Below are 72089 nucleotides of genomic sequence, written 5' to 3'. Positions count from 1 at the left end.
TTTTCTAATTAACCGACTCTTAACCGACTCCCTACAAAAGCCATTGGCAATATTTGTCCATATAAAAATTATTTTGGCAACCACCTGATTATAGTATATTGCGTTCATTTGGTTGTAGTTGTTTTCCTTATACTCGACCATATAACACATACAAGTTGGCCTTTAGGTCGAGTCCATGTGTTTTTGTTGGGTATAGCTTAAAATATCACGGTTATCTTTGTCTTGAGCCAACCACTAGTCACAATTTTCTCTCTCAGCATGTAGTATTTGATGAGTCATTGTTCCTTTTTGCAACAAGTGTACCTCCACTAGTCCTCACACACAAACTAGTCACACCTCATTAGTGGTGATTGGCCCACTTCACATGCTGCATGAATCTTCCCCATCACCTGTCCATGCTTCCTCGCCTGTCCCTACATCCCCTCAATCTATACCTAGTCCCCTTAATACCTCACATTCTCCCCCCATTAACTCTATTCTTAACAACCTTCCTATGACGCTTCATGCCTCCTCGTTACAACTCATTGCTTACACCCCACATGACCCCTCTGACACCACTACCTCTAACATAACCCTTATTTTATCCTCCCAACCACTTGTCCCTCCAAACTCTGCTAATGCATCATCAACCCAACCATCTACTCACTCAATGATAACTTGAAGTAAAGATGGGATACACGCAATAGTGTGCTCCTACCCACACTGTACCCTATGACTGCAGCCCATGCTGCATCTATTACTCCTAGTGAGCCCACATGCTACACTCAAGCATCAAGGTTACCAGAATGGAGGGTGACTGTGGCTAGTGAATTGATGCACTCATTAAAAATAGAACGTGGGTACTGGTGTTGCGTCACCTTAATTCGAGGTCGATGGATATACAAAATCAAACACAAAGCAGATGAGACTATTAAAAGGTATAAGGCCCATCTAGCAGCCAAGGGTTTTCATCAACAGTCTGTCAAATATTGCTCAGACATTCAACCTAGTTATCAAACCTATCCGGGCTTTGTATCTGGAGGCATTCAAAGCCTCGATCTTCTCAATGCTCATCTTTCAAAACGGCCTAAGGTGATTCTTGAATCCCCAACGAGGAATAACTCTTATTCCACATCTCTGTACACACAAGAACTGGGAATTGAAGACCTTTTTGCTGACTTGGATTTGAACATATGCACAATCGGCTCTAACACAGTCAAGCGTGCTCATCCACCGATTCAAACCCAGGAATGGAATTGGTCGATCACTCTCCTATCTTGAGAATCGCGGGAAGCTTAGCAGCGGCACCTTGAAGTCCTGGTGCCAAAAAACGGATAGGCGCATGGTGGCCATCTAACCACCCTGCAACATGTCTCTTGGGAGTCCCATAAGGTTTACCTCTTGTGTTATTTCTAAAGCGGTTGAAAAATCAAAACATGATAAAACAGATAATAATAAAAAAGAATTTTCAAAAATGGTGAACACTAAAGATAGCCTGATAACAGTGCACAATACCTAAGATGATAAATTGGATGACCAAAACGAAGATCAAGAGAGCCAAGAGTCTGAAGAAATCTCTCAACCTGAGGAACTCACTTTCCATGTTGAGCAATTCAAGAAGAGATTTGATGGTAACCCAACGGCTATCATTGAAGAGATGATCGACATAAACCTAGAAACTGAGAAGGAACCAAGGTTAACTAAGATTAGAACCTCCCTATCTCTTGAGGAGCGAGAAAATATGATTTCCTTTCTCAAGGAATATCACGATGTCTTCCCCTAGTTATACGATGATATGCCAGGGCTAGATCCCACATTGGTGCAATATCACCTCATATTCAACGAAGGGACAAAGCCTGTAAGGCAGAAACTCCGATATTAGAAGTCCACCTTGAGCTCAAAATTAAGGAAGAAATCGATAAACTGCTCAATGCGAAATTCATTAACCCCGTCGATTACTCAGAATGGTTGGCCAACATAGTGGTGGTACCCAAGAAAGACGGGAGGATCCGAGTGTGTGTTGACTACAGAGACCTCAACAAGGCATGCCTAAAGGACAATTTTCTATTACCAAACATAAATGCCTTGGTTGACAACACTGCGGGGTACGAGATGTGGTCATTCATAGACGGCTTCTCAGGTTACAATCAGATCTTCATGGCAGAAGAAGACCAGACCAAGATTTCGTTCATAACGCAATGGGGAACTTACTTCTACAAAGTCATGCCCTTCAGCCTAAAAAATGCAGAGGCAACTTATCAGTGGGCAATGACTAATATCTTCCATGACTTAATGCACACCATCATGGAAGACTAGGTTGACGACATTCTGGTCAAGTCGAAGACAAGGCCTAATCATCTCACCAACCTGAGAACCATTTTCGAAAGATTCCGAAAACATCAACTCAAACTCAATCCCCAAAAATGTGCCTTTGTAGTTGAGTCCGACAAATTACTAGGCTTTATAGCAAGCCGAAGAGTCATTGTGGTGGTCTCGTCTAAAATACGTGCCATCACTGAAATGCCGTCTCCCCAGAACATCAGGGAAACTCGTGGGCTGCAAGGTCACATACAAGCTGTAAGGCGTTTCATCTTACAACTAGCAGACAAGTGCACGCTGTTTAATAGACTGCTCAAATTGAAACCCCATTCATATGGGATAATGAGTACCAAGAAGTGTTTGATTAAATTAAGGAGTACCTCACCAAACCTTTTATCCTTAATCCTCCTAGTCCAGACAAACCCCTGTTCCTATACATGTCAGTGAGAGACAAGACCATGGGGGCAATGTTAGGACAATACGATGACCATGGACAAGAACAAGTGATATACTACATTAGATAACACACATTGTCAAATAATATTCTCGTCAACCCGGATCTCCCTTATGAGAATCTCTTTACAATTGAGGAATCAATTTGGGAGCTATACTTCGATGGTGCAAGGAATGAATAAAGGTCAGGTATAGAAGTCATACTATGCTCAGCCCAAGAAGATTTTAATACCAATAGCCATCATATTGAATTTCCCATGTACCAACAACGTTGCCGAATATGAAGCCTTGATAACCGGGCTCAAGAACACCATGTGAATGAAATTCCAACAAATACGAGTGATTGGTAACTCCTTGCTCATCATAAACCAAGTTCAATGGATTTGGAAGGTGAAATAAGAAAAGCTCAAGCCCTATCAAGACAAGGTGGAAAAGATGATCCCATATTTCAAGAAAATCACATTTGAGCATGTAACTAGGGAAAATAATCGGTTTGCCGATGCCCTTGCGACCCTTGCTTCAATGGTTGATATTCTTACCGAAATCACCACACTGTCATTCCATATCAAGAACAAACATGATCCTTCCCCACCAAGGACCGAAGAAGAAATAGAGCAAGAAAATGAGAACGATGGGGAAGTGTCTCTCGTGGCTTCAGATGCGCTAGTTAAGGCAAAACCATGGTTCCATGATGTTCTGTCCTTGCTGAAAGATGGGTTATACCCTGAAGGAGCCACCAAAAAGGATAAAGAAACTCTTTGAATGTTTTCTATGGGATTCTTAGTAAGAGGAGATCTCATGTTCAAAAAGTCCTTCAATGGTATCATTCTACGATGTCTTGATCAGTCAGAAATCGACCAAGTACTGATAGAGTTACATAATGAAAGAGGTCATTCTGACGCAGCCACCTTAGCTCAAAAAATCAGGCGCCAAGGCTATGACTAGACCACCATGGCTGAAGATTGTTGGAAGTTCGTAAAGAGATGTCCCAAATATCAGCTTTATGGAGACCTCATCCATGCACCGTCCGTACCACTCAACTCAACATCGCTTGTATCGCCTTTTACCATGTGGGGTCTTGATATCATCGAAATGATCTCACCGAAAGCCTCAAATAGCCACCGTTTTATATTAACAGCTACGTAGTACTTCACCAAATGGGTTGAGGCCGTATCATTTGCCAAAATTGAGGGACAACATGTTGCCCGTTTCATAAAGAACAATATTTTATTCAGGTTCGGTGTTTCTGAGTCAATCACTACTGACACTGGATCCAATCTAAAAAATGAAAAGGTCTCTAAGGTATGCAAAAAGTTTGGGATAATGCATAATTTCTCCACACTTTACTACCCTCATGGAAATGGACAAGCAGAGGCTACAAACAAGGACTTCTCAAAATTATAGATAGAATAATAGAAGGTGGCAAAGATTGGCACGAAAAGCTAAATGACACGTTATGGGCCTACTGGATAATTGAGAAGATGTCTACTGGCGTGACCCTATACTCATTGGTGTATGGTATGGAAGCAGTGTTACCCATTGAAGTTGAGATAGAATCTCTTTGAGTGTTTATTCATAAAGATTCAGATGAGGAACAAAAGATCGAAGCACGAATCGCTGCCCTCGTTAATTTGGATGAAAGAGGACTACGACCAACACAAAATATTGTCGCTTACCAGTGTAGAAACGAGAGGGCATATCATAGTAAACTTGTTCCTCGACAGTTCAGGGAAGGGGACATGATACTCAAGAAAATCTTCCACACTCCTGCAAACCCGTAACCTTTAGGTAAGTTCAAACCTAATTGGGAGGGGCCATTCGTGATTACCCGAGCGCACATAGGCAATTCTTACAAGATCAAGAATCAGGAGGGGTGTGAGCTCAACGAATTCATCAATGCGATGTATCTCAGAAAATACTACTCGTAACGGGCGCAAAAGAGTGGTGAAAACCTAAAAAGGCATCAAAAAAAAAAAGAAGGAGAAAAAAATGGACATGGTGAAAACCTGAAAGGGCATTATAGGTAAAATAAAAAAAAAAAAAAAAAAAATAAAATAAAAAAAATAGCTTATGATTAAAAAACATCCAAGTACAAACAAGTACTTGCAAGTTCCAACAATATGGCACAAGCAGCCTTGAAGACGAAGACTCCTAAACCCTGCAGGTTCCCAACAGAACCGACTCAGAAAGATGCGAGAGCATGATATGAATGGAAAATCGAAGTGACTTCGACGAATCCTGAAAGAACATCGGGACCTCTCCAAGATGAAAGCTCAGGAAGAATCTAGAGAACTCTTCATGGACCCACGAAGCATAGGATGAAAGCTCCAAAGGTAAAAAGACAGCCTCGAGACTTTTGAGTTCTCACGACCCCATAAGGTAATCCTTTCATCATCTTTGTGTAAAATATAATAAAGAAAATGACCATTAAAGGGGCTACAGGTGGCAAAACTGTAGGCCCGTCCCTTTTAAAAGCGTTTTTTCAATCTGATTATTAAAACTCTCCATTTCCAAAACCCTTTAAGAAAAGACTTCCTCCTTCACTACAATAGGTTAAACTGTTAGTCGATTTGGCCTCGTTCTCAAAGCCAACTTCCTACGCCTGTTATGAAGGTTTGAAACTAGCTAGGCACTTCATAGTTGTATGAGTATAACTACCAACTACTACATATCGGAGATGGGTGAACCTCACCAATGACGATATTGGCTAGTCTGGGAGTGTTTTTCTCTCAACTGGATCCCCTGAGGCGAAATAAGGCAAGCTCATCCCCGTGTGTGTGTATGATGTCCTAAAGTCCAATTCAAAAAAATGTCAAACTCGTGTGACGTAAAAAAGCCAAGACAGGATAAACATCAAACTTGTGCAACGTAAAAGAGCCGAGACAGGATAAGCATCAAACTTGTGTGACGTTAAAGAGCCGAGGCAGGAAAAAAATGTCAAACTCGTGCGACATTAAAAGTGCCGAGACAGGAACAAAATGTCAAACTCGTGCGACATTAAAGAGCCGAGACATGAAAATGTCAAACTCGTGAGACGTTAAAGAGTCGAGACAGGAAAAACGTCAAACTCATGCGACGTTAAAGAGCCGAGACAGGAAAGACATCAAACTCGTGCAATGTAAAAGAGCGAGGCATATATTGTCTACCCCGTATGACGTGAAAGGTCGGGTGTATTCAGGGCACAACCGCCCTGTTTCAATGAAAAGATGGCAAACTCGTGTGACGTAAAAGAGCCGAGGCAGGTACCGTCTATCCTCGTATGATGTGAAAGGTTGTGTATTCAAGGCACAACCACCTTGTTTAATGGAAAGACTTCAAACTCGTGTGACGTAAAAGTTCTGAGTCAGGTACTGTCTATTCCCATATGACGTGAAAAGTCGGGTGTATCCAGGGCACAACCACCATTTTCAATGAAAAAGCATCAAACTCGTGCGACGGTAAAGAGCCGAGGTAGGTATCGTCTATCCCCGTATGACGTGAAAGGTCGGGTATATCCAGGGCACAGCCACCCTGTTTGATGGAATAACGTCAAACTCGTGCTACGTAAAAGAGTCGAGGCAGGTACCATTTATCCCCATATGACCTGAAAGATCGGGTGTGTCTAAGGCATAACCACTCTTTTCGAAGGAAAAACATCAAACTTGTGCGATGTAAAAGAGCCAAGGCATGTAATGTCTAGCCCTGTATGATGTAAAAAGGTCGGGTGTATCTAGGGCACAACCACCCTATTCGATGGATTCTGTCTATCCTCGTATTGACATAAAATAGTTGGGTGTATGGTCTATCGCTGCATGATGCTAAACTGCTTAGAGGGCTCTATGCTTGCAAGAGTTAAAACTGCTAACCAACCTTGTTTTTCGAAATATCTTTCTCTTTTCAAAATTTTCACTATATGTCTTGTGTTTTCCAAAAACTTTAATTTCTTTGTTAAAATCTTAACCTGTCATTGCTCCGGGTTCTATTTCAAATCTCCCCCTACTTTAAAAAAAAAAAAATTCTAAAAGAGTCCTAAAAAAAAAGAAAGAGCTTGAACACTCGTATATGTTGATTATCGTATTGCCGTGATTGCCGCGTTGCTGCCTCGTTTGTCACTTTGAATTATGCCAGACAAGTCTCTTCCTATAGAAAGCCTTTTCCTATAGACAACCTTATGAAACCCTAAGGAGATCTAAGAAAATACTAGGGTTAAAATTTCAAACTACAAAAACCCTTGAAGTTAAGTGGTATGATAAGAAAATCCAACTCGAGTTTCAAGCTTATGTAACTCACTGACATCTCACGCCGAAAACCCTAGGAGGAAAAATACCCTAGGTGGGTGAGCTCGGTGAGCACAATGACTTGGAGGGATAGTTGGTGTGCCTCCTGATCACGTGACATCAGGAAGAAATTTAAAATGTCTGCTTTATCTTTGACGTTCACCTGCCCCTCAAAGGATAGGGAACGCTAAAGTGTCTACTTTTTTGCCACTCACCTGTCCCTCGAAGGACAGGGAGTGCCAAAGAGGGACAACTATATATACCACATTTTAAATCTTACAAATTCTATGGTTTTTTGAACCCTTAGGACCACATTATCCTAGTAGACCTAATTTAATTACCCCAAAACTACCCAAATCCTATCTCAATTTCAAGTACAGCCTAATAGGTTTCCAACGGTCTAAGAATCGCTTGGATCGACCTACGGATAAAAAGATATAACAAATAACAATTTAATCTCTGTGAAACCCAACTGTCGAGCCACGGGCAGGGCTGTAACGGGCGATAGGCTCAGACGCGGGCTAATGACGTAGTCAATGCATCTGATGATATAGTAAACGTGTTTTCTTTAGATAAGGCTAAACTTCAAGATAAATCCAAAAAAATCCAAAAAAACTCCAAAAGATTTAGGAAAAATTACCAATTAAATCATATAAATACCCCATCTCTCTAACCCCAAAGGAGAGAGAAAAAAAGACAAAAAAAACCTTAGAAATTCTCGAAATTAGGAAAATTACCCAAAAATAGGAAAAACCCTTCGAAAATTTCTAAAAGTTTACAAAAAATCCCCAAAAATCCCAACAAAATAGAGAAAATATGAGACTTTATATTCACCCTCTGGATATCACAAAACCCTTAGAAAACCAAGTAAATTCTCCTCTAGATCCTAAAAAAGACCAACAGCTTTAGAATGATCTCTACATTGAAAACTCTAGAGAAGATAGAAACCCTAGCCTCCTGAAGTTCTAACCTCCAAGACTGAGAAAACTTAGACCTAGGGCACAAAAACCTTATATCAAAACTAGAATTAGGGTGCAACAACCCTAGATCTAATCATTTACACCCGAGATCTGCTGGTCAACATCCGAATCAGAGAGGCAAAGATGACTAGTTCTGATATGGGTGAGCCCTCGAAAGCTCGGGAATCCCGGCCCATCTAGTCAGGTTTGGTATTATTTTTTCCTCTCTCTTTCTTCCTCTTTTTACTTTTTGCTTCTTTTATTTATTTTTGATCAGTTAGCTTGTCTTAAAAATCACATTTTTATGTTGTGGATCATGCTGGCTCTGCCACAGATCTGAGAGTAAATCTGCTCGTTTTCAGGCAAATATGGCCTCAGATCTGAATTCGATCTGTCCCACTTTCTCTACCACTTTATTTACATCTTTTTAATTAGTTTAAGATGTTGAAATTCGAGAGATCGTCGGAAGATCTGTCAGATTTTCATCGTAAACAATTTGGAGGGTTTCGGAGCACCGAAACCCTAGATTCTGGTTACGACCTACTTTTGGGAGATTTTGTGACTGAAAATAGTGAATAAAAGTGAATAAAAATCATTTTGAAGCTAGGATCAAGCTCAAAATAGCCCCACAATGGGCACCAAACTGTTTACGATGAAAATCTAACAGATCTTCCGATGAAGATCTCTTGAATTTTAGCGCCTTAAACTAATTAAAAATATGTAAATAAAGTGGTAGAGAAAGTGTGACAGATCAAATTCAAATATGAGGCTAGATTTGCTCGAAAACGAGCAGATCCACTCTCAGATCTGTGGTAGAGCCAACATGATCTAGAGCATTAAAATACAATTTTTAAGATGCCTGGGATTCCTGAGTCTTCGAGGGCTCGCCTGTATCAGAATCGATCCTCTTTGCCTCTTTGATTCGGATGTTGACCAGCAGATCTCTGTGCAAAGGGTTAGATCTAGAGTTTTTACGCCCTAATTCTATTTTTGATCTAGGTCTTTTGTGCCCCAAGTTTAGGTTTTCTCAGTCTTGGGGGTTAGGACTTCAGGAGGCTAAGGTTTCTATCTTCTCTAGGGTTTTCAATCTATAGATTTTTCTAAAGCTGTCGATCTTTGTTTGGGCTCTGGAGGATAATTTCCTTGGTTTTCTAAGGGTTTTGTGATCTCCAAAGGTTGAATATGAATTATGAGATTTTCTCTTATTTTTTTGGGATTTTTGAGGATTTTTCCTAAATTCTTAGGAATTTCTTAAGGGTTTTTCCTATTTTTGGTATTTTTGGGTAATTTTTCTAATTCCGATAATTTATAAGATTTTTTTGGACTCTTTTTCTCTCTCCTTTTCGGTTAGGGAGATGGGGTATTTATAATATTCAATTGGTGACTTTTCCTAAATCTTTAGAAGTTTTTTTGGAATGTTTTGGATTTATCTTGAAGTTTTAGCCTTATCTAATTAAAGAAAACATATTTATTACATCATCAAATGTGTTGACAGCATCATCAACCCGCGTCTGGGCCTGTCGGGTTACAACCGACAGTTGGGTCTCACAAGGGCTAAATTGTTATTTGTTATATATTTTTATTTGTAGCTCCGATTCAAGCGATACTTGGACTGTTGGAAAGCTCTCGAGCTCTAATTCAAATTGGGATAGGATTTGGGTAGTTTTGGGGTAATTAAATTAGGTCTACTAGGATAATGTGGTCTTAAGGGTTAAAAAAACCATAGAATTTGTCAGATTTAAAATGGGGTGTCTACAGTTGCCCCTCTTTGGCACTCCCTGTCATTCGAGGAACATGTGAGTGGCAAAGAAGTAGACACTTTGGCGCTACCTATCCTTCGAGGGGCAGGTGAACGTCAAAGATAGAGCATACATTTTAAATTTATTCTTGAGGTCACGTGGTCAGGGGGCACACCAACTATCCCTCCAAGTCATTGCACTCACCAAGCTCACCCACCTAGGGCATTTTTCCTCCTAGGGTTTTCGGCGTGAGATGTGGGTGAGTTACACAAGCTTGAAACTCGAGTTGGATTTTCTAGCCATGCCACTTAACTTTAGGGGTTTTTGTAGTTTGAATTTTTAACCTGACCTTTTCTTTGATCTTTTTAGGGTTTCCTAAGGCTGTCTAAAGGAAAAAGGCTTTCTATAGGGAGAGACTTGTCTGGTCGAATCCGAAGGGAGAGACAAGGCAGCAACACGGCAACGCGGTAATTATCATATACGGGTATCCAAGCTCCTTCGTTTTTTTAAAACTCTTTTAGATTTTTTTTTTTTTTGAAAGTAGGGGGATACCTGGAGCAGGATATGTTACGATTTTAACAAAGAAATTAGAGTTTTTGAAAAACACATGACATATAGTGAAAATTTTGAAAGGAGAGATATTTCAAAAAACAAGGTTGGTTAACAGTTTTAACTCCTGCAACTATAGAGCCCTCTAAGCAATTTAGCGTCTTGCAGCGATGGACCATACACCCGAACCTTTTATGTCAATACGGGGATAGACGGAATCCATCGAACACGGTGGTTGTGCCCTGGATACACCCGACCTTTTTACATCATACGGGGTTAGACGGTACCTGCCTCGACACTTTTATGTCATACGAGTTTAATATTTTTCCATCGAACAGGGTGGTTGTGCCTTGGATACACGCGACCATTCACGTCTTACAGGGATAGACGGTACCTACGTTGACTCTTTTACGTCGCACGATTTTGACTTTTTTCCTTCGAATAGGGTGGTTGTGCCTTGGATACACCCGACCTTTCACGTCATACGAGGATAGACAGTACCTACCTTGGCTCTTTTACGTAGCACGAGTTTGACGTTTTTCTATTGAAACAGGTTGAGCCCTGGATACACCCGACCTTTCACGTTATACTGGAATAGACGGTACCTGTCTCAACTCTTTTACGTTGCACGATTTTGATGTCTTTCCATTAAGTAGGGTGGTTGTGCCTTGAATACACCTGACCTTCACGTCATACGGGGATAGGCGGTACCTACATAGGCTCTTTTATGTTGCATAAGTTTGACATCTTTCCATTAAAACAAGGTGGTTGTGCCCTGAATACACCTGACCTTTCACATCATCCAGGGGTAGATGATATCTGCCTCAACTCTTTTACGTCATATGAGTTTGACTTCTTTCCTGTATCAGCTCTTTAATGTCGCACGAGTTTGACGTTTTTCCTGTCTCGGCTCTTTTAATGTCGCACGAGTTTGACGTTTTTCCTATCTCGGCTCTTTAACGTCGCACAAGTTTGACCTTTTTTTTTGTTTCGGCTTTTTTAACGTCGCACGAGTTTTGCTTTTTTTCCTGTGTCGGCTCTTTAATATCGTACCTCTCTTGGCTCTTTTACGTTGTACGAGTTTGACGTTTATCCTGTCTAAGCTCTTTTACGTCGCATGAGTTTGACGTTTTTCTGAATTGGACTTCGGGACATTATATGCACACACGGGGATGAGCTTGCCTCATTTAACCTTAGGGGATCTAGTCAAGAGAAAAATGCTCCCAGTCTAGCCAATATTCGATATATGGTAGTTGGTAGTTATACTCATACTACTATGGAGTACCTGGGTAGTTTCAAACCTTCATAATAGGCATAGGAAGTTGGCTTCGAGAACGAGGCCAAATCGATTAACAGTTTAACCTCTTGTAGTGATGGAAGAAGTCATTTCTAAAAGGGTTTTGAAAATAGAGGGTTTTAACAATCAGATTGAAAAAACGATTTTAAAAGGGATGGGCGTTATAGTTTTGCTACCTGTGCCCCTTTGGTGGTCATTTTCTTTATTATATTTTACCCAAATATGATGAAAGGATTACCTTGTGGGATCGTGAGAACTCAAAAGTTTTAAAGTTGTCTTTTTACCTTTGAAGCTTTCATCTTATGCTTCGCGGGTCCATGAAGAGTTCTCTGGCTTCTTGCTGAGCTTCCATCTTGGAAAGGTCCCAATGTTCTTTTAGGATTCATCGAAGCCACTTTGGTTTTCCATTCATATCACGCTCCCGCATCTTCCTGAGTTGGTTCTATTGGAACCTGCAAGGTTTAAGAGGAGTCTTCGTCTTCAGGGTCTGCTGGTGTCGTATTGTTGGAACTTGCAAGTACTTGTTTGTACTTGAGTGTTTTTGAATCAGAAGCTCCTTCTTAGAGATTTTTTTTTTTTTTCGTCTTGTTTTTTTTTTTTTAATGCATTTTTAGGTTTTCACCACTCTTTTGAGCCCATTACGGGTAGTATTTTTTGAAATACATCACATTTATGGTCGTTGAGCTCGCAGCCCTTCTGATTCTTGATCTTATAAGAATTGCTTGCGTGCACTTGGGTGACCATGAATAACCCCACTCAATTAGGTTTGAACTTTCCTAAAGGTTGTGGGTTTGCAGGAGTGTGCAAGATTTTCTTGAGTACTATGTCCCCTTCCCTGAACTGTCGAGGAACAACTTTACTTTGGTATGCCCTCTCGATTTTACGCTAGTAAGCAACAATATTTTTTATTGCTTATAGTTATCTTTCATCCAAATTAACGAGGGCGACAATTCGTGCTTCGATCTTTTGTTTTTCATCTGAATCTTTATGAATAAGCCCTCGGAGAGACGGTGTCTCAACTTCAATGGGTAACACTGCTTCCATACCATACACCAATGAGTACGGGGTCATGCCAGTAGGAGTCTTCTCAGTTGTCCGGTAGGCCCATAGCACGTCAATTAGCTTTTTGTGTCAATCTTTGCCACCTTCTATTATTCTGTCTATAATTATGAGAAGTCCTTTGTTTGTAGCCTCTGCTTGTCCATTTCCTTGAGGGTAGTAAGTTATGGAGAATTTATGCGTTATCCCAAACTTTTTGTACACCTTAGAGACCTTTCCATTTTTTAGATTAGATCCATTGTCAGTAATGATTGACTCAAGAGCACCGAACCTAAATACAATATTGTTCTTTATGAAACGAGTAACATGGTGTCCCTCAATTTTGACAAATGTTGCAACCTCTACCCATTTGGTGAAGTAGTCTATAGCCGTTAATATAAAACGGTGGATGTTTGAGGCTTTCGGTGATATCATTCCGATGATATCAAGACCCCACATGGCAAAGGGCCATACAGGAGGTGTTGAGTTGAGTAGTATGGACGGTGCATGGATGAGGTCTCCATAAAGCTGACATTTGAGGTACCTCTTTACGAACTTCCAACAATCTTCAGCCATGGTGGTCTAGTGGCGCCTAATTTACTGAGCTAAGGCGGCTGTGCCAGAATGATCTCCTTCATTGTGTAACTCTGTTAGTACCTTTTCGATTTTTGGTTGATCAAGACACCATAGAATGATGTCATCGAAGGAATTTTTGAACAAGAGATCTCCTCTTATTAAGAATCCCATAGGAAACCTTCGAAGGGCTTCTTTTTCCTTTTGGTGGCTCCTTCAGGGTATAACCCATCTTTCAGCAAGCACATAATATCGTGGAACTATGGTTTTTCCTTAACTAGCGCATCTGAAGCCACGAGAGACACTTTCCCATCGTTCTCATTTTTTTGCTATATTTCTTCTTCGATCCTTGGTGAGGAAGGATCATGTTTGTTCCTGATATAGAATAGCAGCGCAGTGATTTTTGGAAGAATATCAACCATTGATGCAAGGGTCGCAAGGGCGTTAGCGAATCGATTATTTTCCTTAGTTACATGCTGAAAGGTGATTTTCTTAAAATATGGGATCATCTTTTCCACCTTTTCTTGATAGAGCTTGAGCTTTTCTTATGTCACCTTCCAAATCCCTTGAACTTGGTTTATGGCGAGTAAGGAGTCACCAATCACTTGTATTTATTGAATTTTCATTCCTATGGCTTTCTCTAGCCTGGTTATCATGGCTTCATATTCAGCAACATTATTGGTTATGAGAAATTCAATTTGATGGTTGTTGGCATTAAAATCTTCTCGGGTGAGCATAATATGACTCCTATACCTGTCCAGTATTCATTCCTTGCACCATCGAAGTATAGCTCTCAAATTGATTCCTCAATTGTGAAGAGGTTCTCATCAAGGTGATCCATGTTGACGGGAGTGTTATTTGGCAGTGCGTGTTCAGTTAAATTGTTAGCAATGGCTTGTCATCTGATGGATTTTTGAGTAACATATTCGATCTCGAACTCACTCAATAGCATTCTCTATTTTGCCACATGTTCACGTTCGTTCAGGACTAGTCTCTCCATTAGGTACTTGAGTGGGTCTATTTTTGAAATGAGCTTGACTGAATGAAATAAGACATAGTGTCTTAACTTCTGCATGGCCCACACAAGTGTCAAGCAATGCTTCTTCACATCCGTGTATCTTGTCTCATAGTCCACCATATTCTTGCTGTTGTAGTATATCGTTTATTCTTTTTCATGGTCATCGTATTGTCCTAACATTGCCCCCATTGTCTTGTCTCTCATTGACGTGTATAGGAACAGACTAGGAATACTAAAGATGAGAGTTTTCGTGAGGTACTCCTTAATTTGATCAAACGCGTCTTGCCACTCATTATCCCATATGAATGGGGTATCTTTCTTGAGTAGTCCATTAAACGGCATGCACTTGTTTGCTAGTTGTGAGATGAAACGCCTTATGACTTGTATGCGACCTTGCAGCCCACAAATTCCTCTGATGTTCTGAGGAGAGGGCATTTCTATGATGGCTAGTATTTTAGATGGGTCCACCTCAATGCCTCTTTAGCTTATTATAAAGCTTAGTAATTTGCCGGATTCAACCCCAAAGGCACATTTTTGCAGATTGAGTTTGAGTTGATGTTTTCGGAGTCTTTTGAAAATGGTTCTCAGGTTGGTGAGATGATTAAGTCTTGTCTTCGACTTGACCAGAATGTCGTCAACCTAGTCTTCCATGATGGTGTGCATTAAGTCGTGGACGATGCTAGTCATTGCCCGCTGATAAGTTGCCTCTGCATTTTTTAGGCCGAAGGGCATGACTTTGTAGAAGTAAGTTCCCCATTGTGTTATGAACGAAATCTTGGTTTGGTCTTCTTCTGCCATGAAGATCTGTTTGTAACCTGAGAAGCCGTCTATGAATGACCACATCTCGTACCCCGCAGTGTTGTCAACCAAGGCATCTATGTTTGGTAATAGAAAATTGTCCTTTGGGCATGCCTTGTTGAGGTCTCTGTAGTCAACACACACTCGGATCCTCCTGTCTTTCTTGGGTATGCCCACTATGTTGGCCAACTATTTTGAGTAATCGACGAGCATAATGAACTTCATTTTGAGCAATTTATCGATTTCTTCGTTAATTTTGAGCTCAAGGTGGATCTTTTAACGTCGGAGTTTCTGTCTTATAGGCTTTGCCCCTTTGTTGAATATCCAATGTGGGATCTAGCCCTGGCATATTATCGTATAACCAGGCGAAGACATCATGATATTCCTTGAGAAAGGAAATCATATTTTCCCGCTCCTCAAGAGATAGGGAGGTTCCACTCTTGGTTAACCTTGGGTCCTTCTTAGTTCCTAGGTTTATGTCGATCGTCTTTTCAATGATCATCGTTGGGTTACCATCGAACCTCTTCTTGAATTGCTCAACATGGGAAGTGAGTTCCTCAGGTTGAGAGATTTCTTCAGACTCTTGGATCTCTTATTCTTCCTCTTGGTCATCCAATTCGTCAGCTTAGATATTGTGCACCGTTATCGGGCTATCTTGAGTGTTCACCGTTTTTTAAAATTCTTTTTCATTATTATCTGTTTTATCATGTTTTGATTTTTCAACGGGTTTTGAAATGACACAAGAGGTGTCCCTTATGGGAGTCGCAAGAGAAATGTTGGGGACTGGACGCGCAGGGTGGTTAGATAGCCACCTTACGCGTATCCATTTTTTGGTACTGGGACTTGAAGGTGCCGCTGGTATGCTTTCAGCGATTCTTAAGATAGGGGAGTGATCGACCAATTCCATTCCTAGGTTTGAATCGGTGGATGAGCACGCTTGGTTGTGTTAGAGTCGATTGTGCATATCTTCAAATCCAGATCAACAAGAAAGTCTTCAATTCCCATTTCTTGTATGTGCTGAGATGTGAAAGAAAAGTTATTTCTCGTTCGGGATTCGAGGATCACCTTAGGCCGTTTTGAAGGACAGGTATCGAGAGGATCGAGGCTTTGAATGCCTCCAGATACAAAGCCCGAATAGCTTGAAGGCTTCATCCGGCTTTATAATAAGGTGAGAGAACACCCGAGACCTCTTCGATATCTGTTTTCTGTTTTGGCTTCGAATGATTCAAAAATTGCATCCGTTATGCCTTGGGATTCAAGGATCACCTTGGCCTGGTTGGAAGCCCTGGGAGAAGAGATGAGCCAAGCTTCGAGGGACCCAAAACCGTATCAATGTTGACATCGGATAATGTCATCCATTGATGCAGAAGTGTGCAAAATTTGAGGAACATGATCGCTGGCCTCTAGGCATAAGATGACAAATTCGGCTTGCTCGAAGGAAGGGAGCGGGATTTTTCCGAGCTCGACTCCTACATCTAGCTTCTCGTTATGTATAATAGGATTGAGAAAAGCAGGGGGTTCCACACATACATTTGTGACACCATTTTTAGTTGGAAATTTGAGGTATTGATGGAGTGTAGAGGCGACCACTAGGTTTTCATGCAGCCACGGTCTTCCCAAACAGTATGTTGAAAGAAGGTTTTAAAACTTTATCACTTGGGCTGTAGGGCTCATCTTGAGTGTGAGAGTCAGTATGCCTTCAGCTCGTATTTTGGTTCCGTCGTATGCAGCGATAGCTAGTTGACACCGCTCGAAGTCATCTGAGCTTTTGCCTATTTGCCTCACTGTTTTCATATGCCATATGTTTGAGGATGCCCCATTATCAACAAGCACTCTTCGTATCTCATATCCTTGTATGAAAACGGTGATATGCGGAGGTTGGACGTGATATCGGTTGAAGCTGGCTGGGATGTCATCGTCTGTGAATACGATTGACATTAGTGTTATCAACTGGTTGATCATTCTGCACAACTCATCCGACTGTGTGTTGCTCGGGATTTGTGTCTAGGCAAAGACCTTCTCGATCTGGGCTCTATGTGCTGGTCAATTGACGAGTAGCTCCAAGATGGAGATTTGAGCCTGGGTCTTCTCGAGATGAGATGGTAGATCGTAGGTGGTTGTAGATCCTAGAATTTTTTTGTTCAGCTCGTGATCTACGACCCCCGTTGGTTGTTTGGTTTTTGAGGTATTTCCCATTCTTTCATCGAGAGTATCGGCCATCAATTGAATGAGTTTGAACACTCGGTCTCTTCGGGTTAAGGAGTTGACCTCGCCAACCTGAAGCTTGATAGGGTCAACCCTAACAAGAGTAATGTGAGACTTTAGGGTGTTGGCCCCTTGTTTGGAAGATGATACATTTTCATTGGTCCTGACCATATCAATCTCTAGTGTATCATCTTCTTCATATCGGTCCCATTTGGGAAGGTTATCGAGGTTTGGAGATGAAGGGTTTCCTCTTAGGAGGCTCAAAAGATCTTCTTCGGGTTCTTGAAAATGATGATTAGAAGCCAATATAAATTGACTGGGATCCTCTTCTTCGTCTCCACACTCAATCATGTGAATGTCAATGTTCTCTTTCAAGTTGTCTTGAGCGCTTGGCTTTTCGGTTGTTGTGACCATATTTTTAGGGAGAGGATTGTGAAGATACCCATCTTTTGATTAGGCCCTTTGACAGGTTGATTTCTAGGTACGACGGTGATGTACCCCCTATTGATTAACCCTTGAATCACTCATTTCAAATATATGCAGTTTTGAGTATCATGAGCATAGTTTTGATGCCATTTGCACCAACTACTCTTATCCGTGACTGAAGTTGTGGTTCAGATGGTAGCGGGAGATAAACCATATTCTTTGCCAAGAGTAATTCCAACACTTTTTCTAATGGATCTTTGAGAGGGGTGAAATTATCCTCTTATATTTGGTTATTATTTTGAGCGTTGGCTCTAGGCTGACCCCTTTGGTTTTGATTCTGATTATTGTGTTGAGTAGCTGAACCTTGGGCCGATCCGTTAACGATGATCTCATTAACCTAACCAGAAGCATTCCCCTTGTTTTTGTTCTTATTTTGAGGAGCAGTTATCGGCTTGTTGTCAAGCTTGGTGCTGAGGGGTGTCCCTTTGGCTCTTTCATGTCGTACCACCTGTTCGATTATGGAGTCGAAAGAGTGGAGGATAAGACCTTGGCTGAGAAGGTGATATATTCGAGAGCAGCATAAGACTATGGAGATCTTGTCTGGGTCTGTAAGTGAACATTCTATGACCCGCATTGCCACCTCATGGAATCGACAATTGAAATCCTTGAAGGATTCTCTTGGGTTTTGTTTTGTTGCATTGAGTTCGCCTAGAGAGAGAGGTCTTGGTGTGGAACCGCGGTAGTGAGAGACGAATATCTTGAACATTTCGTCTAGAGTGATGTGTGGTCGAGCGAACATTGTTCTCTGATGCCAGTTCAAGGCCTCATCGGTCAATGTTTGTGAAAAGATGGCCTTCAGTTGGTTAGGCATGTCTCGCAAAGCTCGAACGGAGAGGAGGTACGCGTTGACGTAAGTATCTGGATCGCTCTTCCTATTGAACTTGTTTCTAAATTCTGGGGCGACAATCCTAAGGGAAGGTCTTCCATGCCTCCAAAGGTCTCATGAACATAGGCCTTTGGGGGTAGAATTTCATGCATGCCCATTCTTACAAGCATATCCTGCATTGCTTTTAAGGTGCCTTCTTGTTGAGCATTTGCCATGGCAGTAGGCCCACTGGTTGGTGGGTTCCCTAGCATAGACTGATAACTTGAATCTTGGAATATATGTTGGCCTGCATAGGCTTGAGATTGATGAGCCGCAGTCACCGGGATGGTTTGCTACATTGGTGCCTGAGGGGTGTACTGACCCATATGTGTCGCCACCGATTGCGAAAATTACATGATTTGTTGGATCGGATGAACCAGAGGGACCGATTGAAGAATCAGCTGACTCGACTATGCTAAGGGTTGACCTTTCCCACTAACTTAGTTTGGGATCGACCCGTAAGCTGAGGCATGAACAGTATAACCTTGGTCAACTAGACTTTTGAGGGCAACTTGGATGCCTAACTCGCTTAAGGGGTTTAAGTCGACACCTCTGCTTCGTACAATGTTCAGGACAACATAAGCTGTACTATGGTAGCTCGAGGTTGGGTTAGATCCCTAGACCCAGGTGGGTCTTGGTTGAGATCACTGCACCTCAGAGTTATCTTAGTTCGAGTTACGGGAATGGGCTTTAGATGTTGCATGAATTTATTCCCTCACTCTACTTCTACTTTGGTTGCCTAAAATCCCCTATAGGACGACGCCTGGTCGGACTTCTTGACTATTCAAGGTTTTTTGAGCGGAGTCGGCTTTTCGGGCCACATAGATCTCAGGATTAGGAGTGGATGCTTGGGACTCTACCTTTAATTGAAGACTTGGGCGTTGGATAATGGACTGTCCTGAGGTCTGTCGATAACTCCAAGGGATTGCAGCATACTGGTCCCTAGGTTTGGGTAGGTTAGGCTAAAAGTCGGCCGTGGAGCAGTCATCATGGTCACCTTGAGTGACTGACATGGTGATTGCTTTTGGCTGAGTTCTAAAATCTAGACTTAGGTAAGATCTAAACTCGACGACTTAGAGCAAACCTAGCCTGACACTAAGGGCAAAAACCTTAGCTAAGACCTAGGCTAAGACTAGACTGGAACCTAGACTTACTAGATTCAATGGATTTTGGTCAAGACCCTGAACCAGGGTAAGCCTAGTCTAGCTCTAGAGGCAACTCTTAAGCTTAGACCTATGCTAGAACCTAGACTAAGATCTAGACTAGATGGTGCATGAGTCTCGGCTCGGACCAAGAGTGGGTCTAGGTTTGAAGGAGTAAACAAACCTAATGTATTTTTTAAAATTTTTTTTTTTATTTTTTTAATTTTGATAAAACACAGTTAAACTAAGCATGGTGAAAGTAGAGCAAATATGACTTCAGTCAAAATTAACAAACTGAAATAAAATCAAAAGGGTAGAAAGATAACAGGTCTATTTGAAGTAAAATATATTTTTTATATTTTTAAAAATTTTATTTTAGGTAAAATATTGGTCAACAGGGAGCCAAAAGTCCCTGGAATGGTCCTTTGGGGTCCCATAATGTTTTTGGGACACTTGTAGTTAGGCGACACGGATGGTGTCGCCCAGGCGGCACTATTGGTGTTGCCCTTGCAGGGTGGGCGACATGGCTGGTGTCGCCTAAAAAATTTATTATTATGTTTATATTTTTATCTTGTTAATCTTGATGAAATAAGACTACTTTAAACATAGAAGAAGTAGGAAATAAAAATATTTATGATGAAATAAATTAAAATAAAGTAAAATAGAAAATTCTAGATTGAATTGAAAAATATTTTTTTTGTATATTTAAAAATTTTATTTTAATCTGAATTTTTTTGTATGGTTACAAAAGAGTTCCTAGAACATATCCACAAAGTTCTAGAGGTTTCTGAGACCTTTTGAATTTGGGCGACACTGGGAGTGTCGTGCAGAAAAAGCAGGGTTTTGGTGCTCCGAAACCCTGGATTCTAGTCACAGCCGACTTTTGGGACCTTTTACGACTGAAAAACAATGAAAAATAGTGAATAAAATTCATATTTTGAAGCTTGGATCAAGCTCGAAATAACCCCACGGTGGGTACCAAACTATTTACGATGAAAATTTGACAGATCTTCTGATAAAGATCTCTCAAATTTTAACACCTTAAACTAATTAAAAAGATGTAAATATAGTGATAGAGAAAGTGGGACAGATCAAATTCAGATTCGAGGCCAGATTTGTCCGGAAACGAGTAGATCTACTCTCAGATATGTGGCAGAGCTAGCATGATCTAGAGCATTAAGACAAGTTAACAGGTCAAAAATAAATAAAAGAAGCAAAACTGTAAAAAAAACGAAGAAAGAGAGAGGAAGAAATAATACCAAACTAGGCCGGATGGCTCGGGATTCTTGAGCATTCGAGAGCTCGTTCGTATCAGAACTGGTCCTCTTTGCCTCTCTGATTTGGATGTTGACTAGCAGATCTCTGGTGTAAAGGGTTAGATCTAGGGTTGTTGTACCCTAATTCTATTTTTGATTTGGGGTTTTTGTGCCCTAGGTGTAGGTTTTCTCAGTCTTGGGAGTTAGGATTTAGGAGGCTAGGGTTTCTATCTTTTTTAGGGTTTTCAATTTAAAGATTTTTCTAAAGCTGTCTGTATTTCTGGGGTCTTGTGGAGAATTTCCTTGGTTTTCTAAGGGTTTTGTCATCTCCAGATATTGAATATGAATTTTGAGATTTTCTCTAATTTTTTGGGATTTTTTCTAAATTTTAAGGAGTTTTTTGAGGTTCGGAGGCAAATTTCCTTGGTTTTCTAAGGGTTTTTATGATATCTAGAGGTTGAATATGAATTATAAGATTTTCTCTAATTTTTTAGGATTTTTTGGGGATTTTTTCTAATTTTAAGGAATTTTCTAAGGGTTTTTCCTATTTTTGATATTTTTGGGTAATTTTTCTAATTTCAAAAATTTCTAAGGTTTTTTTTGTCTCTTTTCTCTCTCTTTTTGGGTTAGGAAGAGGGGGTATTTATAATATTATTTTTCCTAAATTTTTTGGATTTATTTCAGAATTTTTTAGATTTATCTTGAAGTTTTAACCTTATATAATTAAAGAAAATATGTTTACTACATCGTCAAATGTGTTGACTGCCTCATCAACCGACATCTATGCCTGTTGGGCCCATACAGCCCGGCTTGCTGCCTAACAGTTGGGTTTTACAGGGACTAAATTATCATTTGTTTTATCTTTTTATTCGTAGGTCCGATTCAGGTGATTCTTAGACCGTTGGAAAGCTCTTCGGCTTCACTTCAAATTGGGATAGGATTTAGGTTGTTTTGGAGTAATTAAATTGGGTCTACCAATATAATATCGTTCTAAGGGTTTAAAAAACCATAGAATGTGCCATATTTAAAATAGAGTGTCTACAGGTTGTCCAACTTGTGCAGGAAAATACTATCTTATGAATGGGGGCTATCCGACCATGTAGGGTTTATTTGGTCCCTACAGATTTGTTCGTTACCATATAAGTAATTTCACACAAGTATATCATGATGACGAGAGGAGTGGATGGTGTGCATGAGCTGCAATTTCGAGAAAGAATTTATGAGATTATAACCAATGAAGTAGATGACATTGATCCAATAGCAACTCAAAGTAATTAGGACCATGTCGAAAGGAGTGCAACTGCGAGATGAAATTGCATCCCAATTGTGGCACGACCATGTGAATCATTAAAAAAAAAGAAAAAGAAATTCATTACAAATAAAAGTCTCTCATTGTCTTTGTACACTTGAGAACCATATATATGGTGATATGGGACCTTCATAGCACATTTGATTAATGGGTGGTGACAAAGTATTTTGTAGAATGGTTTACTATAGAATTTGGGATATTAAATCTACGTGTTCCTCTTAATTTGGAATATATGAAGCAAGAAATTAATATTGATATTAACAAATGAAGTAAATCTTTCCTCATACTGTAACCCAAGCTCTCATGAATGGACTCTAGTTCCTCCTCTCTAAAGCCTAAACAAATAGAATTTCATGTGTATAACATTAACTTACAAATCCAATTGACACTAAGAATTGTATATCGTATATAAGGAGCTTGGATAGAAGAGATTTTTTTGGATAGAAGTAATTAGGAAATACAAATAATAATAATATAATCAAATATTTATAAAACCATTATTAACTTACAAATCCATTCTTTTTGCTTGATCTATTGTGGATGACCTATTAGATTCTCGTTAAAAAATCCAATATTACCCCCAAATACAAATTTTTCTATGTATGGATTAAATTGGTTAATCATCAAGTCTGCGGGTTTGATAACTTCTACGTGATACCAAACACAGGTTTCCAGACTCCCTCTAAATTTCAAACAAGTTACCAAACACAATACCTTCCAGTACTAGGAGCCAGAACATCTAGCTTCACTGGGAGAAGGAACTTCCACGTTCCAGATAACAACCAACTTCCAATTGTCAAACAGACCTTAAAGGACTACACTCCGCCACGTTTTACATGCTTCATGGCAAGTTGACTGTCCGTCCCTTTACACATACGATATGCTTGAAGGGGCATATCAACGAACTTGTATAGCCACCTTCTACTAAACCTATATCCACTTCATCAACAACAAACCAATCTTTCACCATAACAACAACAAACCACCTTCCTCCAAACCTATCTCCACCTCATCAACAACAAACCAATCTTGACCCTATCAATTTGTTAGGTGTTACACTTATCTTGTAAATATATAAATATATCAATGGATATACCACTCCTATCATTTTAAAATAGTGAGAGAGAGTTTCAAAGTCTCTTACTTCATCTGTCTATCTATATCTCTTTCTCTATCTGCATCTCTCTCTCTCTTATACGCTTTCCAACTTTTACAACCATCCATTATGAAATCTAAAGACAAGAATGATTGTGATCTCTTTGTACAAAAGGTAAATAATCTCTTTGTAGACAATCTCATTTTTTATAGGGTGAAGTTTATATAAAGTGCTCACGTTATACTATAAAATTAAGACACTCTAATTTTACTCGAATATGTAGTTCTGGAGTTAAAAATTTTATGATGGCGTGAAATATGTGTTCAACCGTAATTATAAAATTTAAAAATTCAAAAATGTTGCAGATCAAGCAGATCTATAAACACTTGAAAAATAGACGGTTCAAATAACTTGTTATAAGATGCATAGACTTTAGAACTTGAAATTCTGTTTTTCTTTATATCTATATATCTCGATATCAAGATGATCAATTGAAAGGATTTGTAACTTTGGAACACTCTTTTCTACTGAATTTATGAGATGCATATTACCTCTATAGTATAAGGTTGCAATGTTATATAAATTTTTTCCTCATGGGAATTGTGTGTGGCATTGAGGCGTTGATGTTGGGCTCTATATGAGGAACATTTTTATCATGCGGGGTGGACCACATTTTTACAATACGATGTCTATAGGTAGAAAGCATCCATCTTAAAGATGGATACAAATACGTGGTCCATCTAAAAACAATTGTAACTAACAGTCCAAAATTTTTTTTAGTATAATTATTATTTCTAGTATTTTCATTTTTTTTTTTTTTTTTTTTAAGATTCACGATCTTCATGTTAAAGATTATTTATTCTCTAACTATTAGGATCAAATTATATTTAAAAAATATATATATTGCCAAGTCCGCATTTCTACTACAATATGTGGGCTGGCCACATGCTAACGGCGTCCTTGTATGAGAGATCTACAAAGAAGCTTATATAATTTGAATTAAATTCGGTAAAATGTTTTATTTTCTTTCTCTAGATTTTATGTGTGCGTGGTTTCTATTGGGTGTATGATTTTCTTTGTGTTTTCGATTGTGCACAGGTAATTGTTGCGACTGAATTTCCACCGCACGAGTCAACATAAATTTCCTTATTCTCTTTAGACTCTTGTTAGAAACTTACTGGATATTTATTGCGCTTCGAAATTTTGATTGAATTTTACTTTTTAAAATATATGTTACTCTTATAATATAGTAACTTTGGTTTTTGCAAAGCTCTCATAAATAAGATTATGGTTGGGGTCATGGTGGTAACACCAATTGTGACCGTCTAAGCTTCCATTTTCACCTAATACATTAAAAAATCATTAACGATTTCAAAAACAGGTAGGGCCATCATCCCCATTGAATTTTACTCCAGCCCTCTTAAGGCCTTTTAGCTAAATCTTCTAATGCCCTCTTGAGGGCTTTTTGTTGATCGGAATCCAACCACACCATAATAGATGGTACAAAATCCTCCAGCTTTTCATACTTTTGTAAAACTTCGGGCTCTCAAAAGACAAGTTCTAATTTTATTTATACAAAATTACTATTATTATTTAGCCGAAAGAAACATGTTAGTGCACTTGAAAAAATTGATTTTGAAAATTAATTTGTAAGGAAATCAATTGCCGAACCAATTTATCAAGCCATGGAAGGAATATTTTAAACTCTAAACTTTTTAATTTGAATAATGTCTTTATTGGTAAATTATCTATGCTTATATAAAGTGTATGAAAGGCGATATCCTTATCGACCACAACTTTTTTTCTTTTTCTTTTTTTAAAGTAATTTGCTGTGTAGGCGGATAAATCAGGAATTTAATCAGTTGCTGGTTTGGTGGATAAATTATAAGTATTTGAATTGAATATTCAAATTTCATCTAATCTATAACTTTGTTAGATTGTGATAGGTTTTTTTTTTTTTGTTTTTGTGCTGACACCCCCAATTAACACTTTCAAAATGTAACCCCTTAATCTATTGAAAAAATGGGTAAGGGCCTGTCCTCCCAACTGAACTACCCAAAAAATAAAATAAAATAAAGAGAAGCCATATTTTCTAGACTTTAGGCGTTATTATTTGTGGGATAGTTGAGTCCATATGTGTTTGGGAAGTGTACATAATCCCTATTTGATTCATGTTAAAGTTGCTGACATTGTTGAAGGTAAATCCTATAAGTCAGTAAAACTTTCAAAACTATGAAAGGAGATCAAGAGGGCTCATGTGGATGCTCTTCATACAGAGAGAGTGCATGCATATCAAAAGAGAGAGAAGAAGGCATTGATTTAGAGAGAGAGTAAATTCTGTTGGGTGAGTGCTAAAAATATATATACCCGGCAAGATCGCATTGGTCTTTCTTTCAAATTCATATTAAGATAGAGCAAATAATAGTGAGCATTATCCGTACTTGCATGGTGGAAGAGAAAGTTTGCTACTGCCTCATTTTTCCTTCCCTTCAATTTTTTTTTTTAAGAAAACCTTGATTTTTATTCTCTGCATTTGAAATACTAGTATTACACTTATTAGTTGCCTGCACTCAATTTAAAACATTCAACAAAAATTCGAGGGTTTATCTTTTTTGCATTGTTGAATTTCTGGATGCTAAAAATGTTAAAAAAATAAATGGAAATATGAGTTTTTTCACTTAGAAAACCTTTGTGTATTTTAATGTTAAGGTCAACCCAAGAAAAGAACTTTTTTCAAAAGACTTATTTGGGAGGATTTTTCATTGCGAACCACTTAAGAATCACATGATTATTTTAACTTCTTCTTTCCTTATTTATTTATTTTAAGTTTCTTGGAATTTCCATCTCACCCTTCAAAAAATGGACAATCTTTGTTCAATCTTGGGACATTATTTCAATTGGAAAAAGGTTTAAGGTTGCAACCTTAAACTGTAGAATTAAAGATGCACCTCAAAATCCTAAAATATATAATTAAAGATGCACCTCATAAATCCATCGGAAAATGTTGTCTGAAAAATCAGTTAATTGACCATCTTGACATCAAGATGTATGATTTATGAATATGAAAAAAAAAGAGATTTTGAGTCTCATAAATAGTGCACCTTGCAATACATTCAGGATCTCCATATGTTTATAAACCAATTTTGGAGTTTAAAATTTTATAACTAGAGATAAAAATAGATTTTCATATAAGGACACGGTTTCTATGCAGCCAGCCTGCATATTGTAGAAATGCAAGCATGGCAATAAATATATTTTTTAAATATAATTGGACCCTAATTTTTAAAGTATATATAAGAATTTGGACGGTTAGTTACACATGTTTTTAGATGGACCACCTATGTGTATCCATCTTTAAGATGAATGCTTTATACTTCTGGACTACATATTGTAGAAATCTGGTTCAGCCCGCATGAAACAATTTTCCTTCAGATAATCCTAAGAATTTTTTATACTAAAATTATATATTAGGATAAAATTTGGAGATGTACTTTAATTGGATTGTTTAAGGTTGCAACCTTATACAAACTGCACCCTATTCAATTTGAACTTTTTTTTTTTGTTTGAGTTGTGTTGAAGATATTACATTCTCAAAGTTTAGGGTCCTAAAAATACTCCTATATTGGGTACAGATGGAGTAAATAGACAGTATACTCCCGTGGGAGTATAAAATCTTTTGGCATGAGTTATATTCACCCTTTAAAGGAAAAATCTATGTGAGATGCATTCTCTCGTGCCAAAGATGATCTACTTGTGGGAGTAGAATGTCCATTTATTCTTTCAGGCAAAACCCCACCTAGAATTAAGTTTAGGACTCAATGGGGATGTAACCTTTTCAAACCATAGATTAATTTCAATAAAAATATTTCCTAATTGCAGTCTCATTGCACTTGAAAAAAATAATGTCCCAAAATTGAATGGAGACAAACCAATTTTCAGATAATGAGATTTCAGTGTCAAAAAACTCAAATTTTAAATTTTTTTTAGAATAAACATGTAGTAATTCTTAAGTGTTTCTAAAATTTCATATTGAAAATATCTTATCAAGTAGGTCTTATGATCGAGGAAGCATCATAAATGTTCACAAAGGAAAAATATATGTGAGATACATTCTCTTATATTTTATTATGTGAAGAGGACACACCTACCTTGTTGAGTGAAAATTTTCTTTATAAAGTGAAAGTTTCGAATAGGCGATGAGATAAATTTTCCAGATGAAGGCCCTCAATGAACAATTTTTCAAACAAAAAATTGTCAATTTTTTCAAATTTGCAAATCATTTTTTCAGTTTTCAAATAAAGTTTTGATTTGAGTTGAAACCCAAGGAAGATAAACTTAATAATAAGGGAAATGTTTCTATACTTCCCTTATAGCATAGAAGAACTATCCTTCTCCTATCATCTAGCCGTCTAATTTTGATCAAGTGTGCAAATCATTCATTCAGTTTTCAAATAAAGTTTTGATTTGAGTTGAAACCCAAGGAAGATAAACTTAATAATATGGGAAAGGTTTCTATACTTCCCCTACTGTATAGAAGAACTATCTTTCCCCTACCATCCAGCTGTCCAATTTTGATCAAGAGAGCCACTCGTCGTTTGATCTTAGATTCGACATCTCAAAGTATTTTATTTTTAGTGTTTTATACAAATTGTATGAATATGAAATTTGGTTCGTGCTATCTTCTCATTAGGGCACACCTATAAAAAATATTAAAAATAATTTTTCGATATAATATAATGATCAAAATATCCCTTGAAGTTTTTAGGGGTATTTTGGTCATTTTATTTTATTGGAATTATTATTTTTTTATAATTTTTACTAGTGCGAGTTTAATAGAGGATTGGACGTCCAAAATTTGGTGTCAAAATAGTTTATAGAAAAAAAATTAAAAATAAAATAGTGTAGAGGCGTAACATTGTGATTGGGGCAATCTTAACTCTCTCTTCATAATGAAGGGTTGGATAAGGGGAAAGAAGTATATAAGTTTTATGCTGTAGGGGAAGCATAAAAAGCTTGCCCTAATAATATTGCCAAAACACTTGCAAGTATCCTGTCCTTATCACGTTCAAATCTTTAAAACAAACCACTTTGTAATTTGAAAAAACGAGGGCTTTCTTGATATATCGGTAATATAGCATTATGTGGAATATTGTAGAAATACGGGTTTGGCAATAAATATTTTTTAAATATAATTTGATCTTAATTTTTAGAGAATATATAATTTTTAATATAAAAGTAATCAATATAAAAAATATATATATCTGAAAACTATAAATAATAATTATATTAAAAAAATATTTGGATCTTAAATTATAATTGTTTTTAGATGGACTACCTATTTGATTCATTATACCTCTGGACCGCATATTGTAGAAATGCCGTCCAGCCCGCATGAAACAGTTGTCATTCTTGGTTTCGAACTTTCAGGAGCCGGGTTTTGCGTGCACAGTTTTAGGCTTCGTTGTCTCTTTCCCTATCTAAGTTCAAGCTTTGATATCTCTTTCTCTCTAAACAGGCACAGGTTTCTGAAAAGTGGAAACCCAATCCAAAATAGAATATATATCTTCTTTGAGCAGAGTAAAAAACGAAAATCAGTTTGAAAATTACATTCTCTCTCTAAAACCAAAGCGGGAACTACGTTTCCCCATCTCTCTAGAATACACATTATTATTATTATTCTAATGCTGTTAGAGATCCTTCTCCAAATACTAATCTTATTACTTGTTTGTTGTTATATATAATAGTAAATCTGGTTTTCTTTTTCATTTTAAATCACTTTTTCCAGTTTCCCTTCATTTTTTTTGTTGACGGCAATTTGAGATTCAGATTGAATTTGATAAAATATGGGCAAATTAAAATTATTTTTGTTCGTACTTCTTCTTTGTTCTTTATGGAAGCTCTTTTATTTTTGTGCGGCTTCCTGGGGTAAATTCGTTTTCTTTGTCCTGATTTGAGACCCATGTTAAATTTTTAGCTTATTAAAACTCCAGTTCCTTTTACTTATTATTAGATATTTGGTTTATTGCTATTAGTTTGAGAGTAATTTTCATCTTGTTTTAAGGGTGTAATCATGAAAAATGAAATGTTGATAAATATAAACATAATTTCTTCTATTTTTCGGGGCTCTGGTTTTGGTGAGGATTTTGTACTGTAACCTGTGTTACAGGTAACTTCTTGTGACAACATGATGCCATCACAACCATGAACTTCTACGATTTGATCATAAACATAAAATGGAAGACTCCATAAATCTATATGACTATGGAAGAGAAATGGTCTAGTAAATTTAGAATTCTCTCCACAACGCTTTTCTCCTATGAATTCCCAAAAATACCAATTTTCACCATAAATACCAATTTTTTTGATCTCTCTTCTTAAGTAGGATTTCCTACCAAAAGCAAAAAGAAATTAAAATTCCTAATAATAACATAAAAGGTCCTACTAAAGTTGGAATTCCACAGTTGCATTCAAATTCCCATCAAAACAACTAGGCACCCATCTCAAAATAATTGTATGTAAAAAGAAATATGAACATGGTAATTAGTGAAATTAAATATGACTTACTATATGAAAAAATGAACATTAAAAAAGTAAAAAATAATTTACTTTTTTTCTGTTTTAACTTAAAGTTTGTTGTCTGGTGACCAAGATAAATGAGAAAAAAGACCAGGCTGAATATGAGGATTTTGACAATATTTTTCTTGGTAATTCTGTTCCTTTTGTAAGAATTTTCTGTTTTAACTTAAAGTTTGTTGTCTGGTGACCAAGATAAATGAGAAAAAGGACCATGCTGAATATGAGGATTTTGACAATATTTTTCTTGGTAATTCTGTTCCTTTTGTAAGAATTTTCTGTCGAAGATTGTCTTGTCTTGATTATGTTGAACTCGTACACATGCACATGCATACAATTATCAGATACATGTATGCACTTGTTTTATTTATATGCAGAATTGTAATGGAGAACACATTCATATATGTTTGCTACACGTGAAATATTTTTGTGAAAGTATTTTCACATGAAGGGATTCCCATATGTGATTGAGTATGGGAGTTTTTTCACACTAACTAGTCCCTACACATTTGTTTATATTAATTGGCAGTCAATTGGTGTGCAAAAATTCCCACATGTAATCACATGAGGGAGTTCTTTCATGTGAAAATACTTTCATGAAAATATTTTCACGCATACTAAATGTGCGGTAATCATCATATTTCCTTATTTTCCTTGCCTGAGGATTCCAAACTCCATATGTTTGTGTGGTTACAGGTTCCTAAATTTGGAGATAAAAAAAGCAAGAGATTATGGCTGTGGACACTCATTCCTTCAGTAATGTTACTTATTTTAATTTATTATATTGACAGTGTTTTCATTGCCAATGTCTATAAGGAGGTATGCATCTTTCTTGTCCTGAGATGTGTTGCATATAATTTCATCGGTAAGATAGCATTGATGTTATATCCACATTATTGGATAATTAATAGTATTTCCCTAATTACTTTTTGGAACATTAGATGTGGTAGATCTCCTTTTTATAGTGGATGGTTTTAAAAAGACACCTAGGCTGCCAGAGTAGGAGCAATTAGGCTGCCTAGGCGGGCTTCTCCATCTTTTAGGTAATGCATGTATTATATTTAATGCATGAAATAATGTATATCATAAACTAGTTACCTAAAATGCATGTAATCTTGTATAAAGTACATGTATAGGAGAAACTTAACTAAAGTTGAACAAATGTTTTTGCTCAATCTCCGAATCCTTGATGTTTTTGGATAATAATGATCTTATATTTTTCGTTCTTATTAATATTTCAAAATACATTTTTAATATTTTTCTTAGCAAATGTTAGGGAGTGACAAGGAGGGTTGGAATACCCCTAATTGTTATCCCCCTACTTTATATGGGGGAAAAACCAAACTGCCCATGGCCGAAGGGCATTTTCTGCCCCACAATGCATACTGCTTCACATGAGGCAACATACCTAAGTCTTGAACGACCTCAAGATGAGGCACTCAGGCTTATAATACACTGCTCCGAAGATTATTTGAAATCCTTAGTTTGTTCTGAACTTGGTCTTTTGGAGAAAACTCTCAGAAATTTTGAAATTTTTGTCCTTTATGGCCTCAAATGTGCTCGAATACATATCCTTAGTTCAGAACATCTTTTTGGTGCCTTAATGGACCAATTGATGCCATAAAGATCCACAAAACTTTAAAGCCTTGTAATATCTCAGGTTCCTTTAGGAAAGCCAATTTGTGCAAGAAATGGTGGTTCAACCTTAAAGATTCCATATCAACTTAAGTTTAAAAAATCCTTCCATATGTTCAAAAATCTTTCCATATGTTTATCCATTCTATCTCCAAACAGTGAAAATACTGTTGGATATCATGGAATCAACTTCTGTTCATGCAATGCCTCTATTGCTGTTCCGGCCCGGATCTGGCTTCATGGTCCAAACTCTTTTGCAATTCACTTTTGTTGTTTCTTTTCCTTCTCAAGGGATTTGTTCATAAGTTTGTTTTAAAATCAATAAGAAAAGTTACGAATTTAAGTAAATTATGGGACATCCTATTTCATAATACTTTTTAGATTTGTATTGGTAGTTGTAAATTATGAGTTGCCATATTCAGCACAAAGTTACTACCACAAAAATTATTCAGCATAATGACATTAGACTTTCTCATAAGTTCCAACAGGTGGAAGTGTGAGTTCACCTACAGGAAACTAGCCCATTTTGCACTCACAACCAATATAACAGTGCATTGATGTCATGCAATTTAGTGGAATCCCAGTCTCTTAGAAGTCCAGTTGGTTGAGTGGGCTTACTTGTCTACAGGATTTGTTCTGTATCAAAAACTAAGCAACAAATGGGGAAAGATTCCTGTCTAGATCTGCCCAATCCATGATATTTTGTTTCCGATGTGATTAGTGGAATGGGTGGGGCAAGAGGGCAAGGATTCTTTCTGCTTTATAATTTTGTGTTATATTGTCTTATATGGTTCTTGAAGGAATCTGCAGCTTTTCTTTCTTTTTTGGGAAGTTTATGCAGTAGAATTTGAACTTGGGTAGTAGGATTGCAATCATCAGCACTTAGCCATCAAACCCAAACCTGAATAGAACCTGTAGCATTTCCTTGAGGATAAACAATTCTTTTACACAAAATTCCATTTATTCTACATCAACCAAGATCCGTGTTGAATATGTAATATTCATGTATTTTGATAAAAACTAGAAATCTTAGTTTCTTTCTTTTTTGGGAAGTTTCTGCAGTAGAATTTGAACTTGGATTGTGGCATTGCAATCATCAGCACTTAGCCATCCAACCCAAACCCGAATATAACAAGTAGCATTTCCTAGAGGATAAAAAAATCTTTTACACAAAATTCTATTTATTGTACATCAACCAAGATCCTTGATTGGATATGTGATATTCTTGTATTTTGATGAAAACTAGAAATCTTACTTTTTTTAACAGCAAATTTCGAGGAATTTATTTTTTTATATATGTTTGTGTGACTTCTCCTTATTAGGTTTGATGCATGATGATTTCATATATGGTTTCAATGTCTTTTTTCCCAGAGAACATTACAATCAGCAGTGCATAGTTCCATGCGAAATTCCCTAACTGGTGGATGCAAGGTTCAATACAATATCGTACTTCTTCTGTTTTTGACTTTTAATGCTTTGCCATTGAAGTGCCCCATGCTATTCTTGTAATTTTTGTTGAAAACCAGAAATATTAGTTATGAAACTACATATTTTTTGAGACCTTCTTTGCCTTCTATTGTCCAAATGTGGTTCAAGATTTATGTTCATACATACTCTTTGTTTTCTGTGATGCATTTCTATTCTCACCAATGATGTTTTCATTGTTTTCCAGACAACATTGTCATCAAAAGTGGATGGTTCCTTAGAAGATTCGCAACTTGATCGATGCCAGGTTGAAAAGAAGCTCATATTGCTTTTTACTTGACTCATTATTCTCTTGGACTAATAGTGGTCGATATTGCTTTCATTTTCTGTATGTTTGAAATCCTGATATACAATAATTCTCAAATATTTTACTGTTTTAGGACGATCGTAAACCACATGGATCTGAACCATTACCCAGAGGCATTGTTCAGGATACCTCTGACTTGGAATTTCGAAGATTGTGGGGTCATCCAATACAGAAGGTGAGGGACACATATGTAAAATGGCAAAAATTTAATGGAATTTCCAAAGATTTCAAAAAGTCTGTTCATGCATTTCTTAATCTAGTAGATCAAACCTGCATTTTCTTGCAATCCCATAGAATTTTGGTATTAACTGAATAAGTTGTTAACCATACTTTCTCTTCCCTTCCAAGCATCTATGTTATTGGCAAGGAGTATTTAGGCTCCAATTATTTGAAATTGTCTCTCTCTACATTTGTGCAGTGGAGTCGGATTCTTTGCTGGCGTTGTTCAATTATAAGTAGTAATTGCTACAATGTGCAAATTTGAGCATGAATAATAGGTTTTCTGAGTATTTTTATAACTTTCTTGAAGGGAAGTATTTGAAATTACCTAGATTCTATATTGATAAGTACTTAGGCTCTAAGAAGCAATACATTGTATTCAGTTCGGTGTTCAGGGATGGGGTAAAACTCAGGGTGATTAAAAAAGTAAAAAATATAAAATTTATTTTAAATTGTGAAATCAATGTATAAATACTTTTATATGTAATTTAGATGCTTTTGATGATATTTTTGAGTTTTTCTTGTCATATGTCTGTTTAAAAATTTTCCTTTCATTTTTATTTTTATGAAATGTCTCCAAATGTACAATCATTTTTTCTAAATCCATGTTTTATATATTTTTTCAGCTTATTTGGACTTTTTATATTATTTCTAGTTTAGTATATTGTTCATATTTTTATTTTATTTTTAACAAGTTTTTGAATTTGTTATTGTTCTTATTTTTATTTTATTTTTAACAAGTTCTTGAATTTGTTATTGTTCTTATTTTTATTTTATTTTTAACAAGTTTTTTAATTTGTTACGACTTTCTTGGCCCTGTATATTTCTTATGTCCTGAGCCTGAGTCGAGTTTATGAAATTGATCTAGTTAATTTCTATTTTAAAATTACCACCATCCGGCTATTCAACATTCTTAGAAAATCTCAATGATTAAGTTTTAGCCTAACACATTTGTTATTCATCTTTATCATGTTGGCTTTTATAAATGAACTCAACATAGTTAATCAACATGAACAAGGCTGTCCTAGAATTGGATGAAACTATTACCTTGCCAAGATTTTACAAAGAAAGGTTATTATGTTTTAAGGGTTACTAAATGATACATATGGCAGCATATGAAAATTTGATGGTTTAATTGTTGTGAAGATACACCCTTAAAACTTACATATATATATATATATATATATATATATGCAACAGTGATCTCGCCCATAGGGCCATCGCCGTCCGTTTTTTTTGGGCGGCGAGGAATTTTCGACCGCCACGGACATGCTATGTCCGTGGCAGTAAAACAATCTGCGAAAACTGCCACAAACCACACGCCGTCTGTTACGGCTCTGTTCAATAAACCGTCATGGACATAGCAAGTCCGTGATGGTAGCGAACACTATTCATTTTCGCCTATAGGCGTTTTTTAGCTTTTTCCATATATATATATATATATATATATATATATAAGGAAACCGCCTCAAAACACCTATAGGTGAAGTTCTACATTACTTCACTTTGGGCCAATAGTCATGATTGCATTGCATTTCGTATTCCATCAGCTAGTATTTGATATTTCTCAATCTAGGTTGTTCTTGTTAATGAATTACTGTTGCCTTTTTTTATATCATGCAAAATAAATCTAAATTCCTTTCACATTTTCAAAAAATTGTTTTAGTTAGTTCTAAAAGTCAATTTCTTTTGTGAAGATTCAATAATGGTGGTATCCAATATTGATTGATGTAATAGTGCTGCTTGTTTCACTTTCTAGATGGTATTTCAGTTTTCTTTTTGCCAAACACTTATAAAGAATCATTTGTGATAAGAGAAGTGAGAAAGATACGAGCAAAAGGGAATCCCACAAAGAATTTATTAGCCATTGCAGTTGGAATAGAGCATAAGGAAATGGTTGATAAGCTTGTTAAAAAGGTATGCATTTTCATTTTTAATTTAGTTTTAATCTACAAATTTTCATTTTCACATGGAAACTATGTAATATAGTTCTTCATATTTCAAATATTTGGAACTGCAGTTTCTCTCTGATAATTTCACCGTGATGCTCTTTCACCATGATGCCAATGCTGATTGATGGAAAGACTTGGAGTGGTCCAATCGTGCTATACATGTGTCTGCGGTCGACCAAACTAAGTGGTAACTCTATTAGACTAACCATAGAAAGAAGATTGTAATTGACTTGATAATTTTCTTGAACACTCTATTTGATAGTGAACATCTAAAATATTCATATGGTGACTTTGGTTTATGTTACTTCAAGACTCAATGATTTCATCCTGCTGATGGATGGCTGGAGTTTTAATGTTACTGGGGTCAATAGGGACATTCACTGGGGTACTGTTAGTCTCCTGCCATTGGTCTGTGGGGATGGATGATGGATGTTGCTTGCAGTACCATTTACCATAGCTCATTAGGCTAAGGCATACTATCATTATTTTGTTATCCCTAGATAAACAACCTTTACTCAATCGGCTAGTTCAGAGGGAATTGTAATGACATAAGTTTTCCATATCCAATACATGTTATGATTTGCAGGTGGTTTGCGAAGTGCTTCTTACATCCAGATATAGTTTCAGAGTATAATTATATTTTCCTTTGGGATGGGAACATTAGAGTTGGGAATTTCAGTCCTAGAAGGTATGTATTTAAGTGAAATTGGAATATGTTTCATGTTCTCACTCTTGAGCACTTTGATCCCTTTTCAAGGCATGTTAGAGTGAGTTTTATTGCCTTCCTTTTCTGGAACTTTTATATTATAGACAATGTAAATACTCCCAAAACAAGTGTAGGAAAATGCTTTTGGAGGTTTTATTGATAGAGAAAATATGTTTTTGCTTAGTATGCACTAGTACTAGTTCATGTACCAGTTTTGTGCCCTTACATTTGACACCCACTTCAGCATCATTTCAAGATGTTACTAAGGATTTCTTTGATAGAGTATATGGATAATTAGTAACTAAGTAGAGTGTATTGATTTGATATTAGCTGTTAGTAACAAAGAATTTGGCAGTTTTGTGTCTAACATTGAATGGGAAGGACTCGAGATATCACAGCCGGTACTGCATGCCACCAAGTCAGAGATCCATCATCGACTTGCCACACATTTGAAAAGAATTAGAGATAAAAAGTAATGTAGATTAGTATATATGATATGGAAAGCACAATGCAAAGATGCAAACAAACACACTGTTTTATATGCTACTCCAAACTAAATCCACTGTCTGTTCAATTGATGGATTGTGGGACATTCGTTGTGTCCCAACAAATGTCCCTTTGGCATATACTCCAATGAATCTCTAAGACCTACTCAGTCTATAAATAATCTCAGTGTCTTCACCACTCGTGAATTGTACTAAGCAGTGTTTGGACTGGTCCTTCTATTCATTACTCACACCCCTTCCTCTCCATCACTTGACAGAAAAATGACAGAAATCTTTCCCCAGTCACAGTTTAAAAGGAACTTGTATTTCCCATATTCATGAATCACTCATTTCTTTAAGGCCAAGTTCGGATATTCCCCGAGCTCTAATCAATTCGATGGGGTCACTTAGAGATAGGAAAGAAAAAAGTCCATTCTTCTTTTCAAGTAGGTGGGCCCAGGTAATTCTATTTTGCCGGGCAGAGAAAGTCATGAGTAAGTCATGTTCTGTATGTGAAGGAATCTACCAAAACCCATGTTCGAGGAAGAGTCTTTTGAGAATAGTAGCACATCTCCATGTACTGAGTACTTCTCTTCAATCATGTTGAAGTTCAGTGGCTATATCCTAAGTACTCTTTGTCACTGATTCATTATTGTTCAAAAACATTTTATGTTTTGATATAATCCTTCTTGGTCTAAAGTGTTTCTCCATGAATTTCCTCTTTATGTAATGTTTCTCACTTAAAATTATGCGAACCAGACACATTATCATTTTGGTTGTTAGGTTTCACTTAACAGCTAAAAACTCTACTAGCGAATCCTCCAATAGATGCCTCAAGCGGCTTGGAAGCCTCAAGTTCGATATTCAATCAGTGAAAATAGTAATTGATCTTCGTAAAACATGGCTTATTTTTCACTATTAAAACATAAGGAGTTGCCTGTAGAAAAGTGATGAACAGATAATATGAGAAATTCTTGCATTGTTATAAACATTATTAGTGTTTCTTCAAATTTATGAAAATTATATGAAGTACTAGAGCAATGTACTTCTTTTGTTTATATGAAAATCCATATGGAGCATGGGTTCCATTTAAGAATGGAGCATGTTAATATTTACAGGAGTCGTGTGTATTTCTTAACCATTGTGTAGTGCATAACTAGAGTATTCCTAATATAATTCTGATGCAGGGTAATTTGAGAAAGCAGTAAAATCAGCAAGGAACAAGCCAAACACAAGCACAAGTCGAAGAAGCGTATAGTTTCTTCTCCATACCCAAGCTAGGGTTGCAAAAGGCTAAGCTTTTCTCTCTTTCAATTTTTAAAAATCATGTGGAATTAACACCCTCAAGGCCCCACACACCTCTTATATATTATAATTTAATATTCTAAGTACAAAAAGTGTCTAAACAAATAATAGATTGACCATATATCCTAACTTAACTTAAAATTTGTAATAATAATTTTACCCCTATGAGCTATACCTTTGAACAGTACTTGTGAATAGTATTCACGAAATAAATAAAAAACATACAAAATTCCTAAAAAACTAAAAACTATAAAAATAAATCCTACAAACTAAAACTATAATATACCTCCTTTGAAATTGAATAAAAAAAAAATAAGGATAACTCTCCATTATTCTCCCCTGGTTGGAAAAAACTTGTCCTCGAGTTTTGAAGTGTGCTAAGATGAAATCAGCATCAATATCCCCTTCTTCAACCTTCTTTCTTTTTGTTGGTTCAAATATTATTTGAGATAAAAAATTCTTCTAGAAATGAATCCTGATATGTAATTGAGGAATCAATGCAAATTTATCAAATATGGATATCCTTGAACTCCCTTTGAAAATTGTGTTAGATACTCCAAACTCAATTTATGATCTTTAGAAGCTTTTTCGATATTTATTTCAATACTCTCTAAATCCATGGCCATAATTTGTAATTTTTGAGTTGACCATGCACTGCACTATTTTGCTTCCAATGCCATAAGTCTCTTGATTGCTCCACCTCTTCAATATTAATGAGATCTTCCAAGGCCATGATTTGGATTAGTCTTCCCGTTGCCTTCTCACCATATTTTTCATCCTCTTCCAAAATATCTTCACCGTCGTCTTGATCCTTATCATAGATCAGATCTCCTAATAATCTTGTTGTTCATCTGAGTATATATAGAATATTGATAGTGAATTCCAATCAACAACTTGCTGATTTTCGATGCAATCTGTGTCAAAATCAATAATATCATCTTCAAATCGAAAACCTAAGAATGGTGTTCCCTACATCTAGGTCTTTTATTACTATCCTCAACACTCGACTCCCCACGCGGAGCACAAAAGTGAAAAGACTTGTACTCGAGATTCTCTTGGGCTAAAAGATCACCATCTTGCCTATTGTTGGGGCTCGCGAATTGCTGTGTCAATTGTTGCACTTGTCTTTCAAGTTCCTCAATTTTGCCATCTATGGGATCATGAAGTGGATCTACAAAAATCCCCCTTCTATAGCCCCTTCTCGCTGCCATGGGATTGCCGCAATCACAAACTCTAGGCAAATGAGTAACAAAAACCTGCTGATAATAAAAGATCTAGGCTTTGTTGTTGTTCTAGGGCACAAAAATCGGTGTTAGAATCTTGTGCTACAGTACTATCAATACGAATCGCTGGCTCTGATAGCACTTGATGAAAGAAGGAAAGGTGGAATGTTAAATCCACCATTTTCCTCGACCTTAAACAAGTAAATTACTAATAATGGAGAAAAAACATGGTTGTAAATCAAGCCAAGAGAAGAACTTTCTTCTTTTATAAAATAAAATTCATTCTCATATCATATGCCTCTCAAAATATGATATTCAACATTTTATAAGCCTATGAAATCCTAATTTAACTTGAGATCCAAGTAAACATTTAAGATTCTAAAATACCCTATTCCAAAAATACCCCTATGAACAATAATGAGTGAACAATGACTGTGAACAATAACACGTGATTAGTACGTGTGAACTATACCATGACGAGAATGGCATGGCATTGGCGATAGTATTGTCAAGATCCATGATGAGGTCTCTGACTCCATTCTCACCAAAGGATTGGGGCCCAAATCTCCACTGACTTACCACTTTTGAGAATGGGGTTGGGATCGTGGTAGTAGCACCACTTGTGCCCCAACTAAGGTCTAGGCTTTCATTCTCACTTAACGCATTAAAAAATCACTGACAATTTCAAAAAACAGGTACAGGCTTGTCATCCCCATTGAATTACACAAAAAAAACAAAAAAAAAACAATACCATGATGGGTACTTGTGAATAGTAAATAAAAAAAATATAAAAAATTGCTAGAATCCAAAAAGACAAAGTTAAAATCCTAAAAATATATCCTAAAACTAAAACTAAAATACACATCATTTGAAATTGAATAGAAATTAAAAAAATGATAGAGGAAAAATTATACTTATTTTTAATTTCTATTCAATTTCAAAGGATGTGTATTTTGATTTTAGTTTTAGGATTTTAATTTTTTTTTTTTTTTGTGATTCTAGGGTTTTCTTTTATTTTCTTTATTCACTATTCATGATATTGCTCACACGTACTAATCACGTGTTACTGTTCACAGTCATTGTTCACTCATTATTGTTCACATGGGTATTTTTGAAAATTTGATGTATTTTATGTTATTTTAAAGTCTTAAATGTTTACTTGGATCTCAAGTAAATTAGGGGTTCATAGGTTTATGAGATGTTGGATGACATATTTTTGGAGACATATGTTATGAGAATGAATTATATTTTATGAAAGAAGAAAGTTCTTTGTCTCTTGGCTTGATTTACAACCATGCTCTTTCTCCATTATTGTTGATTTTACTTATTTAAGGTTCAGAAAAATAGTGGATTTAAATTCCCACCCGCCTTCCTGCATCAAGTGTAGTATGTTATTTTAGTGTCGATTTTTGTGCCCTAGATCAACAACAAAGCCTAGATCTTTTGTTATCAGCAGTTTTTGTTGATCATATGCTTAGGATTTGTGATTGTGGCAATCCCATGGCAGCGAGAAGGGGCTGTAGAAAGGGAATTTTTGTAGATCTGCTTCGTGATCCTATAGATGGAAAAATTGAAGAACTTGAAAATCAAGTGCAGCAACTGACGTAGCAGTTCGCGAGTCTCAATAATGGGCAAGACAATGATCTTTTAGCTCAAGAGAATCTCGAGTACAAGACTTTTCATTTTTGCGCTCTGTGTGGGGTTGAGTGTTAAGGATAGCAATAAAAGACTTAGATGTGGGGAACATCACTCTAAGGATTTCAATTTGAAAGGTGAGATTATTGATTTTGACACATATTGCATCGAAAATCAGCAAGTTGTTGATTGGAATTCACCACCAATCTTCTATATGTACTCTTATGAGCTACAAGATTTATTAGGAGATCCGATCTATGATAAGGATCAAGATAATGATAAAGATATTTTGGAAGAGGATGAAAAATATGGAGAAAAGGCAATAGGAGTACTAATCCAAATCATGACCGTTGAAGATCTTATTAATATTGAAGAGGTGGAGCATTCAAGAGATTTAGGGCATTGGAAGTAGAATAGTGCAGTGAAAGCATGGTCGACTAAGAATCTGCAAATTATGGCCATGGATTTATAAAGTATTGAAATACATGTTGAGAAAGCTTCTAAAGACCATAAAATTGAGTTTGGAGCATCTTACACAATTTTTACAGGGAGTTCAAGGATATCCATAGTTGATAAATTTGCATTGATTCTTCAATATACATATTAGGATCCATTTCTTGAGGAATTTTTTATCGCAAATAATATTTGAGCCAACAAAGAAAAAGAAGATTTAAGAAGGTGGTTTTGATGTTGAATTCATCTTAGCACACTTCGAAACTCAAGGACAAGTTTTTTCCAACAAGGGGAGAATGATGGACCGCAAACTATTCTTATTTCTTATTTTTATTCAATTTCAAAATACATATATTATAGTTTTATTTTTTAGGTTTATTTTTAGGGTTTTGTTTTTAGGAATTCAAGGGTTTTTATATGTTTTTTATTTATTTCATGAGTATTATTCACAAGTATTCTTCACAGGTACTGTTCATAGGGATAAAATTGTCAATACAAATTTTATATAAAGTAAATATATATGGTCCATGTATTATTTGTTTGGACACTTTTTGTAGTTGGAACATTAAATTATAGTATATAAGAGGTGTGTGGGGCCTTGAGAGGGTTAATCCCACCTGCTTTATAGTAATTGAAAGATAGAAAAGCTTAGGCTTTTGCAGCCCTAACTGAGGTGTGGAGAAGAAACCATAGGTTTCTTCAACTGGTGCTTGTGTTTGGCTTGTTCCTTATTGATTTTACTACTCCCTCAAATTCCCCTGCATCAAAGTTATATTATGAAAAACTCTAGATTAATGCACTACATTTATTTTTGGGTAAGTCAATTGGGAAGAAGGCCCCTACCCATTTTTTCATTAATAAATGAGCAGAGAAAAACAGTTATCGTACAACCCTATAGTAGGGCAGTTGCACTAGATCATGTAATAAAAGAGAAGAAATAAAATCTGGTGGTCGACGGCGCCACACAATAGCACTAAGACCAACATATGCTCTCTCAGCGAGGACATATCAAGTATATTTGTTTCTCAAAAAACATATGCAATGGACCATCAATGAGAAGAAAGTCTGGTACGGCAATTATCTGCAATCGTCTTTAGCCACTATAGAGCACGACATTGATTTTGAATGACATCCACAAGCAGGGCCGAATTACTTTCTCTGTATTGGAAAACAATTCTTTTGATGAACCAATTGAACTCCTTCTAGTGCCAAGAATTCTGCATGGTTATTAGAAGCAAAACCAAAATACTTTGCAAAAGCAGTAATGACACCACCCTCTTTGTTCCTGGTGACTCCACTACCACCTGCTAAACTTGGATTTCTCAAGGATTACACACGAGTCCTGTGAATATTAAAATGCGTCATTCTTGAATAGAACCCATGCTTCATGTGGATTTTCATATAAACAGAAGAAATACATTGCACTGGGACTTCATATATTTTTCAAAAATTTGAAGAAACACTAAAGAAATAATATTTATAAGGACGCAAAAATTTCTCAGATTATCTGGTCATCCCTATTCTATAGGCAACTCCTTATGTCTTAATAGTGAAAAATAAGCCACGTTTTACGAAGATCAATTACTACTTTAACTAATTGATTAGTGAACTTGAGGCTTCGAAGCCGCTTGAGGCATTTATTAGAGGATTCTCAAGCAAAGATTTTAGCTGTTAAGTGAAACCTAACAACCAAAATGATAATATGTCGGGTTCACATAATTTTGAGTGAGAAACATTACATAAAGAGGAAAAATGCATGAAGAAACACTTTAGACTAAGAAGGATTATATTAAAACATAAAATGGTTTTGAGCAATAATGAATTATGTGACAAAGAGTAGTCAGGACATAGGCCACTGAATCTCAACATGATTGAAGAGAAGTGCTCAGTACATGGAAATGTGCCACTATTTTCATCTCCTCCAACATGGTTTTGGTATATTCATCTGCATATAGAAAGCCACTAGAATTTTAGAACATTCACCATTGAAGAGAGGGAGCATTCAAACGATTTAGGGCATTGGAATCAGAGTAGTGCATTGTAAGCATGGTCGACTCAGAATTTGTAAATTGTGACCTTGGATTTAGAGAGTAATGATATAAATGTCGAGAAAGCTTCTAAAGACAAGAAAATTTAGTTTGGAGTATCTTACACAATTTTCAAAGGGAATTCAAGGATATCCATATTTGATAAATTGGCATTGATTACTCAAAATACATATTAGGATCCATTTCTTGAAGAATTCTTTTTACCTCAAATAATATTTGACTCGACAAAGAAAAAGGAGGTTAAAGAATGTGGTTTTGATGCTGAATTCATCTTAGCACACTTCAAAACTTGAAGACCTGTTTTTTCCAACCAAGGGAAAATGATAGAGGAAAAAATATACTTATGTTTAATTTCTATTCAGTTTTAAAGGATTTATATTTGATTTTAGTTTTAGGATTTTTTTTTAAGATTTTTTTTTTTTTTGGGATTCTAGGGTTTTCTTATTTTTTTTATTTACCATTCACAAGTACTATTCATAGTACTGTTCACGTGATACAGTTCATAAGGGTATTTTTAGAATTTTAGTATTATTTTAGGGGTATTTTAGAGTTTCAAATATTTACTTGGATCTTAAGTTAAATTAGGGTTTCATAGACTTATAAAAGTTTGGATGTCATATTTTGGGAGGCATATGTTATGAGAATGAATTTTATTTTATAAAAGATGAAAGGTCTTCTTCTCTTGGCTTTATTTACAACCATGTTCTTTCTCTATTATTGTTGATTTTACTAGTTTAAGGTTCAGGAAAAGGGGAGATGTAACTTCTCACATTTCCTTCTTGCATTGAATTCTCATTTACTTGTCTTGCAATACAGATCGGTGCAAATGATCGCCCCTGTGTTTTCAAGAGCTTGGCGTTGTTTATGGTATATGATCCAGGTTAGCAATGAAGCCCATGAACAAATATGAAAATTGACACATTAAACTGTTAACCCTGACTGTAAACAAAAATGAAGGTGAAGGCTTATAATTTTTAACTCAACAAATATTTGAGATTAACCGTTCTTCTTCCTCATATATATATCTCAACACTATTTAGGATTTTTCACCATGTGCTAATTGCTTTTTAATTGATGATTCTCTCGATAAATACCACACAAGGCTTATTAAATCAAAGTTTAATGACTATTTACTTAGTACGCAAATTGTATCCTTAGGTTATAAACAGTCAAATCTATCATTTATAGTGACATTGCCTTTTGACTTGTCAGTTTCTTGGGCTTCTGAACTTTCTACATTTCAGCTTATCTTCTCCCTTCTCTAGTCTTTATGTGTTAGGACTAAGACGAGCTTGTATGATTCATCAGGGCTGCCTCCGTGTATATCGAAATGATTTCAATCAGTTAATCCATTTTCTAGTCATTTTTTTCTAACACCTTTTCGTATTTACATGTTACTGTCATACACAAATGCATGGAGAGAGAGAGAGAGAGAGAGAGAGAGAGAGAGAGAGAGAGAGAGAGAGAGAGAGAGAGAGAATAATTTGCATTGGAATGCCAAAAATTTTTTTTTATTGAAATAGTCTTTGACATGATGCTCCTTTTTTGACCCTTCATATCTTTACCTATATTCTCTTCGAGGCAGAATAACAAGAATCATTAAACAAACCTGTTCAAGAAGCTTGGTCACTGTGCACAGGCAAGTTTGTAAGTAGGAAAATACCTTACCATGAAAACCTTCCTTGGTTATAAATTAATCTGATGGTGACCTTCTTGACTGACAGGGTGATGATAAAAGCAAAAATGTGAGAGTGGTTATTAGAAGTTGTATTGACCATCAAGACACTACCACACCAACATTTGATGTGGACAAGGTAAATACAACCCAATTTGTCATATTTATTAGGGACATGGTATCAATTAAAGAAAAAGAAAAAGTTTACTGATGGTATTTCATAGTCCACTGGACTATCTTGGTCTATGGTGCTCTGAGCTACATCCACCATCACTTCCAACTGATGATGAGTGGGGATCAGCCTAACTTGGTTGAATTTTCTTCTCCCCAACATCTCAGTGTTTTTCCAGCCATCTGTTATTGAGGATAGACATTAGATGTAGCCATGGAGTATGAGAGTGTGGGGGGCTAAGCAACAATCTTGCATTGCTTTGTGCAGTCCAAACTTCATATTCCTGTTGGTCGGCATTTGAGAAGTTGAACGCAGACTCAATTTCTGGTATGATGCCCATGTGGAACTCTCTCTCTCTCTCTCTCTCCCCACACACACAATACACAATCTTTATTTTTTGGCTAGAAAATGGTCTTGCTCTTTATTACAATCATTTTCAGTTCGTTTGGATCATTTGTTAGGGGTAAGGAGGAAATTTTGCGAGAAACCAACTGGTGACATTAAGCTGGGATACAGCTGGCGTCTGGAAACTTTAGAGATAAGAGTGATGGATAAATTCTTTACGAATTAAGGGCTGCTGTTGCAGCGTTATTGACTCAATTGGAGCATTTTAGTCTACTTTCACTCTTGCTTTTTATTTAAGTTTCATCATTTCGCTTATCAGTTCACAAAAACTAGCCAAATTAGGGGGCCAATACTCTTAATGGTACCAGGTATGATATTGGGTACTCATATATCCACCATCCACCGTCCAGATTTATTGTTGGGCGATAGAGTTGACTAACCCTTCTTGTATAGAAGTTCACAACTAGACTACTCAACCGCACTGCACTAGGATTAGTATGGATGATGGATGTTGGATCTGAATACTCATACAAAGTACAATGAACATTCCTTTCGCAATAAATGACTTGGGTATTCAATACCCATGAAGTCTTAAGTTGACAAAATTTACAACACTATGAGAATGTGGGTGATCTCTTCTACAAAAGTAGGTCAATATTATCAGCATATGGAATATATGATATTTTCTTATTTATACTTAAAGGCTAAGTTGAATATCTATGATTCAGGCCTTGAAGCTTATACATACTACTCTTAGAAAACAAAATACATACGACAAAATATCAATACCATGAGCAATTTGGGCCTATAAACCTGACTACTTGTAGCGGGTATTGTCCATGGCCTTCTCCTTCTTTGAAATTGGGCCTCAAGTGAGTCTGAATCAAACGGCTTCTCTCTGTCAATCGGATTCTGGCACCATAGATTAAAGACTGGCAGAAATCAGTTGCCTATTCTCTAACCGACAACGGATAACCAGGTTTCTCTCTCCCTCTCTCTCGTGTGTGTTATCTTTTTGAGTGTTTTCTCTATCCCTCCGGTGCGAGTTTTCTCTATCCCTCCAGTTCATGTCTTCTCCTCTTACTGAAAAGTGAGATTTATATACATATCACGAGTTGATAATCATGAAGACTTGTGATGTATATCCATTTGTTGACCATTCATCCCCATCTTACTCAATATAGCTTGGGATGATAAACACATATCTTCGTTTGAATTTGAATTGAATGCACTGGCAGGTGGCCTTGTTGATAATAATGTGCCTGATCAATGTGATATTTGATCTCATTTGATATTTGAACTTGAACGCGTGATTTTTCAAGATTCAGCAAGATACAATGTGAGAAATTTAATGAATTTGGTTATTCTTATCCATCATCGTTTAGTCTGCTGCACACTACATGGATATGTCTTTATATTTCTTCTGGTACTTCTTGATGACGAGTTCAATGATCATGAAATTTGGAGAGGTGATAGAGGACTCAGAGATGAACACAACGGTCCAAGCCCCACTTCAATCGGGTCATAAATGAGAGAGATATGATCCTCTGAAATTAGCCCTTCTCTGCTGGAAATTACAACAGCCAATTAGAAGGTTGCGGGTACAACTACTTCCACCACAGGGAATTTTGTTATTCTCATCTGTCGTCTGTCAGTCTGCTGCACACTACATGGATATGTCTTCAGTCAGTCTGCTGCACACTACATGGATATGTCTTCGTATTTCTTCTATCGGTTCCTAATGATGAGTTTGTTGACCATGAAATTTGGAGAGGAGATAGGGGACTCAGAGATGAACATAACAGTCCAAGCCCCACTTCAAATGGGCCACAAATAAGAGAGATCTGATCTGCTGAAGTTAGCCTTCTCTATTGAAATTACAGTAGCTAATTAGAAGGTTGTAGGTACAATCGCTTCCACCACAGGGGATTATAGACCCTGGGATGTGATAATCTCGTGGAGGGGACTACGGCACACATCTCCACAAAATTTGGGCTCGAGACTCCTTGTATATTGATACTATCCGCCGTCAGTCTAGCTTTCTGCCCAGTATTTATGATGACTCTTACAGGGCTTGCCGTTTTCTCCTAAGAGAACAAAATGATTTCGTACATTTATGGTGATAGGGCATTGAGTTAGGAGTCCAACAATACAGGTCCCATGAGAAAATTCCTCGTAGATAGAGAAAAATCTCAATTTTGGTGACCAGTCATCCTGGCTATTATCTGACAGACGGCGTATAAGCATTTGGCTATCGATGAATATGGACGATGGGTTAAGCCAACTCCAAATGATGTGAAACCTCGGGGTGAGGGATATAATGCCTCAAATATGAATTCCCAAAAGTTTCGGATCAATCCCAAAAAGACTTATCACATCGCTTCAAACTCTTTCGATATCATGTGGAGAGGCATGTATTGGCCAAAGGGTATATGTATCCCAGAGTTTGTCTCTTATGATCGATCGTCAGTCAGGGCGCACATATGTGATTGACGATAGATTAGGTAGTGTATCGTACCGCATCAAACTCCTTCGATATCATGTGGAGAGGCGTATATGGGCCTTAGGAGTATATATATCCTAGAGCCTATTTCAAATTGAGATGGTTTGATGTCTTCTATCGTCAATCGTTAGTAAAAATGCACACACTTGATTGACATCATATTGGAAACCATATCATACCGCATCAAATTCTTTTAATTATCATGTCGAGAGGTGTATATGGACCTTAGGAGGATATTATCCTAGAATCGGTCTCACATTGAGATGGTTTGATACCTCATACTATCATTAGTCATATGCCATGACATATATTGGGGCCATCATATGACGAGTCCTAGACATATCATATTTTTCATGTCACATCAGGTGTCTATCTCTGCAAATATCTTCTATGATTGTACCCATTGGGCTTGCACAGTTTATCCACTGCCTGTTAAGACATCAATCTGATGTTGGTTGAGCACTTATCTCATGATCACGCCCTCAATTCATTGGCGTACCCATCAAAGTCTATCTAGTCTTATATGATGACTAAAAGTACAGCCCACAATGGGTTGCGACTAAACATACCCCCATTGGTCCTAGGGGTTAAGGGTGCACCATGGTAATGCCCAAGAGACTGACCTTGCTCCTTAGACCTAGGATGGAATAAAGGGTTAAAGGCATCTTGGTCTGGTCCTGAGCCATGATTCATGGACTAAAAGGTTTGGCCGAACTTGGACTAAGATGTGGACTTAGATTGAACCTAGACCTAGAACTGGCATCAACCTAGGTCTAGAACTTCAGCCTTGATTTAGAGTAGGCTTGGGCCTGGACTCTAAATTGGGCTTGAACCTTAAATATAGATCTGGGTGTGGGCTCAGGTTCAGAATTTTAGACTTGGGCTTTGACCTAGATTCAGATCTTGGGCTAGAGACCTGGACCTAGACCAAGATTTGGACCTAACTAAGATTCGAACCTTGTTGGATTGACACTTGGACCCAGGTGAACCTAAATTTAGACTTTACTAGCCTAGACTCGGTCTTAGCTAGACCCAGACTCGAACATGGATGGACTATGACTTGGAATGGCTAGACAGAAACTCGAACCTGACTAGACCTAGACTCACACCCAGCTTAGGTTTGATGGTTGCCCATGTAAAGCTCAAGTATAGCTTACCTGCGATAGGCTGAGCGTTACTATTGTGAGTTTGTTTTGTGGTCAGAATTTCCATAGAGGGGTACTCACTTCCTTGTTGGCGTACTGCCAATGGTCCCACCACAAAACTAGGTGTCTGCACGACTTCAATGTCGGTATATGGGGTTTTAGAAAATCATTTAAAAACTTTGTTGGATAAGTATGAATGTGTGTGATACATGTGTGGAAAAATCAACACAAGTTTGATCAAGCAGACGAGATTAATTCAACCTAGTCTACTAATGCAAGAGATAAAGGACGAGGCAGGAAAGGATAAGAATCAAGAAATGTAAATCTAATCAGATAGAAGCATATCAAAAGATCTAAACCTAATCTAATTAGATGAAGATTAAAAACCCTAATCCGATTAGATAAAATTAATCAAAGTCTAGCCCAATCTTCCTTATTATTAATATAGTATTAAAATTGTTATTATTATTATTATTAGTATTATTATTATTAGTATTATTATTATTGTTATCACTATTATTGTTGTTGTTGTTAATATCTTTTATTATTTTTATATTAATTTTTTATTTTGTATTTTTTGTTTTGGAATTTTCTGGTCACGTAAAACAGGAAACAACAAACTCAAAAATCACGGGGAGCTGAAACATGGCTGAAAACAAGACTACTAGAAAAACTTTCGGCAGTTCCATACAACACAACTCGGTTCGTGGGGGCTATGACTTGGCGACTTGGATCGAGATACGCTGTCAAGAAGTCCCTGGATCGAACTCCATGGTCTTTTTCAATGGATTTCCGGCATTTTTTTGGCTTCAGCAATTCTCTATTTACTGAAAAAATTATTATAAATTTATTGAAGGCTATTTACAGTCTAAATGAGTTGATCTAGAGCTTGAGGGCCCAACGGTAGGCACCATACTATTACCACTCGAATTTATGCCGATCAATTAGTGAGATCAACTCGAATCTCATGTGAAATGAGTTAGTTTTTTAGAGAGCTGTAGAAATAGTGGGGTTGCTCAAAATAAAAGTTTAGGGGCATCATAGATCCTTACAAATCCGGATCTCCTCTAAACCTAATATAAGACCTAAAAAGCTTAAATTCTAACTAAATCTAAGAAATAAAAATAACCTAAAAATAAAAATAAAACAATAAATAAATAAATAAAAGAGAAAAACGTTAGCATATCTGAAAAACCCAGAGTTGAGGCCAGTATCAGGTTATGGGTTGATTTACGCCTTTGGTTACCTTGACTTGCTTTCTTAAAGCATGGGCCTAAGGGCTCAGACGTAGGAGAACTTGTTCCTATTATTTAATCTTGATTTATAGAGAAATTTTGAGAGGATTTGGGTTTAGAGTCTCTAGCATAGGGTTTTTTAGGGATTTTTTGTAATTTTTTAGAGGATTTCCTTAAGTTTTAGGGGTTTTAGAAGTTTTTTTTTTTTCTAAGTATTTTGGATGAATTTTTAAAATTTTTAGGTCTTTTTAGGCTTTTCTTATTTTTTTTAGCATCTTTCCTAATTTTTTTAGAGTTTTTTTATTTTCTGGGAATTTCTCGGCTCCAGGGGATTTCTGGGTTTTTTTTAGAATTTAGAGGGTGTATTTATAGGTTTTAGAGTGGGTTAAGGTTGAAATTATTTGATCTAATATCCTAAATCTATTTTTAATAGATTAATTTGTGTATTTTTGTTTTGAAATATTTTAATTAATTACTGCCGCAAAATCCTAATTGAAATGGGACCTGAATGAAAAATTGACCGACCTGAGCCCATTGGGTTGCGCGGCATATGGCTTGTCGCGTGTGCTACGTGCAGTGAGTTGCGCCCTTCATCATTTATCGCCTCAAACTTCCACGGCTTCCACGGCCTATATGTTTCAGACGGTACATCGGATTTTGATGATTTTTGGACAGTTGGTACATCGGATTTTGATGATTTTTGGACAGTTGGAAATCTATCGTGACCTACTACACTATCTCGGGGCCTACTATAGATTCGGATTTTGGATGGTTTCGAGACCATTAAAGGGGTCTAAGTTGACTACTATGGCTTACTAGGACTTGTGTTGGACTTGTGTTGCCATTAGTACTAAGAATCAGGGTTTTTAGGAACTTAGTCGGACTTTCGAGATGGGTTTCTATGAATCCGAAAATTAAAAATATTTGATTTCTCAAATGTTCTTAGCATATCGATCTACAAATGCCCCAACAATATTTTTAATCGAAAGCAAAAATTAATAAAGTACAATTTTTTTTGTCATTTTTTTTCCTTCTAAAATGTTTTTTTATTTTTATTTTTGAATTTTATTTTTATTCATATATTCTATTAGATGAAATGAAACGTTTGGCTTCAATTTTATCATTTTATGTATTTTTACTTATTTTTCATTTCTCTTTTGTTTATATTATTTTTAAGTTTTTACTATGGGTGATGTTTGTGTAAGGCACCCATTAAATTCTTTTTTTAACATGAATGAGGTATGTCTAAGGTGCGCACCTTTAAATTCTTACAGGATAGATAGATTCTCTGTCGAAAACTATATGATGGCTTGAAAACCTATTTTCATCTTGAGTCATGAAATTCAAAATTTTAAAAAATGGTATAAATTGAGCGGATTTATAAACACTTTAAAATCTTGAAAATGAATGGTCCAAATAAATTGTTATCAGATGTATTAAAAATAGATTCAAAGTTTTTTTTTTCTTCATTACTATATATTACAAGGTCAAGATCTATTTAAAAGTTTTTTTTAACATTGGAGAACTCTTTTCAGGATGTTTAATTTGCACTTTACTCTTATATTATAAGATGGGAAAGGTTTATATAAGGTTGCAACCTTAAAATGTAGAATTAGAGATGCACCTCAAAAATCTATCGGAAAGGCTGTTTTAATGTTGAAAGCCCTCTATTTGATAATCTCGACATCGAGATGTATGAATATAAAAAAGAAAAGTTTTTGAGTCTTATAAATAGTGCATCTTGCAGCATATTATATAAGACGTCCATTTTCAAGATTTTCATATGTTTATAGATCTCTTTGATTTTAACTATTTTTGGAGTTTAAAATTTTCTAATTAGATATGAAAATAGATTTTAAGATAATCCTAAGAATATTTTATAACAAAATTACATGTAATGATAGAATTTGGAGGTGCGCCTTAATTGGATTGTTTAAGGTTGCAACCTTATAGAAACCGCACCTTTATTGACATTATATAAATTTTATTATTTTCATACTGACAAAAAAATGAAAGAGAAGAAAAATAAATAAAAAATAAAAAAAGAAAAAATTCTCTTGCTCCCTCAAATGAACCTGCTGGCCAGTGGTCCCTTGGGCAGAGTAGAAGTACCCTTATAACAATCATCGAAAGGTGTAGTAATTAGTTGAGAAGTTACTCCTTGGGCAGAGTAGAAGTACCCTTATAACAATCATCGAAAGGTGTAGTAATTAGTTGAGAAGTTACTCCTTGGGCAGAATAGAGATTGCAAGGGAGTACAATCAATCTCTCTCTCTCTCACTATTTTAACAAAAACAAAAAGTATACAACGAGATAGTTTATTTTTAGTACGGACACGGTTTCTATAAGTCAGAAATGAGTCACCTTTTAAAAATCTATTTTTGAGATGGACTTTTTTATCTAATTTTTAAGGACATGTAATCTCTAACATGGAGATTATGAATATGAATAAATAAATAAATTTTAAAGATTAGTAATAATAATTCTATTAAAAAAACGTTTGGACCGTCAGTTTCAATTATTTTTAGATGAACTGTCTATTAGCATTCATCTTTAAGGTGGATGCTTTATACTTCAGGGACCGTAAATGTAAAAATGGAGTCCCCGTTTTATAAAACAAATTTCTTTTTAGTACAAATAGATCACAATCACTTTTGTCCGTCACATTTTAAATTACTTGGTTGTGAATGTGTATTGATTAGACTCAAAACTCAAAAAGTTTTTTCGAACTTAGTGACACACTCTAAGCTATCCAATTTGACGTCAAATAGTTAGGAATAATTATAACTCCTTGTAATAAAAATAAATAGTCTCATAGTATACAATCATTCACTCTCTACTTTCAACACAAAAAGATCGACTCATACATAAATTTTTAGTGGGAATATTCACATTATCATCCCATTAAAAAAAAATTCCTTATCTTCTCTTCTCTTTAAATTCCCATAATCTTCTTTTCCAAGATCCCAATTCAAAAAACATGACCTGAGGATCTTCTTCTCATTATGAAGCCATAAAGTCGGGTTTCAGTGTGATTCACAGATGGTAATTTGACTCATGCTCTATAGTTTGTTTACACACTGTTATTATACTACCAATCACCTTTCACTCAGAATTAGATGCTGGTTCGTATGCCATTCCCCTCTCTCTCAGAATTGGATGCTGGTTCAGTATGATGCAAGTTGTTGTCCCCTCATGGTGGTTATGGCTTGGAATGCATTCAGAGGGATTCTGTCAGAGGCCCAGAAACACATAATACAACACTGTTATGGGCAGTGACACAATCATCCCAAAGATCACCCTGCCAAAGAATTCAAAAACAAAATTTCATGAAGAGCCTGTGTTAAGATATTTAAAACATCTAGAAAAATTCTTTTTTGGCGTATTTCGAGCTTACGCTGTGCTTAACACATCTGGGTGTAGATTGTACTCCCTTGCAAATACGAATGGAACAATCCCTTGTGGTAGAGCTGCCTGTAGAATGAGAGAGATAATCTTAAGGGTGAGGACCCTAAGCTTTCCATTAACCCGTCCCAAACCCGGGTAAAGGAAGTAGGTTGTGTTAGGTAAGCAATTGGCATAAAACTTTGTCAAAACTTTGTTTAAATCCTAAATGGATCATGATTTGTGTAGCCGATCTTAAATAATTGAAAAAGATTATGATAATGACGGCGATGATGAGTAGAGAGAGAAAGACTGGACTCACTTGGACAATTGCGACTCTGAGAATAGGGCCTCTAAGACCAACTCCAGTTGAAGCAACAGCCATTATAGCTGGGCCTAAAAAAAACCTTATCAACATCCCATAAGCTGCAAGCCTTGTCCCACATGCTATGATCCTTGGTTGCAGAGCCATGAACAGTCCTGCAATGAAAGCCATCAATTCTTTCTCAAATTCTTGATTCTCTTAGTTTCAAATTACAATTTGAGAGAGAGAGAGAGGATACCAAGGCTAAACATGGCCATTCCTAGGCCAGCATTTGACAGAATTGTCACAGAATTCTCCAGGATGAGGGGTTTCTTAACATTCCACCTACATTCCACAAATGCATCACCGATTCAGTTTTTTTACTCTCTCTATCTCTCTCTCTCTCAAATGAATTACTAAGTCAGTTTTTTACTCTCTCTCAAATGCATCACCAAGACAGTTTTTTTACTACTCTCTCTCTCTCTCTCTCAAATGCATCACCAAGTCAAGTCTTTTTACTCCTCTCTCTCTCTCAAATGCATCACCAAGTCAGTTTTTTTACTCCTCTCTCTCTCTCTCATATATGAGTTCAAGGCTCTCTCTCTCATATGAGTTGAAGACTAAAAACTTACTTGCATGAAACAAGAGCCCAAGCAAGACCCAACAAGCTGGCATAAGTATTTGGATTTGCCAGAAGTTTAAACCACACCATTTTCATGATCATTTTTACCATTTCAACTGACATAGAAGCCTCTTGCACAGACACAAGCCCTTCTTCTTTCTTTCTCTTCTCCTCTTTGCTGCATACTTGAATTGACTGATGACACACCGCTGTTTCCAAACAAATCACATCAGCTAAAGCAGTGAAAAATACATAAAAAAATAAAAGATTTTCCATTATCCATTAAAGCATGAACCTTGCCTTCAGAATTGCAGCACCCGCACGGCCAAACGAACATGTGAAGTTCTTTGCCGTCGTCATCAGTGCTCGCCAAGTGAGGCGCGACTCTATTTGAGCTATGAGATGGGGAATTCGAGTTCTTCGCGACCATCACATGGACCACTTCATCTTCTCCCTTCTGACTCTCCTCCAATTTCTCTCTCATCCCACTCTCTATCTCCTCCACTTTATCTCTCCTTCCACTCTCTGATCCAGTGTTAAACCCCTTCATTACTGCCAATCTAGCTGCCCTGTACTCAAATAGAAACAACAACATGGTGTACCAGATAATGCACTGTAAGACCACGGCCTGAATCATTAGGCTTTCTTTGTCATCCCCATACATGGCCTTGACGAGAGGGATGCCCATGACAAGGGTGTTGGGGAGGGTTGCGAGCGAGAACAGGGTAATGACCCAATCTATACTGCCTTTTGATGAGAGCCTGGCCCATGAAGCCAAGAAAGAGAGAATCAAGATTTTTGATAGAGAATCAGCTGCAACAAAGAGAAGGTCCATATTATAGGGATCGATGCGAGAAATGAATTCAAAAGAAAGTAGGGGGACTGCGAAAATGGCAACAAATCGATTGATGCCTGCGCACTGATCAGGCCCAAAGATCTTCCACCATTTCACTGATGCATATGCCAATAACATGGTTACATAGAGTGGAATTACTGCGCTTAGCACACTGTAGAGGTCCCTGAAACTTATCATCTCTCTCTCTCTCTCTCTCTCTCTCTCCTCCTCGGTGTTTGTATCGGTGGTGATGAAACAGAATTGGAATTTTCCCTGTTCTTTTGTGTTTGTGTTTGTGTTTGTAGGTAACCACCATCCCAAAAATATATTTATATGACAGAGAGAGATGAGTAATGAAGTTCAATGAGAGAGATAAAGGGATGAGTAAAAAAGATTGAACAGTGAGAGAAAATGTAGTTTGGGTGAGAGTCCTGCTTAGATTATTGAAAATGGAGGATGTCAACTGATTGCCTTGTCAAAACGCTTGCAACAGTTTGTAATGTGTATGCATTTGGGTGCCTCTCTTGAATGCTTGTTACATACAATGCTTGCTACATACAATGCTTGCCTTATGAATTTGTTTGCAACAACCAAAACTCTTTATTTTTGATCTCTCAAGAATAATGGCTTATTATGCTGCCCCAACTGTATGACTGTATGATTTACAAGGATATCACTTCTATTCATGATCCTATTATGAACGTATATTATGTGACCATTTATGTTTATTATTTGGTTACAATTTCTACTAACCGTTAGATGTCAAATGGATACTTTGGGGTGTGTCGCAAAGTTTGAGAAATTCTTTTTGAACTTTGAGTCTAGTCAATGAGACAGTCACAACCACCCGATTTGAAATTTGATGAGCAAAAGTGATTGCGACCTCCTTGCGATTTAAAATTCGACGAACAAGAGTGATTGCTACCTCCTTGTATTAGAAGTAACTGGTCATGTTGTATACTTTTCCTTACGAATATTTTGTACTATTGAGGATTATTTCCCAAATTAACTGCAGTGAAAATTGGGACAGCTCAACTTATGGTTGATAATGGGCCGGGCAGGGGAGTTGGCTTTTGCATGGGCCCATTCTCTAGCCTGATTTGAGTCACATGTCAAATCTCATGGGCCATGATCAGGGCAGGCTTGGTGGCCCAAATTAAAATAGACGGTTCAGATAATTTGTTACAAAATGCACTATTGGTACAACTTGAAATCCTTTTTGTTGTATACGTACATCTTGAGGTGCGCCTCACTTTTATAATATAATTTTGTATGTGTATGTCTATATGCATGTGTGCATGTGAGTGTGTGTGCCCGTAGGGAAGCGCTTAAAAATGGCTAAGAATGAATTTTTATAGTATTTCACTCTCGTCTCATCACCATCCAAAATTTCATCATATTACCCTACATATCTGATAGCGTTTTTTATATTTTCATATAAATTGATTCACCTCAAATTTGGAGGGGGTGTACTTCTAATTATCACACATCCAAAAAAAAAAAAAAACCAAAAATTGGTTATCGAAAAATAAAATATTCATAGGAGTATTTTGGCTATTTTATTCATTTTAATTATTTTTATGTTTTAAGTGCAACTCTATGACGTGCACACTCTCATAATTTAAGGTGAATCCAATTTGTTGAGAATTTATAAAAATTTAAATACTATCATACAACTGCCGTGGAGTTTGGATGGTGATGATATATGAGAGAAGTATTATAGAAACTCACTCATACTGGATAACAGAAAGATAGATTTTCTTTCAAGTCTCCCTCGAGTACTGGCACCTGTATCCAAAGATAGCAAGAGCTAGAATGAAGAGATCTCTATGGCTTGCAATGTTGCCTTTTCACCTCACATGCATGGGAGTGATTTCATACAAAATCTTCAAAATCCATGCTAGGATCATTTGTTTGACTTCAATTTTTATACGTACAATCTTTTGTTTCATTGAACAATTATAAAAAAAATATATTTTAAAAATACACTATAAAAGTGGTTTTGAACCCAATAAATATAGACAATCTATTTGGTGAGACACAAGGCCTTGAAGGGAAGGGATTTTTTTTATTTTTTATTTCTAAAGTTTGTAGATGGCTTTACTATAATTAGATGAACAATGTTTAAAAAGAAAAAAAAAAATGTGATTTTGAGTTTATAAAGTTCTAGATCTCAAAGTTTACCAAATGGACCCTACAGATTCATTGTTGGTGAGAGACTCATTTTGACTATATCTAAAGTGCAAAATAATTTTTAATTTTTTTGGGTTTGATTACTGGGATGAGGAGAGTGCATGTGTAAGATCTGAAATCATACAAATGCCACAAACCAGTGTTTTATAAGGGCAGGTACTCGCCACTAGCCCAAGCCGACCAACTCGGGCAAGTTTGAGTGCACTCGCCCATGTATCACGCTTGAGAAAGCCAAAAAAAATTGGAAAAAATACTGAAAGATAAAAGAAATTAAGATTAAGGTAAAAGATGAATTTTTTCTCAAATAAAAAAGACATTTATTGGCACACAAAATCATAGGGGTGTGAAAAAAACTATTTTTCTAAAAAAAAACCGCATGTCATTCAAAAAGTTGTCTAGTACATGGTCATTGGAGGAAGTGCTTCTAAAGTCATGATAATATTCTTTATGAAAGCAACGTTGGTTAAATAATTTTGAACTTACGTTGCTATTTCAAATAAGGATTTCATTCACTTTTCCTGAACTTCTTAAAAAAAAAAAATGGAGGGCAATGAAGACAAGGAATTGAATGGGGAGAGTGATTGGCTCGTGAACCTGTCCCCAAATATCGCAACTTCCCAAATGGCCCCCATGTTTCACGTGTTCCAACCTCGGTCCCACAATCTCTTGCTACGCTCCTCATGGGCATTTGAAGAAGAAAGAGAAAATTGGCACCATATCCAAGCCAATAATGTAAGTTGATTTTTGTTCTATTCAATATAGTTAGGCAAATGCAAATGAAACGAGTTTTCAATATGGAAAAACTTACTATACTTTCCAACTATACGTTATTTTTATCTATATTTTCAATCACTTTGCTGTCTAATCTGAACGAATAGCGAGGATGTCACATGTGAGTTATTGACTATTTGATTTAGATGTAACGTCTCATAGTATTTTTTTTTTTTTTTTTTTTCTAGAAATCGTATCAAAATTTGATTGTCTTTATCTCAAAAGGGACAACCAAAAAATAATAATACTAAATATTTTAAAAAATAAAATAACCGAAATACCCCTCCCATGGTTGTCGAGAAGTGTTGTTTTACTACTGAAAGTCTTTGTCTAGCCTTAAAATATATTTTCATCTTAATTATAAAATTTAAAGCTTCAAAAATAGTGTAGATATATCAGATCTATAAAAACTTGAATAACTTAAAAATTGATGGTCCAAAAGTACGTTACAAGATGCACTATTTCCAAAACTTGAAATCTATTTTTTCTCATGTCCATGCATCTTGACGTCAAGATGATCAATTTGAGGATATTAGAGTATCAAAACAACCTCGTCTAGTGAAATTTTTTAGATAGGCTTTATATAAACTTTTCCCATATATATATGGGAAGCATCTACGCAACGCCTATGGGGGAAAATGAACAGTGTTTTCGTCCATAGGCTCACCACCGTCCAAAAAAATTGGGCAGAATGCGTTTTTCGATCGCCACAGACCTAACATATCCATGGCGGGTATCGTCACAGATATCCTAGGACTGTGGAGGTCAAAAAATTCACGTGGAGCAACAACAGATGGCACTGTTTGTTGCACATCCGTTCTATAAACCGCCACGGACATAGCAAGTCGGTGACGGAGGCGAAACACTATAGCATTTCGCCTATAGGCATTTTTTAGGTTTTTCCATATATCTACATATGGGAAAAGTTTATATAGAGCTGAGGCTCTAAATAATGAAATTGGAGCCTACGACATAAATTTCACTAGAAGAGGTTGTTTTGATGCCTAAATATCTTCAAATTGATCTTGTCGACATCAAGATGTATGGACATAAGAAAAAAATGGATTTCAAGTTTTGGAAATAGTATATTTTGTAACTCATTTTTGGACCATCAATTTTCAAGATTTTCAAGTTTTCATAGCTGTCGATGCACACTATATTTGAAGCTTTAAACGTTATGAATAAAGATGAAAATATGTTTTAAGGCTATCAGAAAGATTTTCAATATTGAAGTCACATTTTCTCGACACTATTTGAAGGTAGGCTCTAAGTTGATTGTTTAGAGCCTGAGCTCTATACAAACTGCACCATATATATATATATATATATATATATATATATATATATATATATATATATATATATATATATATATATGGAAGATGCTAGGGTGAGTTCACTAGCTCCCAGAATACTATAAGCCTAATAGACCAGATTGAATCTGGGCCGATCTGACGGCCAAGAGTGTTTGAATTTTAATTTCTTTTCTACAAATCCAAATCACTTGAAATTTTAGGTAAATATTCTTCTCATCAAACCGTACCTAATAATTTGAATATTCACCTATTTTTTATCAACACAAGTATAAAATTTTAAGTGATTTGGATTTGTAAAAAAAAATTTAAAATGCAAACACTATAGGGCATCTGTGATAGTTAGATCGGCCCAGATTCAATCTGGGCCATTGGGCTCATTTTTCTTGTGAGCCTATCGGCTCATAGAAGCCTTTTCCTATATATATATATATATATATATATATATATATATATATATATATATATATATATATATATATATATATATATATATATTCTTGGGTCAAAAGCCTAATTCGAAAAAAAGCTACGGGGCACAACTTTGCATTCGAAACCCACAAACAAGCTACAAGCTACGTGACACAACTTCTGTAGATAACCCACGAAATTTCATTCGAGCGCCTGGTTTTTTTGAAACCCACAAACAACCTACAAGCTATGTGACACAACTTATGTAGATAACTCCTTACAACCTATACTTTTCAACTAGATAACTCATAACTACCCACAACTCATAACTTCCCACAAATCCATTAGAGAGAGAGATGATAAAGACACGGACCACAACTCCTACGTTTTGCATCACAACATTTTGCATCACATTTTCAACATTCTCCCTCGATGCAAAATTCAATTTTTATTCTTTTTAGATTTTTCGAATGAATTTACAAAGGCCTTTATTTTCCTTCTTTAGTCTAGAAACCAGGGCTCCAAGACTTTCAATATACTTCTTCATTTGATAAATTTCTTTCTCAATAATCTTTATATTATCTTCTTCATCATCTTAAATTTCAATGACTTCTTTAATTTTTGCCAATTGTTATATGGCAAAACATTATCCATAGGGAAACCTGAAAATTCTCTTCCTCCCACTTCTATCTCATACACAAAAATAGGACAATGATCGGGTCCTGCTTTGATAATTTTGTTAATTGATTTTTCAATTTTTTGCTTTTGGCAAAATTCATTCAGATTACTTTTTGGAGTAGGAATTGCCATAAGTTCTTGATGCCTTTTCTACAAAAAAATTGCATCTATTATTTTTCCTTTTAATTTCTTTTCTAAAACTTTTTTCTCCCTTTTTATTTTTTTTGGCCTTCTAATGGAATCCTCATGCCTTTTCCTGGCATGAATACTAAAGCTACGTTAATTTTTCAAAAACATTTTTTATGCTTTCATTAGGCACCCTCATGTCTTTTCATGGCATGAAATGCTAGGATTGCGGTGTCATTTTTTCTTTCTCAAAAATCAATTTTCATATGCCTATACTAAGCATGGATTTCCCATTATGCATTTTCATGGCACGACATACTAGGACTGTGTTGTCCTTTTTTCTTTATCAAAAATCATTTTTCTATGCCTTTATATGGCATCTTCATGCCTTTTCATAGTATGACATACTAGAACTGTGGTGTCTTTTTCCTTTTTAAAAAATTATTTTTCTTATGCCTACACTAGACATGGATTTTCCATGAAGATTACTTATCCCCTTTCATAATTTTTTTTTTTTTAAAAAAAACTCATTCTTTTAAAACTTTTGCAAAATACGATATCAAGAACTCTCCAATATGTTTTCCCGCTTTTTAAAATCTCCTTCTTCTTTTCAAAGAACTTCATATTTAAGAACTTTTTCTTCTTTTTTTTTTTTTTTTTTTTTTATTGCAAAAGACTCGAAATTTTTCATTGTATTTTGCAAAATCACTTCTTTTTTTTTCTTCAGGATCCAAATATTGTTTTTTTTTTTTAATTTTCTAATTTTCACCCTTGCAAATTGGAATCAATGGTTGAGAAATATTTTGACTACTAGTGTTTACCATGTGGATTGCAGGAAATTAAATAAAGAGATTTAAATTTCTATCACCTTTTCTCTTGAGTTCTGTCTCTGACTTGGTGGTCCTAAATCTCTTTCTCGAAATAATAAATTCCACACCAATGCCTAACCCTTTGGCAATTTGTGCTCTCCAATGCTGATCTTTTTGGCAACTTGTGCTCTCCAATGCTTTATCTTTTTGGCAACCTGTGCTCTCTAATGCTTTATCTTTTTGGGAACTTGTGCTTTTCAATGGTTATCTTTTTGGCAATCTAGGCTCTGTTATCATGTTTAATTTTTGGAAAGCTCTAATGCCACTATTGGTATCCTTAAAATGTGTGTGACTACGTCTACCACTACTTGGTTATGTTAAAATACACAGTCACTATTGGAGAGATAATTACAAAACTCAAAAGTTCATCACACAAGTGCATTCAAAAGTGCCACACAGGTGCATTCAAAAGTGCCACACAGGTGCATTACTGGTAGAATACAGGTGCAACTCATTCCAATACATTGTGCCTATTTGTAGGCCGTTAAAACCGTTATCAAACTACCCACAAACAAGCTACAAGCTCGTGACTCAACTTCTGTAGATAACTCCTTACAACCTATAACTTCCTACTAGATAACTACCCACTAAGATAACTCATAACTCATAACTTCCCACAAATACATTAGAGAGAGATGAGATAGACATGAGCCGCAACTCCTATATTTTGCATCACAACATTTTGCATCACATTTTCAACAATCTGATTTCTTAATACAACATAACAAAGTCCAATCCTAAACGAAGCTTAGGTCGACATCATCTGTATTATTTTGAGTTCCTCAAAGGACAACTCTAACTACAATGAAATTCAAATAGCTGCTTTGTGTTAATGCTCGAGGTGGCAGTTTTCAATGAAAGACGTGGTTATGTGGAATCGAAGGATATAAATTCAAAATTTTCTTTTTATCTTTTATTTAAAATCTTGTAATTCTGCTTACAATTGCAAAGTACATAATATAAAATTGAAAATAAAAGCAGGTTATAACCTACGATAACACTCTAACTACCATTAAAACATCAAAACTTATTGACAATGAATGCATTATATTTTCATTTCTAAAGCGAATAGGGATCCTAATTCAAATGGGAATTCTAATGCACATAGAGAACAAGAACAATCCAAAAACTTTTGTTAATCAATTTACTGAATTGTGACTAGTATCACCACCGCAAGATTTAACACACAAGACCCAATTACCGTATCGATGGAACAATGTTCCATCGGTCCTGCTTGAGTGCCCCAATATGGGAAGCACCTTGCAATACCCGCTAACTCTAAACTGGGGTTGAGATAGTAAACTGAAAACTAGGTTTTTTAACTCTTTTAAACACAATTAGGGTTTCTTCGCAATGCTTTAAACCTTGGGGAATGACAAAATATGGCACCACCCTAAAACAAAACAGGGTTGGGTATGTCCTCTCTTAGACCATATAGGTAGGGCATATTGCCCTTAGGTCTTGTCTAGGTAGTGCTGCCATCCTAGATAGAGAGAGATGAGAGAGATGGGGTGTGGAAGAGAAACAGACTCTATTAGAGAGAAAGAGGTTAGAATCTGAATTGGTATGAATGAAATGGGAAGTGATAACCCTAATTTTTTTGAAACTAAATAATAATAATAATAATAATAATAAATTTTAGCATTACAATATTATATGTATAAATTTTAAATTATTACACATGACACTTAATTTTGTATTATTGAGTTCAATTAACTAATACTTGGATGGTCCAATATTATTTGGGTAGATCTTAGGTCCACCATCTTTTGCTTCTAACTTTTATGAGGAGATTGGTTCTTACCACCTCTTACGTGGCATATTAAATACCATATTTTATTTTCTATTGACACCTCTTAACTGAGGTGTTACAATAATCTCTCTCTCATAAAAGGCCCTTTATGGGCTCATTTTAAAAAAAGGAGGGCTGAGACTTTCTCTCAAAAAGGCGTACTCTCTCACAAAAACATTGAGCTTCCTGTTGATTAAATGAAGCTGAGACCCTCTCCCTCTACGGGTTAAAAAGAGAGTGCATTCTGGTAAGAAGAAACTTCACAGTCAACTCTCTCTCAGTTCATAAGCTCTCCCTCTGTGTGTATTATTTGAGGTTCACAGAAGATCATCCCATGGGTATATCGGCATCATGAAAGTAACTTCATTTTTCTTGAAAAATCATTATTTGAAAAAATGATATTTCTATAATACTCCTAGGGATATATCTGCATTTAATTGTAATATTTTTGATACTGTAAGTTTTACATGTTTCTGTATTTAATTGTATATTTCCAGCCTAAATTTTAGATATTGTAAGTGTTATGTGCAAGTGGCATTGCTTTTCCTGAAAAACAATTGTTTAAATCTTTGGATTTATGTGCTATAAGTTTTACGTGTTTCTATAATGTGATTATTTGAAAATACTGTAAATGTTATGTGCAAGTGTTGTATGCAAGTGATTGCTATAAATTGCTTCATGTGAATTCATGTTAATAATTTCAATGATATTTTGAAAATACGATATTATTATGTCCTGATATCTACTACAATGATATATGGTTTGCAAATGACATAATAATGTCTTTTGAATTTATATGCATGATAATATAATGTAGTGATGTCTCTTGTGACTATATGTATAGCATAGACATGTTGATGTTTCTTGTGTTTACATGTGAGACATGCTTCTGGAAAGATATGTGTGCATGGCGACATACTTTTGTTAAATGATCAATGCATGGTAACATACTTCTGATAAGATATGTACGTATGGATACTCTCTCAATGCACATGTACACATGCCCTTGTAAAAATGGATTCTCCCATGCGGTTATCATATGTATATGTTGTGCAAAAGTATGTTGAGGATTTGACCCTTGCTTTCACATGCCTACAACCGTACACAGGAGACCATACAATTCTCCTGGCCTACAAACATGATTCCTGAGCATCTCTCCGACCTCAACAAAGGATGATTCACTTCAAACCCTTTTCGGATATACCATATGCCCAGGGCCAAGGGTTTTAGACATAACCAGGCCATAAACCACCCAACAGTTGGTCAATCAATACACATTCCCATTGAAGTGCATATTACACTATACATTATTTTTTTTACAAGCTCTCTAGGCCTTTAAAGGCTACAAAAATCCAGCATCTCTCACTTGGCTTTTGAAGGTCATACAATCACTCCCTCTCAATTTCTCTAAAGCCCATCTCACGGACATGTCTGGCAAAAACCTTTTGCCACCAATCATTTTATCAAAGGATCAGCTAACTTGGTTTCAATCGGGAGATATGCAATTTGAATCTCTTTTGGTCTGATCTTGTTGCGACTATGGTAGTAACCTCGGCTCTTTTTACACGCCTAATAGCTGCCTGGTTGTCGCAGAAGATTCTAAAGTATGGGAATTTCACTGGATCAAATTTGAATTGATTCAAGAACTTCTTTATCCAGGCTGCTTCCTTTAACCATGAAACAACTCGCCACATACTCTGATTCCTTAGTCAAAAATGCAACTATATCATATTTCTTTAAGCACTAAGAAACAACTCTACCTGCAAGCGTGAAGATATATTTGGATGTACACTAACTCTCATCTAGATCGCCCTGATAGTCTGCATCTGAATATCCTTGTATCTGTATGTCCGAGCCTCCTCCATAAGTGAGTGTGTAATTAACGATTCTCTTCAAATGTCGCAGTACTCATTTGATGGCCTTCCAGTGCCTCATGCCTGGATTATTCTGGAACCTACTAATCGTAGCTCATGGCACAATATAAAATTGGTCTTGTCTCTGACATACCATACATTAGTGACCAAATTGCACTTTTGTATAGAATTTTCTGCATGGCTTCTCCAAGGTCCTTCATATCAAAATTATGTGACAAGAAAGCTTTTGTCTCCGATCAAAATAATGACAATTAACATGTCATCCACATATAAAAACATGAAAACCACGTCACTCCCACTGATCTTGACATATATACAATAGTCCTCCTGATTTGGGGTTATATCTGGGTTTTATTCTCTTTAAACTGATTTAGGGCTTTAGAATTTTTTCACTTAGTAGATAGACATGGCCTGAACGGGAGTGATCATTTTTTAATGTGATAAAATACCTTTTGCGACCCTTAGTGGCCACAATCATAGATCCACAAAAAAAAACAATGGATAACTTCTAATATGTGAGTAGCTCTTTGAGCTTTCAGAAAGGATTTCTTAACCAGCTTTCTTTGAATACATGATTCAGAGACTCTGGTTAAGTCTCCATTTAGATTACTCAATAATTCCTGTACCTTTAATCTCTCCATTCTTGTAGGGTTTATGTGCCTTAATTGCATATGCCATGTACATACAACATAGTTATTGTCATAACTCGAGACTTAAGAAATGTAATTCTTTATTGCAACTTAAAAGAAGAATTCTACAAGATGACCATTCATAAATAATTCATCTCCACCTTGTTACCAGTAAAAATGATGGAGTAACCTGCATTAGCCAATTTAGCGACTGAAACCAAACACTTCCTCATCTTAAGAGTATAACGAGTTTGCTTTAGGACCATGCTTCCTCATTCTCAAGTTGAAGGATGAAATCTACGATACCCAGAATTTCAGTCTTTTGATTTCAACCCATATAGATATACTGATCCCCAGGGACAACATGCTGGAAATTTCTATATCATTCCTTGGTGTTTGACACATGGGCAGTGGACCCTGAGCCAAAACACCATGAACCTATTTTAGGTTCAGCTAGCATAGTCTCTAGGACTACACAAGCAGGCTCCCTACCGCCCTCGGGATTCGCATTCTTCGGTGCTTTGTGATACTTAGCAATATAGCCAACTTTCTTGCAACTATAACACTGGGTATTCTTAAAATCATTCTTTTTCTTTGGCCAATTATTTCCCTCTTGATCCTGATTCATTTTGTTCTTATTCTTGTCTTTGCCTTTCTTCTTCTTGAATGAACCATGGTTGGGTTTAAGGTTTACCATATTTACAGACTCATTCAGGCTGAAGAATCACGAGAAAATCTCCTTTCTTTTTCGGCTTTAAGTTTGGTGATGATCTCATCCAACTTCGGCATGCTCCCCAATGCCGTAAGGCCTGAAATGAAGTTTTGCCATGAGCTCGTCACAAAATTCATCAACTGGCAGATCTGTATATTTTCATCTGGCTTGACTTGTGCAGCCTTGAATTAAGGCATTGAATTGCTATATATGCTCGGCTAACTTGCCTCCTTCCTTCATCTTCAAATCTGAATACTGCTTCATAGCCATTGTCTTTCTTGTGAGGGAAGGTGAGGCATAATAAGTCTCAAGTTGTTCAAGAATCTCCTACGTAGTCTTTAGGTGCTCACACGTAAGAGTATGAGAGTCATCCATGGCCATAAGTAGCACATATTTTGCAAAAGTGTTTTTGCGCTCTCATTGAGCATGAGTATCTTTAAAGGCTTGCCTCTCGTAAGCATTACCTCTTGGTATAGGTGGGGGTGCTTCAGTAAGCATTAGGCTAAGTTCTTCTCCAAAGACTACATCCATCAAACTTTTCAGTATTTAATAAATTCAGCCAAAAAACCTATTAAAGTCATGTTTCTTGGACCAAATTAAAAAAAAAAAAAAAAAAACCAGGATTTGGTACACCCCACACATGATTCCCAGACCAATGGCTTGCTTTTCCCTCATTAAGGTGTTGCTAGAAATTCTTAGATAGGAAAGCTTTGTAGGCTATCATTCTTTCTCTAGGATTTTAAAGAGCTCAAAAATAACCTACGATTTATACCAACCATATGGGAACAAAATATGGTTGATCTCGGGGTTGATATCTCTCTAAGTTAAGCTTATCTCTTCTTCCTTTAAAAATATAGCAAACCCTAGTTTAAGGTTTCTCCTCAAATAAGCCACCTCTAATTTTTCTTTCAAGTGAAACATATAAAGGAGAAAGAGAGAGGTGGTATGTCTTAGAGAGAGCTGGCGTACCTCTCTTTAGGTTAAGAGAGGGATGGCGTGGTAAAATAAAAAAGAGAGATGAACTTTTTATTGGCATGGAGAGGAAAGAGAGATCCCCAAATTTGTGGAAGAGAGAGAGAGGTGCGTGAGGAACAGAGTGAGATCCCAATAATTGCCACGTGAGGGAGAGAGATCTTTTGGAGAGCGAGAAATAAGATCCAGTGATTAGATCTCAAATAGGTTCAAACTCCTTCTTAAATTGAAGAAAAACAAATTTATCTGCTAGTTTGAATAGGATTCTAGTTTGAATAGAAACCTTATCTAATTTCTACCAAAAATCCTGTGGGATGAGAGATTAATCAAAACCATCCATCCCAAAAACCAGCCATCATGATTTTGGGTGGATAAATTATTAACCTTATCCCCTTACACTTTCGCCCAATCCACTCCTATCAAACCATTAAAATTAAAACTTTATCCCTTTTAAATTTGAAATTTAAAAAATATTTTCTACATAAATCTAATATAGATTTCCTACAATATTGGGAAACCATGTCAATAGATTTCTCATCTTTAGATTTATCATGTTTAAATTTGACTTTAAAAGAAACATGGGGGTGTGCCCCTTACTTCCCAGAACAAATGGCACGAGGGATTGTCCCCCTATTTTGCTCAAAAAGTGGCATGTCACTATTTTATCAAAAATAGTGATGTGCTATCCTTGAAAAACTCTTGTCCTAAAATTAGGGCGTGCCTTTATTTTGTTAAAATATTTGGCGTGCCACCTCCCCCTTTAGCAAAAAAAATAGGATGTGCCAACTATGATATAAAAAAATAGGGCGTGATCCCCATGGTGCATGACACGCCACATGTGGGGCTGGATCTTTGGTCCTACGTATGTTATTTTTAAAGTTATGAAATTTTTAGAAATAGCCTTTCATAAAAATTTAAAACAGAAACAACATTTTCAAAATTCTTAAAAAATATTTAAAAATAAAAAAAACATCTATAATACTTAAATAAAATATACTAGGAGTGGACTGGTACCAGTGGATCAATTTAAGTAATACTAAGGCCTCTTCCATCGCCCTAGAAATCATGATCCATAAATATTCTCTTATCCAACCCCACAAAGTCCTATGACCCACAATCTCTTCGCAGGGGCTCATGATTGGCTTATGAAAATTGGATAATAAAACAATGGGACTATGATCTTGAAATGTGGATTACAGTTTTCCCCTTTAAGAGCATTTGTAATACTACTTATCACTACAGTGTAAATGGAGCTCTCTCAATGCACATGTACACGTATCCCTATAAAAAAGGTTGATTCTCATGCGGTTGTCATATGTACATGTTGTGTAAAAATCTATTGAGGATTTTGTTATTGCTCTTACAAGACTACAACCGAGCACAGGAGACCACGCAGTTCTCCTGGCCTATAGACATGATCCCTGAGCATTTCTTCGACCTCAACAAGGGATTGCCCACTTCAAACCCTTTTCAGATGTGTCACATGCCTAGGGCCAAGGGTTTTAGACTTGATCAGGGCTATAAACTGTCCAACCCTTGGTCAGTGAACACACACTCCCACTGCAGTGCATATCCCACCATATATCATTTTTTTTTACAAGCTTTCTAAGCCTTTAAAGGCCATAAAAATCCAGCATGACCTCATGCATAGTCTTAAAGCATGACTTTAAACTGCCTCATCTATGGTTTAAGGCCTTAAAATGCAAATGGTCCATAATGCATGACCTTAAACAACCTCATACATAGTCCGTGATGTACGACTTTAAACTACCTATCATATAGTTTGTGATGTATGACCTTAAACTAACTATCATATAGTCTGTGATGTATGACTTTAAACTATCTGTCATATACTTCGTATCGTGCGACTTTACACTACCTGTCATATGGTCCATGGTGTACGACTCTAAAAATTGCCCGTCTCCAAGTCCAAGGCATATGACCTAAAACACCACCATATAGTCCTTCTTCTATGACTATAAACTACAGAGACCCTTAGAATCTTATGACTCCAAGCAATGGCTAACCATACCCCTCATCAAGGTGTGGAAGGCTTCAACACAACCTCGTTCCCTCTCTCGAGCATGAAAAAGACACTTCCTCTCTCAAACGTGAGAAAGACATAAGAACTGACTGACCCTATAACCAGGATAGGGATTTGTTTTATCATGAAAATGCTGCGAAAATACCTTTGAGATTTTGAGCGCAATGAATGCTGCAAAATTAAGAGATATGATATGGGAATATACATTGACAGACCACACATCGCAAGATAAAACGAAAGCGTATATCTAAAACTCAAAAGACAAATATCAAAAGTCTTAGAATATTGTCTTTACAAAATGAGGATGATAAAAAAAAGGGGTGTGTCAAGCATCCTTGAAGTTGCAATTTCCTTCCATAAGCTTCTGGGCACCCTATTTATTCGTTGTCGCCTCTTCAAGATCAGTGATATAATCTTCCTCGTAGTGGAGCTCCTTCTTTTGTGCTTCAAGCAATGCTTCCAACTTTATAATTCGTTGCTTCATTGCCAGGCAGGGAGCCTCCTCTGATGCAATTGGAACTTTGAGTTCTTGAAGCTCCACTTCGACTTCTGCAAGAACCCTCCTATCTTCAATAACTTGGCGACGATGGTCATCAGCTCCCGCTGAGACCGCTAAGGATATCTTTGAAAGGGTGGGAACAAGAACCAAAGCCCACTCAAGGTTATCCATTAGAATCTCAGGAGACCTAGCTTCAACTGACACAGATGGAGAGACGTCAATAGAGGCCTGCACCCCTTTGCTTGAAATGACCAGGGACGGGGGACTCTTTGCCATCTTCTTACCCTTAGGAATTAACTTAGCATTATGCTTACCAAAGGTGTTTCAGGCCTTCTTCCTACCCTTGGCTTTTAAATAACCAGCGGGTTTGTTGGATTTTGAAACGGGTCATTAGGTTCCTTTTCCATAACACTGAAAGAAGAAGGCCCTTTGGTCTTCTTCTTATCTATGGCCTTTGATCTGGCCATGAATTTATGAGACTCGCGAGCAAGCGCATCTGGCCTTTTCTTAGAAGGAGACATGCTCCTTGCTTTTCTCGTGCCCTTGGATTTTGCTTGGGGGATTCGAGACTGATATGAAGATTTGACAGCCTCGGGATGAAAGCATAAGGAAGTACGAACCAGAGGCTCTTAGGGGCTTTCTTGTGCTCCACCCTATGGCCCAACAATTCACTCATGTCATCATAAAAATATTCTCTAATATGATCCACATGGCTTGTAAAGATGCCAATGCCGATTGGGTTTTTGGGTTCAACTTTTCTCTAAGATTTCTATTATTCCTGGTATCGTCTCTGGCCATTTTATTCAAAATGTGTGGTTTGATGAGACCAACCATATATTGAAATTTGAGCTTGATTGATATCAAGGTGAGAGAGTTATGACTCTTATAAGAAATCCCAAATCAAATGACACAATTTTTATAAATGGAAACTGGTTCATTAAGGCAGCATAGGAATAGTGTAAACCCCATCAATTTTGGGTAAGTTGGTCATAGAACGGTCTAGAAGCATCCGAATGAGTAAATTGGTATTTGAGGGTTTTTGGGCCTTACGGATCCAATGATGGTGGTCTAGTACTCATTTGAAACCTTAGAAATATAGATTTAGTTATGAGGTAGCTTTCAGCATGATAGGGAGTGGTGCTGCAAAATGTAAATTTCATCCTGATATACCTTATCCTTATCGGATTAGGACGAAACTTGGTGAGAACCCTTAAAACACCAAATGCCACCCTTTCATGCTTTTCGGGGCCAAGAGGGCACCTTTTCAAAATTGCTCAAAAGTCAAGCTTATTGGTGTGGGCTTTCGTAGTCCACAAGTGTGACTGGTACCTAATGTAGGAGAAATTGAGGGAACAATTAGTAAGAAACAAGCCAAACACAAGCAATTTTAGAAAAACCCTAGGGTTTTCTCCCACCTAGGCCTCAAATCATAGGCTTTTTTTACAAGACAAAGTCATTCTTTTCTTAAAGACGAATACATAAATCACTCTCTAACCCTTCCATGCCCTTATCTATATTGAAAAGTTATTGTTTTAGATAATATTTGTCCATACAATTAACTTTTGATTAAAAAGTCCCATGTAATTTTTTATATTTAAAAGTTATTGTTTTTGACAATATTTG

The 72089-nt window shown here is 36.4% G+C and overlaps 2 protein-coding genes across 21 annotated transcripts; one reads left to right on the top strand and one right to left on the bottom strand.

The window, feature by feature from the left end:
• Positions 1-28695: 28695 nt before the first annotated feature.
• LOC110007623 (uncharacterized) lies at positions 28696-57065 on the top strand. Of its 20 annotated transcripts, none has more exons than XM_088869754.1 (13): positions 28702-30160; positions 30607-30729; positions 32917-32976; positions 33218-33277; positions 33411-33512; positions 35371-35473; positions 35577-35695; positions 36095-36196; positions 44180-44243; positions 44949-45002; positions 45088-45177; positions 45478-45537; positions 49813-50193. In XM_088869754.1, the coding sequence occupies exons 1-6, from the start codon at positions 30110-30112 to the stop codon at positions 35443-35445; spliced, it is 471 nt and encodes a 156-aa protein (XP_088725880.1). In that variant the 5' UTR covers positions 28702-30109; the 3' UTR covers positions 35446-35473; positions 35577-35695; positions 36095-36196; positions 44180-44243; positions 44949-45002; positions 45088-45177; positions 45478-45537; positions 49813-50193. The 20 variants fall into 20 exon arrangements, 19 of the variants coding, with proteins under 19 accessions (XP_088725881.1, XP_088725880.1, XP_088725885.1 ...); XM_088869744.1 differs by adding an exon at positions 37887-37951 and having other exon boundaries at positions 28708-30729; XM_088869755.1 differs by having other exon boundaries at positions 28696-30729; positions 35316-35473.
• Positions 53210-56144, bottom strand: LOC18438192 (putative auxin efflux carrier component 1d). Its single transcript, XM_006848381.4, has 6 exons — positions 55049-56144; positions 54759-54957; positions 54386-54471; positions 54145-54302; positions 53836-53912; positions 53210-53739 (listed from the first exon to the last, which is right to left on the bottom strand). The coding sequence occupies exons 1-6, from the start codon at positions 55779-55781 to the stop codon at positions 53673-53675; spliced, it is 1320 nt and encodes a 439-aa protein (XP_006848444.2). The 5' UTR covers positions 55782-56144; the 3' UTR covers positions 53210-53672.
• Positions 57066-72089: the final 15024 nt, after the last annotated feature.

The sequence above is a fragment of the Amborella trichopoda genome, chromosome 6, assembly GCF_054954075.1.
Source record: "Amborella trichopoda isolate Santa Cruz 75 chromosome 6, AtrichopodaSantaCruz75HAP2 v2.0, whole genome shotgun sequence".
NCBI lineage: Eukaryota > Viridiplantae > Streptophyta > Magnoliopsida > Amborellales > Amborellaceae > Amborella > Amborella trichopoda.
Note: the sequence above shows the minus strand (reverse complement) of the source record. Positions and strands in the feature narration are given on the sequence as shown.

Excerpts from the sequence above, each read along its gene's own strand:
- LOC110007623 (XM_088869750.1), top strand. The coding sequence starts at position 30,532 with ATGTGCGGTAATCATCATATTTCCTTATTTTCCTTGCCTGAGGATTCC. Across the intron at positions 30,730-32,916 it reads TTGCCAATGTCTATAAGGAG|AGAACATTACAATCAGCAGT; the intron begins GTATGCATCTTT and ends CTTTTTTCCCAG. Across the intron at positions 33,513-35,370 it reads GGGGTCATCCAATACAGAAG|AGAAGTGAGAAAGATACGAG; the intron begins GTGAGGGACACA and ends ATTTGTGATAAG.
- LOC18438192 (XM_006848381.4), bottom strand. The coding sequence starts at position 55,781 with ATGATAAGTTTCAGGGACCTCTACAGTGTGCTAAGCGCAGTAATTCCA. Across the intron at positions 54,958-55,048 it reads CGGGTGCTGCAATTCTGAAG|CGGTGTGTCATCAGTCAATT; the intron begins GCAAGGTTCATG and ends GTTTGGAAACAG. Across the intron at positions 54,472-54,758 it reads TGGGCTCTTGTTTCATGCAA|GTGGAATGTTAAGAAACCCC; the intron begins GTAAGTTTTTAG and ends TGTGGAATGTAG.